Raw genomic sequence first — 72,089 nt, forward strand, 5'->3', positions numbered from 1 at the left:
GTGAACATTGCCAATAGTCCTTCGATTGGTATTAAAAGCCACAGGATAACGCTGTGGATCTGGCTTGCCAGGTCATAGAGAATGACATTGACGATAGGCAAACAGCCGCGCTCACAACTTTTTGGTTTTGATGATGTATAGCAAGATTTTGGTGGCCGCATATTCAAATCGATGTAGTCTTGAAGTCCGTAGGAGCCGCAACATCTAAATTTCATCTGGACACTGTCCCAAGCTTTCTCCATAGATTCGTCGACCATGTAGGACTGCAGTGTTTCAAACGGGGGATGCTTGAACGCCAGATGTCGCCAAACGAAAGAGTTTTTATCATCTGGTCCATGCTTTAGGGACATCAAGGATAAAACCTTATTCTGGTATACCTGCGTACAGCTCAGGCCGAGCCAGAGGATCAGAATACAGGGAACATACATGAAGTTGTTCACAGCAGTCAAACGATTCTGCTCTTTTCGTTTTTCCATACCTGCATAGAAGCTGACAAAACACTGGCAAATCTTTATGAGAAATACAGATATTAGTCCGGTGGACGCGTAGAGTACCTCAAAGGATGCGGACACTTTCATCTCATTCCAATTGAGCAGTGTCAGATAGCAAGCCATCAGAGTCATGGCACCGAGTATGTTCAAGCTTATTATTGAGAATATCGTGACAAGCGCGTAGTAGAGAGTAAATTCCTTAGAATCACTCGCAGGCATCCTAGGAATGTCATGAGGACGGAGCCGCACGATAACCTTCCGCAGAATTTCCGAACGGAAGGGACCATTCTCGCCATAGTTGCAATCGCCGCCAGGATGATTCATTTTCATAACCGCGTTTTGATGGTTCCACTCCGGCGAAATTCGATTGCTTCTGAGACGATAGGTGGGGGTGTTGACGCTGGTTGATCCGGGACTGAATTTGAAATGAACTTGTGCTTACTATTATTATTATCAGGATTGGTGATGAATGCACTTTATACTTCGGTTTCTTTCCACAGGTCAGCTTAAATTGACCATAAGCTGCGTATTTTGTTGGACACTTATCTTACTTTAGAGACAAGTCTTTTATTAATGGGAATTATCAACAATGCGGCTAACGGAGCTCCTATTTCACTTAACGATAAATAATAAATAAATATTAATTTAATTAAATTAAATTTATTTTAATGAACGGATCATCATATGACTTTTAATTTTGGGCGTTTGTTAAACACAACTTGTCATATCCACATACCAAGCTCGAAGTAGAAACTATCGGCAACTTTTGTTTTTCATTTGATTCGGGGCGGAGAGTCCTACTGCGTTTTTGCTTTTTCACTTTACTATGAGTAAGAGAAAAGTGGAAAATATCCCAAATGCATTACATAAAGTAAGTGACAAGCTATTTGATAACTAATATTTTATATAAGTAAGAAAGGTTTCGTTGTAACCGGAATGGAAAATGGTATTTAGTGTGAAGTGGGAGGCGACTGCAAGATAGATTAATGTAGCCCCCTGCAAAAAGGAAACAGACTAATCTCCACAATACCGAAAACTAGGTGATAATACCGAAGAAAGAAAAAGTTGGGAAGTGAAGCAGTAGAACAAAGCCAACTATTAGCCTTTTGCGAAGACCAAATAGAAGAGAGCCGGAGAAGTGCATCTGAGGTTAACACATCAGATATCAGAAAGGGAAAGAGCTTTAGTTGCACAGACACCAAACGGTATTCACGTTACCTGAAGAAAGGTTTAGAACAAGGAGAAATCCCCAAGATGGCTCAGGATTGACTTAACCATCTAACCGCAGAAATCAGCCTTTGTGGGTGAAAATGTGAGAGTGCTCCCAAAACCTAAAAACGAACCCAGGAAGAACATAGTCTCGGATAGGTCAAGAGTAAAGATAGGGGCTGCGAGACTTGACACTGGCTATGCTAGCGCAGCGATGGGCATCGAACCTAAATCAAATACTCCCTCGTAATAAGCAGGAAACCCTCGAGGGCATTATCATTAATCAGGTTTGTGATGGAAGGAGCATGAATTTGCGGCATGTGCTATAGATTAGACTTGATATATATGGTGTGTGCCATATATGATGACAGCGCCCAGCCCTAGTAAAAGCCGGTGAGAGAATTCTAGAGAAGAACTTCTGGATCGGGGGGCTTCCCACCAGGCTACTTCCCAGGTAACGAAACCCGAATCCTGCTAGATAAGCCCAATCACAGAATAATTAGATTCAACTTTTAGAGCAAACTTGAAAATAGCAACGAATCTCACGAAAACCAACGGGAATTCCCAGGTGCGGCACCTGAGCAATGACACAGCTCATCTAGAGGTTGGTAGTGATATCAGGAGCAAACCGGAACAAAGAAGAGTGATAGAAGATTTCAACAGAGGGGTCACTGATGAGGTCAACTGTCCAGTTAAGACAGTCACTTCATAAAGGGACATACCCTGGTGAAACATAAACCTAGGTTGAATAAAATCAGGGATCCGACAATTTCCTGCCAGACGAAGCAGACCTGGGACTGATCAAGGAACAAAATCGCAAAGATGACGTATAGCAAAGGAAATTAATTTCAGGAAATTTTCAGAAGCGATTGAAGTATTGAAGTATCCAGACTGTATAGGTCGTAGATAAGGACGGAAGCAAAATCTTTGAATTATCTAAAAAGATCGACCAGTTGACACAATTACTTCTCTCCCTACGGCGGAAGACAGTAACTTTACGTCTAATGCTCAAATAACAGACAGATAGAGGTAAAGAGAAAATTAGCGAATAATAAAAGAGGTGTCCTCAAGAAGTAACACAAGGTGGATAACTAAAACTTTGAATCAACGGAAATTACAGGAATGGATGAATATTTCTCAGTACTACTCCTGGAGGTCAAAAGGTAGTATAGGTCCTAGGGCGAACCGTGGATTGGCACCAACGATGGAGCATAAAATCCGGGAAACGCCTGCTGAACCAACACCAACAGTTCTACTACCAAACCCTATCTCAACCTTCACGTGGTGATCGATGCAAGTTCTTTTTTCATGAAAACCAACAGACGAAGAAGGATGAAGGCGAGTCTCCCGCGCTAAAAACGGGACAAAATGTACCAACTGGTCCTCCTAGTTGGGGGTTGGGTAGTGCTGACAACTATACATGGAAAACCGATGTTACGAAGCCACGAAAAGAGCCTCGGACAGGATGGATCTTACAATCCCTGTACAGACCGAATGCTGCTGAGCAGCTAACCGATACCCTGTCCCAATATAAGGCTGATGTAACAGCGTTGCAAGAAATGCGATGGGCAGGTTTCCTGGAGAAGAGCCACTACACCATATATTATAGCGGCCATGCATGCAAGTTTAGAAAAACAAGCCTCATAAACGTTCACGCCTCTACAGAGGAGACTGCAGAGTCGGAGAAAGATACCTTCTACAAGGCAGTTGAGCGGACCCTCGAAGCCTGTCCCAGATATGATATCAAAATCATACTTGGACATTTCAATAGTCAAGTAGGGACAAAGCCCGTATTCAGGCGATACGTCGGTTCCCATAGATTATATAGGGATACCAATGATAACGGATTACGCATTATCCAGTTAGCAGTATCGTACGAAACGGTTGTTGAAAGTACGTGGTTTGCACGAAGAGCACAAACACAAACGTGGGGGGGGGGGGGCAAACATACGTGGGCCTCTCCAGACGGGACCACTTTCAACCAAATTGACCACGTGCTGATTGAACGCCGCCACCCCTCAGCCATGATGAATGTCAGAACATATAGGGGGGTCAATATAGACTCGGACCACTACCCCGTTGGCATGATGCTCTGAGCTCGAATTACGGCACCATTTACAATCCCCTCTGACAATCAGGTGAGAGCGAATACTGAAGCCATCCACAACACAGCCCTCCGCGATACCTATAAGAGGGACATGGTTGCCGCAATAACCGCAGCCAACAGAGTCCCTGGACATGAAGCATTAACAAATGATCTTCACGACCACCTGAAGAACGATATCATAGATACGGCTACAAAAATACTTGGCCACAGCCGCAAAAAAAGTCTGAATGGCTGGTTTGACGATGAATGTAAGCTACCAACGGAACGGAAGAATTCCGCATAGCGAGTAATGTTGCATTCTCAAAGAACGCGGGCACGCGCAGTCGAGCGGAGAAATGACTTCACAGACCGAAAAAGGAAGCCTGGGAAAACCAACCAGTCTACGAACGGGAAAAGTACAGGGAGCAACCACACCAGGCACGGAAGTTTTACCAATAAGTCAGCAGGACGAAGCCTTATACACCTCGATGTTCATCCTGCCGAGACAAAGAGGAAAATGTGATTTCCGACAGAATGGGCATATTGGAGCGATGGGTTGAGTACTTTGATGAGCTACTGAACAACCAGAACATCGGCGAGTTGAAGGTCCCGCCAACTGAAAACGACGGCCACCACCAAGTATAGGAGAAACAGTCTGTGTTATTCATCGCTTCAAAATCATAAGTCGCCTGGAGCCGATGGAATTACAGCCTAATTGGTTAAATATGGAGGCGACCAGTTACACCAAGTGGTTCAGCAACTTGTGCTCAAGGTATGGGACAGTGCTGGTATGACAATGCCTGACGATTGGCAACGAGGCATTATCTGTCTCATAAATAAAAAGGGAAATATCACACAGTTCAGCAATTACAGAGGTATCACGTTGCTGAGTACCATATATAAGATAATAATAACAGTCGTTGGCGCAACAATCCATGTTGGATCAGGGCCTTGAAGTGTGTTAGAGCTCTTCATTCAAGACCGTAACGGTCCACTAGGGGGCAATGTGGACAGCATTGCGCTCAGCCGAGATTATTACCCTGATTTGACTCAGGTACTCATTCACAGCTGAGTCGACTGGTATCCGACGTCAAATCACGATACAAATTCCATCGCCACCAAGAAGATTTGAACCTTTCGTACGACAGCCTTGCGCTCTAACCACTCAGCTATCCGGACACACATCTATAAGATATTCTCCGTTATCTTGCTAGGCGGGATAACCCCATACGCCTAGAACATCGTTGGCCTATACCAAAGAAGCTTCATTCCAGGCAGATCAGCAACAGATGACATTCTCTCTGTGCGACAAGCGATGGAAAAACTGTGGGAATGTGGACAACAGTTGCACCATTTATTCATCGACTTTAAAGCCGCCTCTGGGTAAAACTGTACGCGGCTATGAGAGAATTCGGTATCCCGACGAAATTGATAAGACTGAATAGGCTAACCCTGACCAATGTGCGAGGCCAGATAAAAGCAGCAGGATCACTCTCAAGACCATTCGACATCAACAACGGTCTACGACAAGGAGATGCGCTATCATGCGTCCTCTTTAACCTGGCCCTCGAGAAAGTGATCCGTGATGCTGAGGTGAATGCAAGAGGTACGATCCTCTTCAAGTCCACACAACTACTGGCCTATGCTGACGATATCGACATCATGGGAAGAACCACCCGAGACGTACAAACTGCCTTCATCCAGATCGAGCAGGCGGTGCGAGATCTTGGGCTGCACATCAATGAAGGCAAGACAAAATATATGGTGGCAACGTCAGCACCGAAGACGAATCAACCAACAACATTAAACCGCACTGGTCAAACACAAACACGAACAAGAATAAGGATAGGAGAATACAACTTTGAGACCGTTGACAATTTCTCCTATCTAGGGTCGAAAATCACAACCGATAACAACTACGATGATGAAATCCGCGCACGGTTGTTGTCAGCCAACAGAGCCCATTTCAGCTTACAAAGACTGTTCCGCTCGAAACGTCTCACCATAGGGTCAAAGTTCTTACTGTACAAGACTATGATCTTGCCAGTCCTCATGTATTCCTCGGAAACTTGGGTTCTTAGCAAGAAAAATTGCGAACTCTTGGCCGCGCTCTAGCGACGAATCCTACAAAGAATTTATGGCCCCCTACATGAGAATGGACGATTCCGTAGCCTACATAACGACGAAATCAATGAGTGATACCATGACCGTCCGGTTGTGGATAAAATCAGGCTGAATAGGTTACGGTGGGCGGGTCACTTAATCCGATGATCCCTACATTTTTCAGACTAATTTGCCTGGCATACTTTTTACCGAAAACAGTGGGAAAGTCAACTACAAAAAAGCCGATGTTTTAAAACGTAATTCCTTATATTTATGCCAACATGCTTACCGAGCGGAACTATTAACCGGATTGATTTTTTTGTGAACCGACGGATTTATTACGGTATGTAATAAATATGAATACAGGATTTGAATGTGCTTAAAGGTAGTGTAGAAATAGAGCATGCCCTTTTCCGCGTGGCAGTCAGGGGCCTTCTGCATGGGTAAAATAATGAAAGTCCCGAAGAGAAAAGAAATGCGGATGCTCTCCGAAAATACTACGTCGGATATATATTGCAGTAATATAGCCACTGCCAGTAATCTGGTGGAAACAGAATTAATCTCGACATAACTGTCAGGGAATTACGCAAATTTTAAATACTTTTTTATCTTTGGTTTTTTCCTTGTTCGTACACGGGTATGTAAAAATTTTGGAAGGACATGTCCGCGCATGGAATTCTCATCCATTAAGAACCACGCTCGGCCTCTCCAGCACAAGGTATTACTTCACGAGGCGGGTTTACTTTTAGGCACTCGTATTTCTCATCCTTTTAGATCCGTGTTTTTACGACTGCGAAAGAAACCGGAAGTCAGGAGTCCCTCCTATATCGCTTGGTTCAGGCTCCTTCTCTCCATCTTTAACTTTCAGTATTCAGAGAAACATAACATACTCTCGATTCTCCGGTTTGACAACACATACAGACCAATTCGAGAACTATGCAGCGGTGCCGATACTGTCTGTAGCAAACATTGTGTTGAAAGTTCATCTTTCTCCTTGCTTCCACGTAAGCCACACCTTAAATTCGGGAATGACCCTGTGCATCCAATGACATTTCGGAAGGTCATCCGTCCATATTTTCACTGAGTTCCCTCCTCACAGTGCTTGTTTCTATAATATAATTTTTTTTGTTAAAATCGCTTTAGTTTCTCTGCTTTCAACCAGGGCTTTGCCGCTTGCACTGTCTTTGTCACGTAGTCCTTCACATTCTCTGAGCCTCAACAACTACAGCTAGTTCGCAGGCAAAGCCGATAATTGTAGCCTCTTTTGAGACGGGAAGCACAAATACTTCATTATACATAATAGCCCTGTGGTACCCCTGCTGTGACGATGTTCTCATAAGTCGCGAATCACAGAGTTTTCTCCTAGGGGTAATTGTCAACCAGACTCACCAAATATCGTGGAACATCTGTATCAGTAAATGTGCCTGCGGCTCCAGTTGGCAGAGTTGACTGCGTTTTTGACATCTAGTGCAAGTATGGCACAGCAACCGCCAAATTCCAGTGCTTCTTTTGCTACCGGAGAACTTATTGCATTTACCGTAGAATGGGTGCGTCGAAACCCATATTGCAGAAATTCACGCCTGGGTCTTATTCTCAACCATCCTGCTACATATTCACCGCAGTTCATGCTTGGTAATTGGGACACCATTTGTTTTCGGCAGCTTTAGTAATGAAGAAACATAGCAGCAACAATTTCTTTCAGAAGGTGCGGCAGATCACCAGAAGTGATTTTCGAAGAAGTGTTTGAAGCAGTGCCTTCTGCTCATTTGAATGGCCCCTTTGAGATGGTCCCGTAATTGATTTTGTTCTACCTATGGACCATAGCTTCCGCGTTTTCCTCAAAGTCTCTGGTAAGTACTCGTTGTGCAAAAACATGCAGCTGGCAAAGTTTTAATTTCATTGTTCTACCAGTAGCTGAGTTGCTTCCTAACGAGTACTGACCTTCTGGGCATAGTAGCATTGGATGCTGCCGCCACTCATTGAGTGATCTGGATGCCCTTTTCTATGGCTGTTCTATTCGCGTATATGCCAGGGAGGAGATCTCCAACCTTCTATTTCTTATATCTGCTTCTCGTTTTGAAGACTTTTCAATTTGGATCACGATTTGTTCGCGATGACATCTTTGGATTTCTTAAACTCCAACAAAAGGTCTCGGTTGTGAGACAGTATAATTCGGCTAACATGATATACCAAACTGGTGAGTTCCTGGTCTCCATTAACTCCCCTGAGAGTATCAGTATACAGCCCCTTACTTATTTTAGAGATTATGCTAGCCTTCAGTGATAGCCTCCTCCGATCTCTCCGTTTTAGACTTCCGCTTCCCCACCTGCTCTACTTTCTTGGGGCTTGAGCTGTTTTTCCTTTTGGGACTTTGCTATCTTGTTGATTTGTTTAACCGTTCACGCAGCCTCTTCCGCGGTTTCTTCTCTCCTATGTTTTGAATGGAGTGGAAGCAATGAGGGCATGCACGACGACATCCAAGCAGGTCCCTCTACAATTGGCTTTTGTTTTTCTTTACATACTTATAAGGAAGAAAACCTTTAGAATGTCCGGGAGAATTAGCGAAGCGAGGAGCTACCTAAACCGGACGAAAGTTGACATTCCTCCTGGCTGGTATCACCAATTAGTGATACTAAGAGATACCATGATAATGAAATGTCATTTCCAGATAAAATTTGAAACGCAATGGAGTAGCTTAAACCTGGAACTTATTACCTGTTACACTGAAGAGCTTTGACAACAAAGTGAGCGATTGTTAGTAAACGGAAAATACACTTGGCGCAATGAATGAGCACACGCCAGTATATTTCAGGCAGAAATGTATGCCACGGAAAAGTAGCTACCTCAAATTCCAAAGGAGCTTTACGGGTCCGTGTATTGCGATTCTGACAAAGAGGATAGGTGCCTATCAAAACTCTTAGGTCCGACCAGATGAATTTTAAACTATTATGTAAATGTATGGCGGTCAAAAGGTAGTATAGGTCCCAGTTCAGAAACGTAGATTGGTACCCACGATGGAGCATAAAACCTGGGAAACGCATGCCGAACTAAAACCAACAGCTCTACTTCCAAACAATATCTCCACTTCCACGTGGTGATAGCTGGGATTTCTTTCTTAATGGAAAACTGCAGACGCAATAGAATGAAGACGAGTCTCACGCGCCTAGAACCGGGACAAATTGTACCAACTGGTCCTCCAGGTTGGGCGTTGGGTAGGACTGATAACCCTACACGCAGGGATGCTCCCTATGCAAACCGAAACGTACAGGAAGCGACCGCACCAGGCACGCAAGGTTTACCAACAAGTCAGCAGTATGAAGCCTTATACATGCTCATCCTGGCGAGACAAAGGAGGAAATTTAATTTCCGACATATTGGAGCGATGAGTTGAGTATTTTGATTAAATGCGCAACAACCAATCGGAAAAAGAAGACGAGGCAGACCCTGCCGAAGGGTTGGACTTAGGTGCAAAACGCGAGTGTCTGGGGTTCCTTACTAAGGCAGTCCTAGGTCGGACACCCGTTATTGCACCTTTGATGAAAATCATATAAATGTCCTGATAAATTGAACACTCTGGTATCGCTATATTGGGTTAGAAAGCAATGGTATAACAAATTGACTAGTCAGGAAAGGAGCAGAAACGCCTTTGCATGAACCAGATCCGGCTCCCTCTGTGAATGGAAAAGAGGATCGTGTCCATAACATTGTGGGAAAAGGAGGAACGATTGAGGGAACTGTACTAGGCGAACTTACCAGGAATAGATCAATCCAGATTGCTTATGGAGGATATGACCAAAGTGCTCAGGCGATTGTGTAAACCTCATCATCACGATTATAGTCGAAATACACACTGGACAAGAGTTCTTTCTGAATGGTGAACAACTTCTCTTGATATTGAATTGTGATTATTAGAGTGAAGCGAGTTGGAACCACGCAGTTACCTCGTAATTGATTATGCCTTCTTATGTTGTTATCATGTCACTCGATGAGCAGGAGTTCTTGAATTTTTGCTCCATTTGGCGTGAAGCTGTACCAACCACTAAGTTTAATTAATTCATGATGTTGTTCTACTACTATCCAAGCAAAAGCGTAAACCGATAACTCCCATATTATCTTACCTACATGCATAATCGCACGTTGATCCTGATAATGCACAGCAATGGAAATATGATCGAAAACGAGACCTTACGCAATTTACATTTCAAAAAGTGAGTCTCGTGCTAGAGCTATACCCAATGCCTGCTTGCTGGATCAGCTTCCTATAGGTACCACATTGGTGGGTTCAGTATGCAACCTCATGGCGTCCGTGCAAGGTGATATCAGGTGGATTGAATCTATTACGTACGCCATGGTTGAACAGTTTAACACGATTGCGCGGTTGAATTTCAGAATTTGAATAATTACCTCAGATTGTACATTTTTGTCGATGGGATGCACATATGATTACCAGCCAGTGCTCCACACTCTGCTTCTACTTGTTCTCGAGAATTTAAATTTTAACATGGTCAGTTTCAGGCAAAACATTTATTGACGTACCATTTCATTCGAAGGTAATTTATTGGGACGGGATTCTTGCTTTTCGTAAATTTCCCGAACACCACAAAAAGTGCAAATGGGGCTGTGGACATTAGCCATGCCCAGCGTATATGACTGGATGTATATTTGCGGCCAAAGTATCTTTAAAAGCGATGTTCGTGCCTGCGACCACCTGTATCTTACCACGCGAAAAGAGAGAAGTGGGGAACTTGCAAGATTTATATCGAAACTTAATTTGAATATAATGAAAATTAAGATATTGCCGATTAAATGCCAACCGAGTCAACTAAATGGTTTTGCATGAAAATGCTCACACAGGGACTGTATCAATGGGTCTCAAACGGTCATTGTTGTGCTGCACATTAAGCGTTCTTGCATATGTTTATATGTGCACGTATGCAAAATAGATAGATAGGATTTTCACGGTTTATAATAAATTTGAATATGCAATTCAGAGCATTCAAAATTAGAAATGAAAGGTTGTGAGATAACATTACTTTATGGGTCGTGATTACAAAGGTAACTTTCAGTTTTAATTCTTTTAATAAAGGCGAAACCGCCAACTGATTAACACAAAACAGCACACCTTATCTGAACCGCTAGCTCTTTCTTTCAGTCATCACTCCTGATATTAGTCATTTAATAATGAATAAAGTGTCACATAATGCATAATTTCTGATCTCATTCCTCAGATAATCGGGCAAGGATTCGGGATGTGATTGACCAGGCCAGGCCATGAAGACATTAATACGGAGTGTATTAGAGGTTATTTTTTTTTTTTGTGCGTACACGGAGGTGGAAAATCTTAGAAAGACACGTCCGCCACAACTCCGCCGCCCGAACGGCGGAACAACAGCGGGCGCGTGTGGGATTCACACCCACTAAAAACCACCCCCGGTCTCTCCAGCCCCAGCCCCGCGGGACCACAATTGAGGTATTACTTCGCGGGGTAGGTTTGCTCCTAGGCACTCATCCTTATCCTATTTGCAGCTTTCCTCCATCTTTGATCCTTCAGCAACTCCTCCTGCATTTGGATGATTGCGGAGCCAACCGCAAGCCACTTCTCCTCGGACTCCAGCATCTCAGTAACCAAGCTCTCCGGGGTCCCGCTCCTGCCCAGCACCTGGTTGAAGCTCCTTCTCTCCATCGCAAATCGTGGTCAGTGAAACATCACATGCTCTGGATCCTCCGGTATGTCATGGCATCTGGGACAGCTCGGAGAATCATTCAACCCAAAGCGGTGCAGATACTGCCTGTAGCAACCACCGTGTCCCGTGAGGAACTGGGTAATGTGGTAGTTGGTCTCCCCATGTTTTCGCTCAAGCCACACCCTAATGTTGAGAATGAACCTGTGCACCCACCGACCTTTCGTGGACTCGTCCCATCTGCGTTACCAGAGATCAAGCGACTCTGACCTTGCCGCATTTCTCCGCTGTGCATGCCCCTCCATATGTCTTGCATTATACAGGACACTAATTTCTTTGGCCAGAATGTCAACCGGGATCATGCCTGCCACCACCAATACTGCCTCATCTGATGTGGTTCTAAAAGCACTGCAAACCCTCAAAGCCATCCGCCGGTAAACCGAGTTCACCTGCTTCCGTCTCTGAGAGTTTGCAAGCGCCTCTGCCCACACAGGCGACGAGTAGAGCAGGATGGAGCGCACCACTCCGGCTAGCACCAACCTCCGGCAATGCTTCGGCCCACCAATATTTGGCAACATTTTTGCAAGTGCCGTGATGGCACTGGCTGCCTTTTGGCATGCATACTCTAGGTATTCCCTAAAACTCAATTTGGTGTCAATTATTACCCCCAGGTATTTGATAGCCGGCTTTGATACGACCATATGTCCACCGACCTCCACTTTCACAGTGTTATTTTTCCTGCGTTTCGTTATTAAGACCGCTTCCATTTTCGCGTCCGCCAAGGTCAGCCCGACCTTTTCTAGCCAGGACTTTACCGCTCTCACTGTTTCCGTTGCGTAAACCTCCACATCTTCTGGGTGTTTTGCTGCAACAACCACGGCTAGGTCATCAGCAAGCCGACAATCGTAGTCCCCTCTGGGACGGGGAGAGCAAGCACCCCATTATACATGATATTCCACAACAGGGGACCAAGTACCGATCCCTGTGGTACCCCGGCTGTGACAATGTACTCTTTGGGGCCCTCATCCGCCCCGCACCAGAGAGTCCACCCTGAGAGGTAGTTTTCCACCAAATTCGCTAAGTATCTGGGGACACCTATGTCAGCCAACGCCCGTTTAATTCTTTTCCAGTTGGCCGAGTTGAATGCGTTTTTGACATCCAACGCCACCACGACACAGCAGCCGCCAGAAATCAGTGCACCTTTTGCCAGGTTTACCACCATGCCAATTGCGTCCACCGTAGAGTGGGCGCGTCGGAAACCAAACTGGCGTTCCGACAAACCATTTCTGGCTTCGACGATGGGCAGGAGTCTGTTGTAGATGACTCTCTCCATCATCTTCCCCATTGTATCCAACAGGCAGATAGGACGATAAGACGCTGGGTTTCCTGGCGGCTTGCCAGGCTTCGGAAGCAACACCAACTTTTGCTTTTTCCACTGGGCAGGAAATATTCGTTCTTTTAGGCACGCCTCGAAGGTGTTGGCGAAAAGGTCGGGCCTAGTCTTCACTGCCAGTTTCAAAGCTCGGTTGGGGATGCCATCCAAACCTGGGGCCTTGTTGTCACCGACCCTACCACATATTTCCCGCAGCTCCTCCACAGTTACAGGCGGTATTATGCCGTCATTTGGCTGGACACAAACTTGCCTTCCCCTATTTTCGTGGTGAGGGAACAGAGTGGTAACAATCTGTTTCAGGAGGCGCGGACAGGTCACCTGGGGTGATTTCCGCAGCCTTTTCATCACCACTCTGTAAGCCTCGCCCCAAGGGTTTATGTCGGCATGGTCGCACAGCTGTTTGAAGCAGTTCTTTTTGCTCCTCCGAATGGCTTCCTTTAGGCGGCCACGCAATTGCTTGTGGGCCTCCTCTCGACCGTCGCCACCGGGTTTTCCCCTGAGTCTCTGGCAAAGCCTCCTTGCCCGAAAACATGCGGCTCGCAAACTTGCGATTTCATTGTTCCACCAGTAGTTGGGTTGCCTACTGGGGAGCAATCGCCTTCTGGGCATAGTAGCATCGCATGCTTCCGTCACCCATCGAGTGATCTGGGTGGCTTTCTCTCCAGCCGTACCATTCAGGGATATGTCGGATTTGAGCACCGCGGAAAACGTGTCCCCCTCGAAAGCTTTCACTGTCCAGCCAAGCATACCACCCGGCATTTTGCGAAAACTATTTTTCGAGCTCGATCCGCCCTTGATCTCTATGCAGATTGCCTGGTGGTCGCTGTGAGTATAGTCCTCACTGACATGCCAAGCGATTCTACTGGCTAAAGTGGCACTCACGTATGTCACGTCCACTATAGACCCCAGGCCCCTTCCTCGGAAAGTGTACGAAGACCCAACATTCGCCAGTACCACGTCCAGCTCCGCGAATGCTTCGAGGAGAACACGTCCCCTCACATTAGTTATCCGGCTGCCCCATTCAAGAGCCCACGCATTGAAATCGCCTCCTATTATGATCGGCCAACGTCCTCTTGCATCCAAAACAAGAGCGGCAAGCATCCGCTCATACTCGACGAGTGTAGCGCTGGGTGGAGCATAGCAGCTGTAGATGTGGATGCCCTTCACCTTCGCTCTGATGAAGCCCTCCGGGTGCTCCATTATTTCCTGGAAGGCTTGTTCTCCACAAGTCCACAGCGCTGCTTGCTGTCTTTGACCCAAACGCTACCACCGCGGTTTCGGTATGGTTCACTTAGTATGGCCACATCGATGTTTTTCTCGCGGATGGTTTGCGCGAGTAGATCCTGCGCCGCCTCGCAGTGGTTGAGGTTGATTTGTATCAGCCCCATCTGCGATTTGTGCTAAGGGCTCTCGTGGCACCTGCTGCTGCCCGCAATGTGCCGATGGTCCACACCCTCCTTTCTTTTGCACAGTAGACAATTTGGGTCAGCTCCGCAGTCCTTGCTGATATGGCCTTCCACTCCGCATCTCCTGCATTGCTTTGACCTGTCATTTGGGCTAGTGCATGCTTTCGCAATATGACCAGAGCAAAGGCATCTAAAGCACCGTTTTAACGCCACCTGTTCCCTAAGGCGACACATAACCCAGCCTATTCTCACTCTCCCCCAAGATCGAACTGTTTCTCCAACGCTTCGCGAACCTCCTCCTTCGTCGTGATTTCATCTATATCTTTGCAGATTATAGTGATCTCCGGCCTGCTAGCTCTTATGTCGGCTTCCTGCCCTAAAGTCTTCCCGATTTGGCTTAAGAATTTGTCCGCGGTTGCATCCTTGGATTTTTTAAGTTCTCCCTTCTGGGACCGTCTAATGCGGCTGACGTTGTCTCCCAAATTGGTGAGTTCGGGGTCTGCCTTCACTTTCCTGAGAATGTCGGCGTATGACCCTTCGCCCCGTTTGGAAATGAAAATCACCTTCGGTCTACTCTTCCTCCGATAATTTCTTTTCCGCGGTTCTACCTTCCTCCAAGCTTCCGCATCCGCCTTTGAAGGTTCGATCCCTTTTCTCGAGGTAGCCACTGCAGTATTTTCACTGGCAGCTTCAGACGTACTTCTCATGAACTCCGCCATTTTGGGAGTTGAGTCCTTTTTTCTTTTCGGGGTTTGCTGGCCTGTTGAGTCATTCAGCTTCTCGCGTAGCCTCTTCCCCGGTTTCTCCCCTTTTGTGTTTTGAACCGGCATTACTTGAGTTGCCTGGTTCACTTTTCCAAGCGGCAACTTCCCTACTCGTTCATCCTGGGCCTTGCCGTACGTCAAACGGATGCCTCTTATCATGGCCCTTATATTCTGGTGAATGTTCCTGCGCTCCTTTATAAACTCACACAGCTCCATGATCTTTTTACCGAGGGCAGTAAAGGCAGCTGCAGACTGATCATTGCCCAAAATATCGCTCGAGTGAATCGGCGTCAGTGATTCTTCCTCATCGAAGACTCCCGCTATACGCTTCCCACTGGGGGTAGCGATCGTGGGGGCTTGTGCCCGTGTGGGAGGGGATCTGCGAAAAATCGAGCTCCTTCTGAACGGGTCCATCACTGGAGCCAGTTCAAGTTCCTCCCGTACCCTTGTAACATTAGATGCCACAGTAACCAAGGTTCCCACTACTGAGGCACTGCGGTCGTTGGATATCGACGGCCGGGAGCCCGCTTGCTCACTCCCAAAAACCGCCGGTACTGGGTTTCCGAAGCCCTGCACCGTAACTTCATTCTTCTTCTGCCCCTCCACGTTTGGTTTTATTTCTAGGTATCCTTCCCATAGCCAATTTTTATCCACGGGGGGGCGTTTACTTCCCACCCACCCGGCCTGCGCCTGCAGGCCTGCCCATATACGCACATCTCCATATGCGTGCATGTGCATGGCCATGATGGTAGATTTGGCAACTCCACACAGGGTAATAGAGGTTATTTAGGGGAGTTTGTTTAATATGTATAGGGTATCATTGCCATTTTTGAATATGTCAATAAAATAGCGAAGGATCTGTTTGCCCTGGATGCACATTCTCTCATCGAAAGAGGAGATTTCGGTCTAGAAGACATGAAAATGAAGTAACTATTGGTCGAACTAATTGCTCATAGCAGAAAAAATTGAACTCTTTCATCAGAAAACTAGCCTGGAACTATTTGACACATTACTTCGGGCTAGCCTTCCCGCTCTCCCGGCTTGTCTCCCTGACTTGCACCACCAGGAGGGGAGAGGGGGAAGAGGGTTGTTAGTCCAGGGAACCCCTTGCCTTCGCAACAAGAAGAGCCCTAACATAATGAGTAAGACTCCGTCTACTAGCGCTCGTCGGCATCTCTCTAACAATGTTGTCTGGAAAGAACTCCCCTGTGTCTGCTTAAAGCTGCTGATGAAAGCCATCCCACCCTTCTCAAGAGAAAAAGGTATGTTCGACATCGTCAGCCACTCCATTGCAGAACATACAGTCAAAAGATCGCGCCTTTCCAATCTTGTGCAGGTAAGACCTATATGACCACTTAGAAGTTGGGAAAAAAATAATCAATCTCGCCATGCGTTCGGTTCAGCCACGCGTCTAAATTGTCAATGAGCCGCGCAGTCCATCTCCCTCTTGACTTATTTAGCCAAAAGAGTTGAACGGTGACGTTCTTCAGAAGCAACTAGCTGTCTTAATTCTTCGCCTTTGTGGCTGTAGATAGCTTTCCGCTCTTTAGCATGGTGGGCAACGGCGATCACTCCCGGCCATCACGGCCGGTTCTGAAACAGTGCGATAAGCCAACGCCAATCGTACTCCGGACTTGATCTTCAGTCTCCTCAGGTCCTCTACCGTCTCATAGAGCAGGAAGCAGTATTTCAAATAATCCCTCGATATTCGCAAGAGATAGCTCGGCACGTGAAATGAGTTTTTTAATGTGCCCAGCATATCTATCCATCTTACGGAACTGAAGGCATTCCAAGCGTTATAAGGAGCACTATTCGTCGAGATCGGCGGCTGTGTGCCACGGCACGATGGATCGGATCCACGACTTCCATAACAGTATCTCCCTGCTCTGAACCCAAATTGCCTTCGGGATAAGTCCCCGAACATTTTCCCGGCCGTGTCAAGCATTTAAAACGATCGGTATGTAGAGGGATCTCTAGGGATCTCCTTTTCTTTTGTTGATACCCGTGAGTTTCGTCTCGTTCAGAAAAGCGTTGAATGGCCCGAGCAGCAAGTCTGGACGTTGGGGACACCAGTTTGTATTCTTTCGCCGGGTACCATTCAGAATTGGCGCCTTTTTGTTTTTCATGGTGAAAACTGCTTCTGCGAGCTATTGTGACGACGCCTTCAGCGCTGTTTGCATCAAATCGTGTAGAATGTCTGGAGAATAATGTCCGTACAGTGCAGTCCATTTAATCAGTACTTAGTGTGGAGGTTTTCCGCTGAGCCCCAATTTTCGGAACGATTAGTTGATAGCCAAGTCTCCACTGGTCTTCATTTACCTCGTTGATTAGGTTCTACCAGTTGCGAGTCTTACACTCACTGCGGTGTCTCCCTCTTGCTGGTCTATAATCTGTCTTTACGGGGCATGCCTCCCAGCGAGCGTGTAACGTTGTGCCAAACAGCGGGGATTGTGACGCTTCTTCCGTGGGTAGGCAATTTCTGCCGGCATGGAAGCCTCTCACACTGTCTTCATTTGGTTAATCAATGAATTTATAATAGTGTCAGCTGTAACTCCATCACCCCCGGTAGCACCCGCCAGCGCGACTCTGCCTGCTCCAAGAGTTGGGAAGAATTTCGCGATATTTACCCTCGCGATGTTGCACACGCAAAGGGAGCGCTACGCCAGCAAGTAGCGTCCACCACTTCGAATGCGATGTACTGGTGGTCACTTGCTGAGAAGTCTGCTAGGACTCCGAAGACTTCGAAGCTAAGTGAGCGACACCCAGATTATGACCGCCCGTGTCTAATATTTTGTGTTGAATTGTTCCGACTCTACCGATGACTTTTGCTTTTGCGAACTTCCGATCAAGCTTGGCTTTTTTTTGCTTTGCTGCATTGCTTAAGTTGAAAAGTTATTTCTACACGATATCTCCGACCTGAAATTCATGAGCTCGAGATCGCAAGCTGTAAGCTTGTTCCTGTGTTTCTCTTATTTGGAGGATGCACCTCTGAACCTCTGCTCTTAAAATAGTAAATTTATCCTGAGAGCAGATCTCCAGGGTCGCATCCTGTGCGAGAATCGAGAACAACTATTGCTCCAATGTTTCCAGCGCGAAATCTGGGGTACGGGCGGAAGACGACCATTTTCCCCATTAGAGGCTAGAGCGTTTGGTTGGGAGCTTTTGACGTCTTGCATGTTTCACAATTACGGATGTACTCCTTGATTCGTCAATCCATTTTAGTCATTACAACACACTCTCGCAATACTCCTTCTTCGAGATCTAGACACCCCAACTCGTCAAATGATCTTGAACGCCACACCCAACCGAGCTTCACACTGCCTGAATTTGAAGACCTGTTAGACGATTTTGTTCTGGACACATGAGGACGAAGTCCAAAGCCCGTGACTTTAATGCGTGGGCCATTAAGTAAGCAAAGAGACAGCAAGGGAATGGTGCTTATTAAAAACATTCGCTCGGTTGAATACAGTTTTGGCCAACGAAGGTGATGTAAACACCTATCGGAAAGGGAGGTCCGGTTCAATTGTAGATCTGAGTGTTGTCAGAACTGCGTTGGCACGCAATATGTTCTGGCAAGTTAGCGAGGACTTCACTTACATGGAACCACCTGCGAATTATGGAAGGGGCCTTAGGAAAGGAAACCAGCACGGTGAAATTCCAAATCGTCAGGATGATTTGCAAAAGCAATGGATGAAAAAAATATTCTTGGAAGTGTGACTAGACCAGTTTAGCAAAGTAGATAGCTCTACGCCTTTCAATTCATTGCTGAAGCATGTGGTGTATCGGCACCTAGGATATGTTCATTCCGCACTAGAATTCGCCAGTCTTCGATCAATTTGCCACCGAGCTAGAAGAACGGCTTAGAGGCCAATAGGAAAGATCAATCAATGGTAAATGGGGCACGCCCATAGGGAAGCCCGGAAGAACGTCAAGTTCGCCATTCAGCGGAGTGAGAAGGAATGTTTTAAGGAGCTTTATTGGAAGGCGTGCGGTAGTGCTTCTAGAATCGTGGCTGGACGATTCAGAGACCATTTATCTTCGCATGTTACGTACCCTACCCTCTTGCTAAAAACTATCCTGAATATGACACCGATTCCGGCACTAAGGTCGAGATGCTGGAGGTCTGTGATCGAATAGGCCACAGCAAAGCCCTGGTCGTCGAGAGCCAAGGAGACCTTTCAGATCAGCAGTATGGGTTCAGTAAATCCAGATCAACTGTTGACGCCATTAAAATGACGACTGGCTTGGCAAAAAATGCATTTCGCGGAAGGGGTGGCACCAGTAAATATTGCGTGTTGGTAACTACGGACGTGAGGGATGCATTCAGTTCGGCCCATTGAAACCTTATATGAAAGTCTCTGCCGGCGATGGATGTTTACACCTACCTCGCTACTATTGTCGATAGCTACTCGTGAGGGCTGGTATGATCCCGATGAAGGACCCAATGAGTACGTTGTCTTCGCGGCTGTCCCACAGGACTCCGTATTGGAACGACCAGTGTGGAACATCATATACAATAATGTACTTGATCTTCCGGTTTCGGAGGAGGTCCGAACATAACAACGACAACACACACACTAATTGTGGTCGCAAAACATTTCGAAGATGCTGAGTTGTACTCAAGCGAAGCAATCTGTGCTGGACTGACATTTGCGGAGAAAAAGACGAAAGCGGTTCTCATCTCTAAGCGCCGGCAGATAAATTACCCTTGCATTAGAACTGGTAATCATATCATCACTTCCGAGCCGGCTATCAAATACTTGTGAGTGATTATAGACAGAAAACTCAATTTTAAGCAGCACATAGAGCATACTGGCGTAAAAGCATCAAACACGATTATGGCTCTGGCAAGGATAATACCAAGCTTTGAAGGGCCGCAGAATACTTGCAGGTCATAGCCATGGTGGTGAGTTCTATCTAGCTGTATGCAATTCCAGTTTGGGGAAAAGGGCAGCATGTTTTTGGCAAAATGCACATAAACAGAGTGCGGTCTACGGATGAATAGCCTTAACAGTGTGTTCTGTCTCCAGGACCGCCTCAGATGATGCAACGTTCATTATCTCCTGCCATCCTAGCAGACGAAATGATGAAACTATATATAACATCAGGTCTATTTTTTATGGCAGGTGGAAAAACCCGAAAGGGGGAGTTTTATGCCGACAGCGATGGGGTCAGTCAGAAAATTGTCGTGGGACTGACCCTTTCATCAGGGAGTGGCTGGAGAAAAAGCATTAGGAGATCAATTATAATATCACTCAGTTTTTCACCGGCCAGTTTAAATTGAACAGAGAGGACCCGGCGCGTATATTCTCGCAATGTCAGATATTCGTCGAAGAAAGAAGAAATCCAAAGAAAACTCTAGGTGAATTGCTATCACCGAAAAATTGTGTGCAGAAAATGGTAACTTTTCAGGAGGATTGGAATACGGTCAACGGAATAAACTTCGAAAAGCTGAAGAAGTGACGATGCGCGGTTGCGTGGCCTTCCGATAGACGGAAAGAGACTTAGCTAAAGTAAGCTAACTCCACCCCGTGATGTAATACCTAAAGATGGTTTCACGGGGTAGGATGGGTGGGAGGGAGTTCGGCTGGTTTAATGGGTAAAAATCCCACATTCTGACGTGTCCATGCCAGAGTTTTTGTAGATTTTCATCTCCTCAAAAAAAAAAACGGAGACAGACCGACGGAAGAATAAACAACACAAAACCTTAACAACTTGTGACAGCCAGGTCTCACCCGAGCGACCACTGATACCTACCCCTAACCTACCCAGGTCTCACCACATCTCTGATCCTCTTTCCGTTGGTATTGGCGATTATTTTGAAAAAAAAGACGTTATAAAAGGATCAAGATCTGCGGTAAGCCTATCCACAGACAATGTTTTCCTAGTCCCCTTTAAACTATAGAACCTATCTACGATGTTTCTATTGATCCTTAGAAAGGAAAGAAAACCCTACTCCGTTCGAAACATGGGAATTTATTATGAATCGAAACGTATGCCACCTTTAACCCAGTAGGGGTTCATAGTGAATCCAGATCTGCCGCATGCGTTGAAATAGTGGCTTCCCTATGGCTATGTAGTAACGAACTAAATTCAACAATTTCAGAGATTCTATTCCGTCCTTCTGTTCAAATGCAATCGAAAAACCAGACCACAAAGACACAAAAATTATTGCATTATTGTATCAATTTCGAGAATTGAATAATGAATCAGAATGAAGCTGTGCCTTGCGTTTGAGTCCTTTCAGTTCAGTGCTGTGTCTATGTATATGTATGTTTGTGGATCGCTTAATCCAATGAATATTTACACATCGCCGAACAAGCAATAAAGACTGCAAACGGTTCGCACCGATTTATGAACTGAATTTTAATTAAAACCGCATACACCCCTCCGTCATATAGTGCTTCTCCCAAAAGTACACGTACCGAGTGCCATCAACTTTTGGCAAAAGTCTCAATATGACAATACATTTTTCTCGCTGACGGTCAAGTAGCTTCGGCCTTTTCAAGTCCTGATTGACACTCTTCAGCGGGTGCAATTTCAATCCAATTTCCAATTATATCACACTTTAGAGGTTTGAGCAACACAATGGGATTATGGCGGGGCGGAAATTGAATTTTTCGTTGCATTACATGACACTGGGTTTGATGGGTACCAAAGGAATACGCAAGTTATGAATATGAATATTGATGAGCTGTTTGCATCCTGTGGAGTTATTATTGTGACAATTGATGCGATAGTGCCACCAGTAATGGACAACCAGTAACATGGGGTTAAGTGATTGCTATTTGGGTGGAATATTATTCGGGAGATTTGTTCGAAATGCACCACCAAAGGTCGCTTCGTACATTTCCTTTGCCGACCAGGATACTGTAAATGATTCAGGCTTTTAAACAAAAGTGTATTGTAATCCGGCTCTTCCTAAATTGCCAATTAACTGCACTTATCGGTCCTGCAACATTCGCCTCAATCAAGAGAAATCAATACTCCAATTGATTGCTTGTTTTCGATGATAGGATAATTGCAGTTTCCCTACTTAATTGAACAGCGCATCACTTAACTACGCCACCATATTGCAGGCCACCTGACCCAAATTCAGGTGAGTCCAGTTCGCAAACTACTTGTTAACTCTATCACAGTCGACAATTAATCAAACGATCGCTTCCAATTTCCTACCGAATGTACTCCAGGGCCTTCTCCAACGAATGAGCTCCATTCCGTTAAGCAAACCAGAATATGCTGGAAACTTGAGAAAGCATCCGTGTGGGGATAGACTACAAATTAAATGAAGAAAATTAAATTTGCCAGTAATCCTGATTGAATTTCTTCCAGGTAAACCTAATAATTACTTCTAAGTATTATGAATGGAAGACGCTGATAGGATCGCAGAATAGGCTTCCTCCTCGCATTGCATTGGGTCACGACTTTCTGGTTTTGACGTTTATCTGATTATGTTTGAAACTGCTCGCCTTTTATAATTAAAATCTAATTATTATTATAGTTATTAATTCCATTGATTTCAGATGCATGACGTTGATGTTTGAGCGGAAAATAGTGATTGTATCTTAAGTTTGACGTATTTCATGCACCCGTGAAATAGAAGTGGCAATATCTTGTGGTTGGATGTGATTAGCAATGAACCTAGGCAAAGTATTAGCTAGGATTGCAAGTACACTATCAGGTTACCTATAAGCAGGGGCAATGTATCAACCTCCTCTTCATTTAGATCGTCGTTCACTCCACTCGAAAATTGGATTTGACTTGGAGCTTATACCGGAGATAAATGTTACTGATAAGACGATTCTTTTTGCAGGTGGTATAAATGCCTCGAGAGGTTTCTTTGTAATATTCCTTATATAGTTTCGTATTCCCCAGAGTTACTTTGCATTTTCCTTTTCGGGTTTGCCAGCCTTTCACAGTTCTCAGTCGTTGCAGTTTTTACCTACAACATTTCTATGAGATCTTTAGAATTTAGCTTGATTTTTGAAAATAGCAGAACCTTTTATCCTATTCACATAATTAATTTCGACTTTGCACTTCAATCATTATTTGTATATTTGATTTAAGCGAAATAAGTAACAAAATATATTCAATTTCTTAGTGATTCTATCCATTGATTGTTGGACCTAATAAATTTTGAAATTGGCTTTAAATTTCCAAAGGATATACGGATTGGTTCATCGGGGCGCGGGATTTTACCACCTAAATGTCGCAAATCATATGATTACACCTTCCACCAATTATTACTTTAAAACTATAAATTGCGAAAGGATAAATTTGGGAGAACATGATCCAAGTGAATGTCATCGTCTATTGCCACAGCATTTGTTGTAATTTTTATTGGCTAACCCTCTAAACTATACATATATAAATGACAAAGGCAATGACCCGTCCGTACCTACCTATAGGGAACATTGCCATTCTAACCGAGAGCCAAGCGGCTAGCCTCCTCCTCGGACACCACCTTGTTGTGCTGGGGGAGCTTGTGGTAATTTACTACTACACTAAGAATGTCGAAAAATACATGAAGATGGAAACAAAGGATTGTAACTCTCCAAATGGTAAGAAGTCACAGACTTCGAATCCACCCGCGAGTCTGAGAAATCAGGTCGTAGTCGAGGCATGGACTTTGGAGGCCTCACCTAATTCATGTTCCTCCACGGAGAAATCTGTGGAAGACAGGCTCTCTACTTCAGTGCAAAACCTACACCCGGTGTCTACTGCACGGTCAGCTAAAAATGATAGTACGGCAACACCCTTAATGAGAGGAGCTAGAAATCTGACTACGGCCGGTCGGTCGGTGACACTGTTAACTAACTCTTCTAAAATACGGGGGAGGAAAGCTCGGCAGAAGAAAACTTCAGCCGGAAAGGAGAAAGGACTAGGATCTTGCCTGTCAGAACCTTCTCCTCCGCTTGTACCCGGAAAAACGGAAGAAACGGAATCTGGTAATGTGGACGCAACTAGTTTAACGCCGGTATGAGAAAATAGATCCATGCAGCCCGGACTCCGTAAACTTGGGAGGGCTTCTAGCCGACGACAATGGAGGGCACTGCGAAAGAAGGCGAAATTTCTTGGGAATGAGGACATGTACGTTGCTACACCACTAAGTGTGACGATATCCAGAAAGATCGGACGCAAGAAAGCGGCACTTTCGGTGGAAGGTGAGGGCAAGCTGATAACCCCGGTGAGATCCACACTGAACGCAGCAGACTTTTCAGTTAGCGGCGGTTTTCATATTAAACTGCACTTCTGACTAGAAACATGAGAGTTAGTCAAATCAACCTGCAGCATGCTGAAGCTTCTTCCTATCTACTGGCGGCAAAGCAGGCAAAATTGCAGGACTGTCCTTATATATTTCTGGTTCAAGAGCCATGGGTTCTCTTTAATCTGTGGTATTGGATCAGTCAAGGGGACCAGGATCTTCTTCGATGAAAGATCCTCGAGACCAAGGGCTTGCGTTCTGATGTCAAAATTGTTAGAAGCAACCATGCAGAGACAACTCTCTTCCCAGAACCTTGTTGCGGTCAATTTACAATACCAGGTTAATGGTAAGAGGAGAAACGTTATAGTTTCTTCCGCCTACTTATCCTATGATTCTTTGAGCCCTCCGCCGACGCAAGAACTAAGGGATCTGGTAGTGTATGCAGAATCAAATGGCCTTGAACTTGTAATAGGTTCTTACGCAAATGCTCAGCATATTTGTTGGGGCAGTAACCAATGCAATCGTAGAGGAGAGAAGCTGTTTGCTTTTATCACTTCAGCTGGTCTAATGACCGTGAACGTAGGGTGCGCCCCTACTTTCGTGGGGCCGGGAAGAAGTGAAGTAATTGACCTAACAATATTCACTTCAAAGTTATTAGAGTTGATTATACACTGGGGAGTGCTAGACGAGATCTCACTGTCAGTTCACCGATACCTAGAATTCAATTTGACTATTGCGGGCGAACAGTCTGCAGTACAAAGACGGAACCCTAGGAAAACGGATTGGACAAAGTTCAGTGAACTTCCTGGGAATAAAATACAGTTCCCTAGGCGACTAAAAACTCTTTTGGCGCTGGAAGATGAATCGAAAACTCTGAACTGCACACTCTCAGAGTGCTATGAAGAGGCTTAGCCTATTTCTCGAGGTCAAAGCGGTAAAACGGTTCCTTGGTGGAACCGGGAACTGCAAAAACTCAGGAAATAAACCAGGCGACTTCTGAACCGGGCTTGCAAAAGTAATAAAAACGAAGGCTGGTAAAATTCCAGGAGCTCACAGCGTGAATACAGGGTGCGGCTAAGTCGGTTTTCAAAAACTGGGAACAAGCTTCTAACAATGACAGGTGGCAGAGCCTAAATGCTGCTCGACACACCAAACTTTTCCTGCCAGAACCGAACATGCGCACTGCAAAATTTAGTCTGTCGAAAAGCAGGAGGACTTGCAGGTGTATTGTGGGCATTCTGACGGGCCATAATTCACTAGCTGGGCATATGTTCAGAATAGGTATTACCCAAGATGATACGTGTCCCTCCTGTAATGAGGAAGCGGAATCCATGGAGCATTTCCTAGGTGAATACCCCACCTATGAATGCATCAGGCATCAGATCTTTGGTTCCATTCTACAGATATTTTGGTTACTACGCTAAAAAAAAAGAAGAGGAATGGCTTAGGGAACCGCACTGCTTGAACTTACCAGGGTTCTCAGGGAGATACAAACCAAAGTGCTCGGAAGATTGATTAAACCTCACTCAAAAGAGTCTCCGAATCATAGTCGGAAAGCAAGGAATATTTTCTAATAATGCCTGAAGTCTTTGTGAGGAGAGTGATGAAGCCTCTGTACGGTGTCTGGTAGCTAAATTATAAGGGAAGAAGCAACAAATATCTTCCGACAATGCCTGAGGTTTCTGTGAGGAGAGTGATCGAACGTGTTCTGGAATATTGTCTGGAAATTGTTCAAAGTAAGTTCAGGCACTTGAAAGAAATCTTAATAGCAGACGCTTGTTGGAAACACCTGCAAGTACTGAACATATTAAAGCTCCTTTTGATTATAGGCTTAAAGGACATATACCCGGAATGAAAGTTACTTTTGCATGTCTCTATGGGCTCGGTATGTGTTCTAAGGCCATACCACCCTTAACCACTCTTAGCAGGTACCCCCTTGAGCTATACTGGTAAAATACCAGCCAGACTGGGTGATTTGAGCAGTTTAAGGATTCCCATTGTCCTTAGCTTCTGAGCATACCTATTTTCCTATGGAGTCTGTGCATAATTATTTTTTTTTTGTTTTCTCCAGTGTTTTTAACGACGAATTGTTAGTGACTTTGAAGGGGAGAATAAATTAACTGTTAGCGAATTATGAGAGTGGTTAAACGAACACCCCACTACCACATAAAACAGAACTCAATCCCTGGGTTAGGTTGCTAAATTTGATTGCTGGGTTTCCCACCAATTATTCTTCAAGAACAGCTAAGACCACTTGAAAAGCTAAGTTGCACATATGACTAGAAAATAACCCGAAGGTTTTATTTAATATTTAATCAGTGGGATGAGTAGTGGGTTCTTTGCAAAGATGGGAAATTCCGCAAAACCGTTTGCAAGAGGAACAAAATACCGTAGGAGCTATTTGCATACCATATAGGTAATTATGTAATGATAACTATTACCATGCAACCAAACTCTACCAAACCAACTAGTGGAAATATACCATGCTCAACAGTGTTGAAAAACATAACGTCATACTTCGCCGTGTCAACGCAAGGATCTATGTTGCTACACTCGCTGAAAGAAAAATTGTGGAGTTAGGCTGTCCGCAGTTAGCTCAACACACTCACCCTGCTTCTTCAGATTTTTACTTGTTCTCCTCCGTGAATATTCATTTCCGAAGAAAGGATTTTTTTTAATGAAGACTGCAAACCAGACTAACGAAATTCTTTAACTGGATTTTATGCAAAGGTGATTCCGTTGCTACCAGCCCACTAGTAATATATAGTGGATCACGAAAGAAACTGTATATTGGATCAAACAAGTCGGGGAACCGGAAGTTGAACGCTTCAGGTACGAAAGGTTTTGTGTATTTCTTTTATAAAGATATTTGAGTGTGCATTTGTCCCATTAGTACCTAGCACGTAATATGTGTGAGCATATCCACATTCAGTATTAAACTTGTAAAGGAGCAACAACTTTGACCTATTATTACTTTGTTAGTAATACGGTCATTTCCACCAAACTTAACAGGATCATGCTGTATGTTATCTATTATCTATATTGTTACAAAATTTCGTGGTGCTAGAGTTAACTTGAGGGGGTTTTGCAGCCAACTATTAAAAATTATAGTAATACACTATTATTAACTTTATTTAAACAGATATCAGTATGGAGGATATTTCGGAGCTTAGGCACTGTATAGTGGGATGGGTCCGGTAAAGAAATGATCACTCTCGACCCCTCGCAATCCCCACCTTTCCAGCAAATGTTAAAACTAAGACATTTCATTTGGTACCCCACATGACTATATTTGATCAAAAAGAAGATGTACACCCCCTTTTGCATGTAGGGAGACCGCCCTTAAATTCGTCATAGAATTATGTAACTCACTGTATGCGTCAGCGTTCACAGTTCCCACCTTTACATCAAATTTGGTGTGAGTCCCTAAAATCGTCTCCGAGAAAAATGCGTCTGACGGACAGACAGACAGTAAACCGATTTTAATAAGGTTTTGTTTTACATCAAATATTAAAAAAAGATTTTTTTTTGCAAAAGTATTTAAAAGACAAAATATGGAAAACAACTTATGATACGCCCGATATTTTCCAATTTTTCTTCTTTCATCTTTGTGGTAGAAAGAACATAACAGAATGTTACTGTCCTGCGGCACGGTATAGGATGACAGGAAACTAATTTTAGGAAACAGTGCTCCTCGCCTCATTTTTTTAAGTGTCCTATTTTCCTTTTCTAGACAGGCAGAGGATGTTCCTCTATCAAATTGTATAGCATGGAGGCTTCAGTGGAATGTTTAAAATTTCCTGAGTTTACTACTATTTGCTCTTCCATCCCCTCACTGTTTACGGTCAGTGTTTTTTTTTCTTATTCGACCAGACGGATTTGTTCCGCCCGCCCCATGATATTTCATCCTTATAACTACAAGTTGAATCCTAATATGTTTCTATAGCAGAGCATTTCAGGGATGCACTTCCCAAAGATCCGAGAGGAGTTAATGTCGTCGATAGAAGCTGGTCCCAAGTCCAGTTTAAGGACGAGGGTTTGAGTAAAACAAAAATCAAGTGCTGAGATCAGAGAAACTATGCTAAATTCCACCTAATCTCTCTCGGTGACAGGTCCCGCGACCGCCCAACCAAGAAAATTTATTCGATGTCGTTAAGGACAACATGATCGAATGGATAAGCCTCGGGAAAATGCTAGGGCGTCCACCCCAGTCATGGCGGCAGGAAGGGTCCAATCCTGTCGAGAAATGGGCAAGGGTTCATAATGCATGCACGGCATCAGGACGTAAGTAAGATAGCCCGAGCAAAACGAATATGTGGCTGCACGCTAAATATTGGCACCCTAAATGGAAAGACCGAGGAACTCGCAGGAGCACTTCGGAAAAGGCCCGTTGATATCTCCACTTCACAAGAACCCAAATGATCTAATACTAAAAGCTGCGGCTTAGAACGCGAACGCGTAGAAGTGGCTGTAAACTTCCCTATTTTGGTACACCACATACTCAATATGGTGTTGGCATCGTCATCCATTGTGCCATTAAAGACTTGATGATCGATTGATGAAGCTCACCAATATATCAGCTGCCCACACTACTCATTTCTTCACCAGATACGCATCACAGATAGACCTGATGTCAAAAAAGATGCCTTCTGGCAACTTCTCGATGAAAAGACTTGTAACCTGCCTGCTGATGACTATAATATCATTGCCAGTGACCTCACTGGTGATGTGGATGAAAAGGCAGATGGTAACAGGTACCATGGGGGAAAAAGGTTTGGAACGCGCAATGAGGGTTGTGAGCGTATAATCGATTTGGCAACACCCACGACCTTTTACTTATCAATACATGGTTTATTCAATGATTATCCCATCTTCCTACATTTTATAGTGGGAACAGTAAAAATAGGAAGTGGACTATATTCTCATAAGACGCCGATATTTTACCACCGGCGCTGATTGAAAAGCCGTTCCCTGTGAAACCATCGTACCTCAACATCGGCCGTTGATTGCCGTCCTGCCAATGAAGCCACCGAGAAACAGCATGAGGAACGCACTGGCCCGCCGCGCATTAAATGGTGGTGATTTCATGAGAAGAAAGAAGAAATTACCAACCATTGCGAATGTGGAAACATCGTAGAATCAAATAAAAGACACGATCCAAAAAGCGGCCTCTGCAAGACTCGCGGTCACCAAGCCAGGTAAGCGGTACATTAAACGAGATACTTGGCTTAGGAATGACGATGTTGAATTGAAGGTCCGTGAAAAGCAACGCCTCTATCACAAATTTCTCGACGATAAAACGATCGCCATTTGGCAAATTTATAAGAATGCCAACCGGGAAGCAATAAGAGTGATCGCTGCCACCAGATCAGTCCATTACAAAAATCCTTACGATAAACTGGACACCCGGGATGGCGAGGGAGATCGGCCTGCTAAAAGCCGTAACGAACGCACACAGGATATCGAACACTTCTGTTGCGTTAATGACAAGAACGGTACTTTGCTTACCAACCGTCGAACCGCAACGGAAATATGGCGAGAATATTTTGAGCAGATTTCAACTGAAGAATTTTCAAGAATTTTAAGAATTTAAGAGCAGTTCCACCTATCAATGCAACTGAAATCGAGGAGGCAATAAGACGAATGAAATCGAAGAAAACCACAGGACCTGATGACATCGCATCTGAACCCTGGAAACCGAAGAGCTAGGACCCAACACCGGGGCTCGATGACTTCTTTAATCGGGTTATTCAGGAACGTAGAATACCATCTGACATGTGACATCTGACGAAAAAAAAGGTAGTCCAGCAGAATGTTTAAACTACCATAACGATTTTTGAACCCATTCTTGGCAACTGTATTCACGAAATCGTTGAAATAAGTGTGAACCAAGCCGGATTTTTCAAGAATGGTGGAACTACTGACGGAATACACGTTGCGCGGTTACTCATGAAGAAACACTGGAAAGCATAGCCCTCTTTACATTGCATTCTGGATCTAGAGAACTCATCTGGGATGCTTTACGAAAACACTTAGTGCCAGAAGAACTCGTGCGCTGGCTTCAATTGCTCTACCACGATCCGAAAAGTAAAGTTCGAAGTGTGGCGGATGTATCAAAACCGCTTCGTGTCTCTATTGATGTTCATCAAGGAAGCGCGCTTTCACCACTTCTCTCTGCTCTTCTTAGACACTGTCACATGGGATATCCAACGTCCAGGGACCTATGTACTGTTTGATGCAGTTGATGTTTTCCAAGCGTCTCATAGCCAAAATGATCCGGAGCAACTTGTCCAAAAATGGAATGATCGTCTCATGCTGAATCTGAAATAAAACTGAATTCTTGACGACCGACCTCTCTCGGGTCAACGCTATCAGCCAATGAAATTGCTTCACGCACTGACGCAACCTGGATAAGGTAGCGTTCCACAACTGGTGTGCTTTGTGATCGACGTATCAACAAATGTCCCAAATTTAAAATTTACCAGAATGTCGTCCTTTCTGTCGTTCTCTATGGTCCTGAGAGTTGGCCGACTATAAACAACAATACACCAATTGTGGAAAAACTGCGAGAGAGGTGTCTTCGATGGTATGGTCACGTAATTCGCGCCAACGAGAATTCACTTGGCAAGATTGGTCTGAACATCGAAGTCGATACTAAACAACCAAAAGGCCGTCCGACACAACGGTAGCTTGATACGCTGGACGGAGATTTAAAATCCTCGCGATTGCATCCAGATCAGGCATTTGAAAGAACCAAATGGCGAAATCGATCACGATGAGCCGATCCTGCTTGTGAACGGGGCAAAGGCTCAAGAAAAAGAAGAAGAGGAAAGCACTTATCCCAGAGCTAGACATCCTCAAAAAATATTTCTTAGGAGTTTTTCTACGTGCTCTACACCCTCATTTAGCATCTCTGGATAGATACCATCCATGCCACGTGCTTTCAAGTGTTCAAATGATGGTATAGCAGCTGTTGCCTTTTCATTGATAACAACCGCTCTCACAGTGTCCCAATTTCCCTTGCAATACCTTTGTGTTGAAAGGTTTGCAGAAATCGTCAATTCTCTTCCTTTCACTTCCGAGACATGTTCTCCCGGATGATATTCTGTCGAAAGAAGTTCTTGAAAGTATTATCCGGTTTTCTAATTGGATTCCGAAGGACTCTGCACAGCCTGAAAATCTCCCTTTCACCTTCCGGTTGCTCATCGTATGCTCTAAAAGAGTCTCGTTTTGAACGCTTTACGAGCCTCGTATATTCACGCGGTGAGTTCCGCCAGTTTAACCAGTCTTCATCTTTATTGCCTTTGCAAGCACAATTAAGAAGTCGTTTGGTTGATTTCCTGAATCTTTGCAATTCACGGTTCCACCATGGAACCGTTTTACTGCGTTAGCCTCGAAAAATAGGACAAGTCTCTCCAAAGCACTCTAGAAGTGTGCAGTTCAAAGTTTTCAATTGATCATCTATCGCCAAAGGAGTCCTTAATCTCCAAGGGAGTCGCCGCAGGGGGCATATCCGAAAATCAATTGCAATTATCGGAAGCCACAATCACATGCAAATACTTTCATTTATCGCAGACACTTTCGGTTGCTTGATAAACGTGATAAATTTCCTTTGCAATAGCTCATGCCAGCTTTTAGGTTTTAAGGTTCTTACTCTATGCATTCATGGGCAAGGCCTGATTCATGTTATTTTCGCGCTTTTTGGAGAGATGAGATAAAAGTACCCGGTGCTTGCCGATACTTTCCTTCGGTTTGCCTCCTCAATAGCAGAGTAGACTTCAATTGTTGAACAAGAGATGAATCATAAACAACTGGACTTGGACTTGTGGATCTAAACCCTACTTTACGAGTACGTACGAAGGTGATATATAAACGAAACTGTGCAATCATTACCCTGTGGCCTCTTTTAAGGAAGATATTTCCTGTGGGTTGAACCTAACTGACTGGACGAAAGAACTTGCAGAAATGTATTTATTTAATTCACTAACATTCAAGTTTCTGCAAACCTAGAATACAAAATCTCTAATAGAACCTTAGTTTAATACACTTTTGAAAAAATAACAGAACCACTTCAAATCACTCATAATATAAAATTTTTTTCACAAAATATAAAAAAACAACATTTCTACCTTAGACACCTGAACAACCCCAATTTGTGACTAGTCCCAAATTTCTTCTCTGCTTTCTTCGGTTTAATCTCGCTATGCTTGGGAGAGTCCTTCAAAGCGAAGAAGTTCCATATATACAGGGCGTCATCGTCGCAAGCAGTGGCAAGCTGCATCCCATTAGGGTTCCAAATCATAAAACAAACAGTGTCATCGTGTGATTTGAGGACGTCCACAATTCGATCTAAGGACGCCAAAACGAGGATCTCATTAACTGAGTTTCCATCAATTTCTGGAAAAAGAGGATACAAGTGATTTAATAAAATGGATTTAGTCAGGATCATTACTGAAAATAGAACTTACCGATTATTGTACAGCTGACGAGCAGCTCCGCTGAGATTTTATTAAAAATTATGTACTCAATGTAGACCGTTTCATCTGTCCTTTGATATCGGGCCACGATGGTTTTCGAGGGTACATTAAACACAAAAATTGCCGCTGGACAGCTATCGGCTGGAAATTTATCATACAGAATATTAGTAGGAGAGTTATATCCACGACATCTAATTAATCCAGTGACATCTTATTGGAAAGGGAAAAGCGAAAGACACATAAGTGAACGACCGCTGGAATGTTATTAAATCCGTAAAAGAAGAAAGATCAGCCAAAGAAATCTGCGAAAGTTAGTATCAATAGAGTCCCGAATACTGGGTTGAACACGTTTTAAACAAGTCAGGTACTGAAGCCTAGTCTTTCAAATATAAAAGTTCTGGAGGTTCTTATGTAATATTATGCTAACTCTCGGTATATACGCAGCTGAAAAAAATTGGTGTATTATCTACTCTTTAAGATTCTTTTATAGGCTGAGAACTTTGAGAAAGAACTGTATTGCATCAACTGTAATGATCTAATATTTCCTCGTGAAAATAGGACATTTTTACAAGAAAGAGCATGACAGGTTGTCAAGTGATTTCCATGGCGAGGGCGTTTTCTTTAAACTGTGCTCTGTGGAAAGCACCGACTACAGGCATAGTAACAATATTTAGAATGAACATTTGAGTAAAGCAATGACAGTTAAATAAAAATTTGAAATTGTTTCCTTTTGCTTAACAATTTTTGAGTTGACTAGTCGCCAGTCAGCCAACCACGAGCTTTAACGAGATTTTCGTGAACATCAACTGAATCTGGAAAACTACACCAGCCTTCGAAACCTACAAAAAGGTTATGCGCTATGTGCACCTTTGACCATCTTCTGCGATGAATCTAACTTCGCTAATAGAGCAATTTTCCATGAATAGATGAGCTGAGTACTATTGGTTGCAGCCCCAAAGAATCTGGGTCTCTTGAAACCTAAATAAAAGTCGTCCGACTAGTAATTACTGGTCGTGTACTTGGCGATAAAATGCTTGCGTCACATAACCTGAGCGGAGCAACTGCAACTGTCAAAAACCAGTGCTCACATTACCTACATTATATTGGGAAGTTAACCATCAATATTTACCACGTACCATTAGTATCCAACATATATCCATAATACTTGGGGCAGTTCGCTAGAGAAGAGCTTGGAATGTAGCAAAACGACGATTCTTTGACTCAAGTAACTCCAGGTGCAGTCTTGCCTAATCACTCGCCCATTCTGGAAAATAATTTTTAACAACGTACGTAACCTACTTCACCTCGAAACAATTCATAACACGATATGGGTATGAATTACATTCAAGGTGAAAATCAACACTTAGTAACCACTTCAAATATATTCAAAATTGGTAGGCACAGTTCAACTCGCCACGAGCAGGCTCGGTCTCTCTTTTCGTCGTTTTCGATTTTTGTCGTGTGGCCTCCCACAGTAGGAGTTCTGAAACGGAGCCAGACTTTTCAGACGAATACGACGAAGTCGCTGTGTTGAGGCGGCAATCCACGACTTTGCCAGAGCTCCTAAGAAGATGACGAGCTATTATAAACGACTCGCATCTCTTTGGAACACCCCACTGAAGTTTCTAATGACGATCGCGTTCATAAGAATCAATAAAAAAGCCTTGATTGATGATGATACAAATTGCAAGCAATTAAAATTAGATTGAAAGATATTCATTCTGATCAGAAGCAAGAAACAAGCTTCATCACCCGTGTTTATTCTCCTACTTCGAACAGTAATAAATCCACTACAACCAGTAATAGTTCTGCAAACACCACTCTCAACCAACATAATAAAATCCCATTCAAGCAACCATCAACAATCTGCCCTCTCTCAACTACAAAGTAAAGTTGCGTATAATCAAACATCAACAATTCACCCTCCTAACCGAACCGTCTCAACGATCCCAATAATCCAATCACCATCTATCAACACCCAATTAAACAGGGTAAGTAAGTTATTCGTGCAGACCCGAAAACCACTAAATCCATTACAAGCAAGCTTCTCTCCAACTTACCCAATACCCTTACCTCAAAAAAAACATCTATACACCCCGCTCATGTACTCGTCTTGTGTCGAACTGAATAGGACTCGACAGGTTTTGTGTTAAAAAAAGCTCCGTCATACGCCTTTTTCTCGGAGACGACTGTAGCGATTGACACCAAATTTGGTAGAAAGGTGGGAACTGTTAACGCTCACGTTTATAGTGGGTTACATAATTCTACGTCGAATTTATGGAGAGGGGATCCCCATACATGCAAAAGGGGGGTGTAAATTTTTTTTCATCAAATACGTGGTCACGTGGTGTATCAAATGAAAAATCTCGATTCGTACTTTGCCAAGCCGGTCTTTGTCCGGACATTTGTTGGAAAGGTGGGGAGTGCGGTGGTCGAAATCGATCATTTCTTTAACGGACCCATTCTCAGAAACTACCAAACCAAAAATCAAGAGGCTTCCACTTTTATGGTGTCTAGGCTCCGAGGTACCCTCTATCCGATATTTATACAAATAAAGTTAATAATAGTGTATTACAATAATTTTGGGTAATTGGCTGCCAAACCCCCTTAAGTTTATCCTAGCACCAATTATGTATGAAAGTAGTGTTTACATATAGCATGATCCTTCCAAGTTTGATGGAAATCGCACTATTACTAACAAAGTTATAATTATCGTAACTGTCCGGTGTTTGTGCAAGCCTACGCCCGCCAAAAACAATCCGCTGTTCCTACCAAACCAAGCCCCATCCTTCTCACCAAACCATCTCTACCCATTTCTCAACTTGCCGCCCATCTCAGTTCCTTCGTCCGCACAAACAGAACCCTTTCTTCCCCAATGGAGAAATGCTTAGCGTTATTATCCTTCCTCTGTCAGATCTCCCCGCACAATGTCTTTTAGGATGGTACAGCTGAATGTCAATGCAGTAGCCAGCAGACAGAAGCGTCATGAGTTATCCCAATTCCTCTCCTCACATAAACCAGATTTCATTTACCCCAATGAAACGAAACTTAAACTTAGAGATAAACTTCACATCCCCGATTACACAACATTCCGGTCCAACCGAATAGCTGGCGAAGGTGGAGGAACTGTCATCTTCACGCCCAGAAAATATTCATTCCCATCATAGTCACCCCTTACCTTAAGTAAACTGCCGTCTCCTTCCATTATTTCGTTATATTCCTGGTGAACCTGTCGACATTACGCACCTTGCCCACCATCTCAGGACCCAAATTCTCCATTGTACTAGGAAGCGACCTAAATGAAAAACATAGTTCATTTTAGATCGCCGTCATGAAACAAACGGTAGTAGGTTGGCCAATTGGTACACCCAAAACATCCTCTACCTCTTTCATTTCACCGCCCGAGCATGTACACCTACATTGACCTCTTCCTAGGTAGCAACAATCTCCTGACCCAGTCCTATAGCACCGCGACTCCCCTTACAACCATACCAAGTCTGAGTTATCACGATGGATATTGTACTATTCATCAACACTTCAGATCCACTTCCCAAAACCCACGCCAAACTACTTCTTAACTAAGTTGCCACGAACTGGAATCTTCTCACTCAGTGACTCGCCGACAAATTTTTTCGCCGTCATCCTGCCTGCCTGCCTGTCCCCAGTCCAAATAGATTCTTTTGTACGAAAGTACACAGAGATCATTCACTAAGTACGCCGCCAAACCATCTCTGCAAGGACCCTAACCTATCAGGGAATAATCACGCTCCCTCCCGAAACCCTTACCCTCGTTAAGGAGAAAGCCATCTTATGTCACCAACTTCACCGCCTCAGATATTCCCCCAGCCATTTCAAATCCCGCATATATTCCATTACACAGTATATCCGATCCGAAATTCAATCCTTGTACACTGAACATTTGGCCCTCCAACACGCAGCTATATCCCTGAACCGCCATACGTGCAGCCAACTTGGGCAGACATGACCCCGATTAGCCAAACCATGATCAATTCTCACCGCTGAAACTTTTCTTATAGTTCACCGCGCTGCTCTCCCCATTTCTAACCCTGACACTGATACACTCATATGGCAACACATGCAAAACTTTACATCCTCCTTTCTTCCATTTGTGCATTTCTCGATTACTCCAGCAGACAACACAGTTAAATTCTATTCCCCCTTACAAGCCGTCACTTCTCACACAGTAAAATCCATAACGCACCCCCATAATTATAAAAGGCCAACCGGTCCGGACCAAATCCCGGTTATTGTCCTCAAGAAGTGTGCTAAGTCCCTCAGCCCCCTCTTATCCTATTCGTTTAACACATGTATACTCACTGTCCATTTCCTTACTCCCTAGAAAAATACCCATTTTATACTCATTCAAAAGAAACAACAGCGTTCTGCTTCCCCGAGCTGCTACAGTCCTATTTCACCCCTTAACACATTTCCGACAAAAATATTATTCCACCCATCAAATTTGCAAACAAACAAGCTAATAATACATCCCACGATCTCCTTACCCTTAAAACCGATATATACTCCAATCTAAGTAGCAACATCTCTACCACTACATGACTTTGTCCAACACAAAAACCTTATCTACAAGCTATCCAGTTCTTTTAAATACCACCCCGACTTTTGCTGATTACGCTACATCTCCAACCGACAGTCACAAGTTCTTATTTCGGACTCCCTGTCGGACCCATGCATTCCTCCAGCAGGAATCCTACAAGGATCAGTCTTATCAGCCCCTCTTTTCCTTCTATATATGCTGCAGATATCTCTCGTAAACACCCTACCAAGACTCCTTACTCTTTAAAAACCATCCGATACGCTGACTTCTTGATTGTTTACACCGCATCCCGTAATATTCCAGCCGCTCTAATCCATCTCAACTTCTTTATCCAATCCCTCCATTAATTCCACTGCTGGAAACTGGTTCCCAATCTGAACAAGTGCGAAGCTATCATCATCATCAGAGGAAGAGAGTTTCTTTCCAATTGTCCCGATCCGTCATCAAGTGGATGATCAACTCAGGATTCCCTTAAATTCCTAAACAGAAAGGTTAAGTAATTTATGTAAAGAAGCAAAAGCTTTATAGATTACTCTGGTGTTATAGTTTTGTGATAAAGGCAACGTCGGTCTGTCGGCAAACGGAAAGCAGGAAACAACGCACAAATGCTTGACGGACGTAATCACCAAAACAGAAGAATAGTCAACAGCTAGCCAGTGGGTTAGGCATTGAAAGGGCATCGGGTTCAAAGGCGTATTTCCCGACTTGTGATCGGTGTAAAAAAGTGACCAGTATCCAGCCTTCGAGCTTTCAGTTCAGAATCATCAGAAATAACGTGCAACACTGTTCTATTATTTTTGACGTCCAATCACTTTCAGAAGCAACGAGTTTTTCATTAAAACATTTGGTGATAATACCTTCCTCAACCCCCATCATATACTAATAATAATAATGCTACTTCCCTTGATGTCCAGGGACTCTCACGCAATTTGATTCAAACCACGCAGAAGTACACCATTCTGCATACGTGTTAGATGTTGCGGTGGGTACCTGACGGATTCTCCCACTAGCCTGCCACCAGCACCCCTTTACTTTTTAAATAGGTAGGGTCGTCCGAGTGTTAATATTAGGTAAAATCCGGATTGTAACGACTCAGGAAAGAAAATAATACTATTGAAGGAAGTTGTACTCCGTTGGGTCCCTTTTACTGATTACACAACTTTAGCATTTTCCCTAGCATTTAACCTAGCACCTATCCTAGTAAGCATTCTCCCAGGTGCTTCAACCTACTTTGGAAAAGTGCCCGACATAATCCCAGAACATGCGCGGACATTTCAACACTCCCTCCACAGAATCTACAGATAGCGTCCATTGATATCCCTAGCTCCGCTGGACGATAGTTTAGGCTGTAATGATCGCGAAAGTATTTCCACTTTGATTTGAAGGCTTTCTTGGCGAAATTTGAACAATCTTGAGTTCGTATCTTCCGTGAACACCCTGAATTCCTCCATTCCTGATAGGTTTGCTTGGTGTAGTTTTATCAGCCATTCCTTTTCATTTTTCAATGTCGTAGCCATTTCCGATACCACAGAATGGCGCTGATTCATGTTGAGGCGTTCCTGCTCCTTTCCTGACCAACACGTCCGCCCGTCCTCATTGCCTCTTAATATAATGTGGCGTGAAGTCATTAAGATCTTGTGCGAGCCAGACATGTTCAGTTTCTCAAGGCATTCCCATACCAGCTTGCAGTTCGCCTGTTTGGAACCGAGGACCAAGATGGCCACTTAGCTGTTGGTCAGAATAGTAATGTCCTACCTCCTATATATGGCGTACATGCGTATACTTTAGTCTGGGATATACTAGTCTGCTTACCTCTTGATTTAAAGTACTCTTTCTTCGGACCAATGATCCCGGCGTCCCCTCATTCTGATGTGAGGGATCGGTTAGTGTCCCGTTACTCCAACGTGTTTCATCCTTTGGTATCAGTAATTCGGATACCACCTAGAAAGAATATCAATCTTCCTTCTATTTAAGTAACTTCCCGTCTCTAGACCATTCGGAAGATACCCTCCAATGCCTACATCTATTTATGAAAATGGCGCCAAGTTAATCCCAGAAGGATCTCCAGAAATAGTGGTGCCCATGTCTTTCTCTCATCGCCCCAATGATACACACGCGACAAGTTTTAGCAATTTGTGTAAGTCCCTCGCTGTTTGCTGAGTTCAGTTCTTTCTGCTCAGATTACCATCCCTTAGGTAATCAATGGCCCTGCTATTTCAGTGTATATCCAAAGTACACAATATTCCCTCCAGACCTGCATGTACTAACTAACAAATAATTGGAGATGAATCAGAAATTGTTGTTAACTAACTTCCTATTTTTTGTCATAACGTTGAGCTTTATTTTCCTGTTTTTCATCATCAACGGCGCAACAATCGGTATCCGGTCTAGGCCTGCCTTAATAAGGAACTCAAGACATCCCAGTTTTGTGCCGAGGTCCACCAATTTGATATCCCTAAAAGCTGTCTGGCGTCCTGACCTACGCCATCACTCCATCTTAGGCAGGGTCTGCCTCGTCATCTTTTTCTACCACAGATATTGCCGTTATAGACTTTCCGGGTGGGATCATCCTCATCCATACGGATTAAGTGACCCGCCCACCGTAACCTATTGAGCCGGATTTTATCCACAACCGGACGGTCATGGTATCGCTCATAGATTTCGTTCTTGTGTAGGCTACGGAATCATCCATCCTCATGTAGGGGGCCAAAAATTCTTCGGAGGATTCTTCTCTCGATCGCGGCCAAGAGTTCGCAATATTTCTTGTTAAGAACCCAAGTTTCCGAGGAATACATGGGGACTGACAAGATCATAGTCTTGTACAGTAAGAGCTTGGAACCTATGGTGAGACGTTTCGAGCGGAACAGTTTTTGGAAGCTGAAATAAGGTTAGTTGGCTGACAACAACCGTGCGCAGATTTCATCATTTTCTGTTTTTACTCAATTAAATAGATTTTTTTTTTAAAACTTAGGTCAGAACAAGTAATATAATGCGTATATATATACCGATTGCGTTAGATACAGTACTTGTACTTGAAGAATCCATCTCTCCATCCATCCATCTCATTTTTGTTCAAATATTTTTAGTGTTGAGGATGCTGGGAGTCCTGATTCCCCCTCCCACTTGATGACGAACCGGACCACCTGGGGAGCAACTTGCTTCCTCTCTTGTGGTCCACGGACTCCTCTTTTTTTGCGTTAAATACCCAAGTTTCCCAAAGGGTCCCTCTGCCCTGAACGAAACCGGCAGTCACCTATTTTTAATGGTTTTTGATCCTTTTGCTATCTAAACGCACCATATACAAATCACATATAGTTTTGCACATGACATGAGGAGGCTCAAGTGTCCAAACAGCCTCTCTCACATTCCCGCGCCTGACTAGAACACAAGCAAGCCCGAGTCGACAGGATGCTTCAGTAAAGCTGTACTTAAGCTTTGGTGGAACTCCTGGGTCAACTTTCGCTACTTTTTGTGGTTTGGTAATAACTTTAAAATCGTGATTTACTGGAGTCAATATGGAAAATCACTAGCCTTCCTCAACATCTACCTTCATTTTAGTTTGCACTGTATGGCTTATGGATTCTTCGGCAGTCAGAAAGGTGTCTACTTTATTAAAGTACTTAATTAGGCTATACTTTACCTTTTCTAATTCTTAAGAGCTCAAAAAGGTTAAGAGTCTTCTTTCCACTTTGTTAAGTTGTGAGGAGGAAAATAGCAAAACGGTTGAATAATTCCGAGGATGATTCAAGTGTATTGAAGGAAGAATGGAAGACGGAAAGAAAGATGATGCGATTGCAATTACGGTCCCATGAGAAATCCGAGAGCAAATAATATTCGATATGATGTTCACGAAGAAGATTGAAGAAGGTACTATGTTGAAACCAAAAATGTGTTATCCCCATGCCTAGATCAAGGAAGGACATCTTCTTTTCATTCAGCCTCTAACCCGTTCACAAGCAGGGTTGGCTCGTCCTGATCGTTACGTTTAATATTCGTTGGCGCAACAATCTATATTAGATCAGATTCATTCAAGACCGTAACGGTACACTACCGTAACACTGTAGAAGGCAATGTGGTCAGCATTGCGCTCGCCCCAGATTATTACCCTGATTTGACTCAGGTACTCATTCACAGCTGAGTCGACTGGTATCCGACGTCAAATCACTACACAAATCCCACTGCCACTAGTGAGATTTGAACGGCGACCTTCCATACAACACAACACAACCTTCCGTGCTCCAACCACTCAGCTATCCGGACATCGCGATTTGGTTTTGTTAAAAACCTGATCTAGATGCAATCGCGAGTCTTTCAAAACTCCATCCAGCGCATCAAGCTGCAGTTGTTTCGGCCGGCCTTTTGGCCATTGACTTCGATGTTCAGACCAATCTTGGCAAATGAATTCATGTTAGCGCGACTTACATCACCATACCATCAAAGATACCTCTCTCGCAGTTATTCCACGATTGGTGCAACCCCATATCGATCGAGGATATTTTCAATTCGGATGTTATAAAAACATGTTACGCCACTAGTCCAACGCAACATCTTCGTCTCCATTACCACAGGATGCCATTCATTTTGTTTTATAGTCGGCCAACACTCAGAACCACAGAGAGAGATACAGGACGGGCGCCATTGCAATAAACTTTAGATTTGAGACGTTGATCACGAAGAACGCAAGTTCGCAAGAACGCCACTTCAGTCAGGTTGCGCTAATTCGTGAAGCAGCTTCCTAACGCAATTCTCCATTCCTGATAGCATTGACCCGAGATATTTAAATCGCTTAGTTCTGGGCAGGTCACTGCCGCTGACAGTGATTGTGCCTGTTTCATGACGATCGGTTGTCAAAACTTTTCATTTTATTTTACTTTTATTTATATTCAATCTGAAACCGTGTTGCATGAAGCGATCATTCCATTTTTGGACAAGTTGCTCGAGATCCTTTTTGATATCAGACGTTAGGGAAACGTCATATGCATAAAGCAGTGTATAGGACACTGGACGTTGGATGTCTTGTGTAACAGTGTCCATAACAGTGGAGTGATGAGGGGGCGCTTCCTTGATTAACACCTACAGAGACTCGAAGCGGTTTTAATACACCCGGCACACTTCAAACTTTACTTTTCGGATCGTGGCAGAGCAATTAAATCCAGTCCACGAGTTCTTCTAGCACTAGGTGTTGTCGTAGAGTATACCAGATGAGTTCGTGTAGCACACGGTCAAACGCTGTCTTTTTATTCAGAAATACAATGGAAAGAGGGCGATGCTTCTCACGGTGTTTCTCCATGAGTAATCACGCCGCGTGTATTGCGTCTGTAGCTCCGCAGTTCTTGATAAATCTGGCTTGATTCACGGTTATTTCAACGATTTCACGAATATGGTTGTCAAGAATGCTTTCAAAAATCTTCATGGTATGCAAAAGTAAACGGAACGGACGGTAATTTGAACATTCTGCTGGACTACCTTTCTTTTTCCATATTGGAACTTTGGTACTTTCCTGCCAGTCAGATGGTATTGTTCCTTCCTGAATAACCTGATTAAAGAATTCACTGAGCCACAGTGTTGCGTCTGAGCTATTCATTGTCTAGACCTTAGGTGTCGATACAGATCTCCCACGCCATCTTGAGTGTTCAGTTTATCGTAAAGAACTTCTTAATGGACTACTGGGGTGACAACGACCGCTTGCTTTGATTCTATTAGGTTGTTGCATATGAAATGGCCGATTTGGCAATCAAGTGAAGTTAGTTGCGATTTCGTTGTATCAAACTGCCACGAGTTGGCGATGTTGGTGTCAGATAATGAAGTATAAATATTCCTGCATTTAATCAAGGAGTCATTTCAGTTTTGACCATCGTTGTGATAACAGTGAATAGATAGGTAAAAAGGATGGAAAAGAGCCAAGAACGTATACTTTTTCAGTAAACTCGGTCATAAAGCAGCGGAGGCGACCAAGAACATTAACAGCACATTTGAAGCTGATACGGTAAGCGAACGAACCGCACGGGGATGGTTCGAAAAATTCCGGTCAGGCGACGTAAACCTGCAAAGTTAGCCACGTGGACAACAGGACCATCGATTGACAGCGACGAGCTGCCTTTGCTAGTCGAATCCGACACAAGTCACTCAGTGAGAAACGTTGCGGAGAAGCTGGGCGTACACTATTCGACAGTTTTCCGGCACTTCCAAGAACTTGGAAAGTTGAAAAAGCTCGACAAATGGGTTTCGCATGCCCTTACGGAGCAAAACATGGCGCTTCGAATGGAAATTTGCAGTTGTTTACTCACCCGCAACAGAAGCGATCCCTTTTTGCACAGAATAGTGACATGTGATGACAAGTGGATATTATACGACAATCGTCGCCAATCAGCACAATGACTAGATGCTGATGAGTCATCGAAGCATATGCCGAAACCGAGCCTCTATCCGAAGAAGGTAATGGTGACTGTTTGATGGTCTACAGTTGGAGTTATCCACTATTCTTTTTTGGCAACTGAAGAAACGATAAATGGACAGAAATACTGTGCCCAACTCGAGGAAATGCACCAAAAATTGAGTGTGATACTCGTTCACGACAATGCACGACCTCATGTATGCAGAACAACGGTTCAAAAGTTGAACGAATTGCAGTATGAGACTCTGCCCCATTCACCATATTCACCGGACCTTTCGTCAACCGACTACGACTTTTTTAAGCGTTTGGATCATTTTTTGGCGGGAAGACAATTTAGCAACGAAGAGGCTGTCAAAATTGCCTTCGACGAATTTATGAACACCCGAAAGTTGGACTTCTACGAAACTGGCATATATGCTCTTGAATCTCGCTGGGGGAAGTGTTTTGAATCGACTGGCACCTATTTTGATTGAGTCGTTTCAAATTTTAGTACTAAAACGGCTATTTCATTTGCAACAACCTAATAGATTGGCATTCTTATAGATTGGCGAATTGGAGAGCGTTTTATCGTCGAAGAACTTATCATAGAGGCGTTTCTAAAGCCAAGTATCTGGGTTGATGTACCGCTTACCTGGGTTGGTGACCCCGAGGGTTGCAGAGGCCGCTTTTTGGGTCGTGCCTTTAATTTGCTTCCAAGTTTCTTCGACAGTCATAATGGTTGGTAATCGTGTTCTTCTCATGAAACCGACACCATTTTATGCGGGCGAACCGGTCCGTTCCTCACACTGTTTTATTGGTGGATTCGCGGGACGGCAATCATAGGCCGATGTTGAGGTGCGATGGTCTCATAGGGAACGCATTTGCAATCAGTGACTTCCGTTTTATTTTTTCCACTATAAAATGTAGGAAGACGAAGCAATCGTTTGATAAATCATGTATTCATAAGAACTAGGACATGAGTGTCCGCAAAATCTGCGTGCCCCAAACCCCTTTCCCTCATGGCACTTGTTACCGTCTGTATTTTCATCCACATGATCATTCAGGTCGTCGGTAATGATGGTATAGTCATTAGCAGGCACGGTGCAGGTCTTTGCATAGAGAAGTTGCCAGAAGGCATCTTTCTCGGCGTCTGATCGTCCTGTCAGTGGTGCATACGCAGCGACGAAGAGAATAGTTCGATCAGCTGATATATTGGTGAGCTTCATCAGGGGGTTATCAAATCATTCGGCTTCTTCAAAGGCATCACAGAAACTCTCTGAGGTGGCAATGCCTAGTTTTGGCACTAGACCGATGTATAAATGCGCCTTTTCTGAAGGGCTCTTGCGAGTTCTTATCTTCACTTGGACTATCAATAAAGATAAGACAATTAAGCTTAAATAAAAATACTTTATCATTTGAGTCCTGGTTTTACTTTGAGAAGGACATATACATAAGTGGAGGTCCAACGAAGCGCTTGTTGACATCTTTTGCTTAATGGAAAGATATATTGGATTCTTGGTACTTCCGTCTACTACAAATCATTAACAAAATTCACGTGCCCATATCGGATAAATAATTCTTTGTAGACTGGACCGTTGGAAATCAAAATGATAGGGGACTCTCGCGACAGATACAGTGATTGAACTAGGGAAAACCCTGACGGGTTGCATCCTAGGTTATTACTTCTACTTTATTTTATCTGTTATTTTCGAGCGACCTATGAGGTCCTCACCCTGTCCTGCCCTTAACTTGACCAGTTCTATCAAAGAAGAAAGAGCCTTTCATGACACTCCATAATTTTGCCTTCATTCCAGAAAATTTAACATTAATAGCGTTCGTACCCTTTGCTATCCGGTGCCTTTAAGCAACTTAGTCATCGACAATATCTTTCCAATGAAACGTTAACAATCCACCCCATATTATCGCTTCAAGTAGCAACCCCGGAAAGCTATATCAATAATCTTGAACTTGCTAGGAAGACTAACACTTATGAATAAAACAACAGCAAGATCTAAATACTTTACCCATTACTAAATCAGTTCCATTCCACGGATGCCAGTCCATATAAGAGTTGCGTATTTTCGTTTTGCTTATTTCGCAGCAGAGATCACAGGATTTCCAGCTCCAAATCTTGGTATTTCCAACAACGTTATTCGCCACCAGATAATTTCTTTTTGGTGAAAACTTCACAGTAGATATTTTTCCCCATGAATTCTCCAAGGTACGAATCTTTTTCAAGTCTGGTGCCCTGAAAATGATGACATTCCCGCCTATTGTTCCGCATGCAATATATCCTCCACTTGGCTCCCAATCAATGCAAATAATTTGATCCAATTTCTCGTTCAATACATTCTCAGTCATGGAGTAAATGAAGTTTTGTTCGGTGCAATCCCAAAGCTGAAGCACTAGATACAGAAAAATTAATTAATTCCCGTTTCTATTGATATAAGAATGTAACGTCTAAGAACTCACCAGCTAAATCAGCTTTTTTGCAACTCACTGCCAAAATGGTACCGCTTGGATTATAAGAAATAGCAAAGTTCTCATTGAGCCTGTAAACCAAAGTACTCAACGTTTGAGGTATCCAGAGGACAAGATCTTTTCTGAAAGAGGCAGCGACTGGTCCACGCGGCGACCAAGATATAATATTTGGACCTGAGTGAAATTTCGTTAAACAGTTAGTAAGGATATGTGGAGTATAGCAAGTTACCAAAATTTGCTCGAAATCCAGGGAGATCATGCGTTGAATCCGTAAATGCCATGGGTTTCACTCTAGGTTTACAAGGCCAATCGAATTCACTAGTATTGGAGTCTATCCTTTCAACCGTTACTGTTCTGAGGTCTAGATGATAAAATCTCGCAATATGGGAAGCTACTACAGGGTCTGTCAGCTTGCAAATTCGTTCTTTCTTTATTGGCAGCACAGTTTTGAGAACTTCAGTGTAGTTTTTGGTACGCCAGTAACCATCGCTTTTCCTCTATTAAGTAAGAATGAAAGAATCTGAAAGTATGCATATATATATCTTTGGACTAAAACATACCAGACGTATGATATCGGGAGTCCTGCTTCCGTTTAATATATTGTGCCGGCTGCACATTGAACTCAAATTATTGTTTATTGGATATCGACGTGGAATAAAGCGATCACCAAAATATCGGGGAAGATTTTCATTATTTTCGATAAGATTCTATCGACGAAAAATAAATATGTGTTATAAATTTTTAATGCATTAAAAGATTACACTGATCATCTAATGATAAAAAAATTCACAATTAAGATTCAATTTTACAGAATTCTGAATCTTATCTGGCTGGCTCATTTTGGATGTAAAAAGACACAATAAGAGATTCGCTTGTTTGACGGTAAATTGAAACAAAAAGCATCAGGACACAGTTTTCGCAATCTTCTGAACAGTTAGATACTGGGTACGTGGAGGAGGATAAATTAACTGTTCCTGAACTGTAGAAAAATAATCCCTGATCTCCCCTTTCTGAAATATGATTCCTCGGTTCCCCATTAATTATCCTTTCTCACTTGGTCACCGCAGATGAAGTGAGGTGGGATAATATGCTGGACTCAGCAGAACTGTTTGCAAGAAAACAAAACACTGCCATCGACATCAAGAGCAGAATTTGACTTGAGATTGAGGGATCCCTAAGTCCGCCCGGACAAGTTGAGAAGCAACTTATCTGATTCGTTGTGATCCACAGTCCCCTCAAAAGACCAAGAATGAGGGGTCCTGGACCGCAACAGTGGAAATAAACTGGTTCCTCACTGGCCCGGTCCGCCATCAAGTGGTTGGCAGACTTAGGACTCCCTCAATGCCACAACGAAATATAGTCTACCATCGCCGAGCTTTGGCCTCAATTATTATTCAGCGATTTTATCCTGAATATAATTTATACACATGACCTGTTTTTAAATTTATATAAGCGAGCAAATACCACCTTATAGCAACTTCACGCTGCTCCCAGGGCAGAGATGAAGTAACATCTGATGAGTTGCCTCTTTTTTTTAGCTCCATGTCCACTTAAAAACTGTTTTAGCTCGTAGCTCAGCTCCCCGTAGCCTTTTTCAATCCATCTTCGAATGCGTGGAATGATACGGTAGGCCCAGCGACCAGTTTGTGCCTCGTTCCATCTCTTTCGTCATTCTGCGATGGATTCCCGCCGTGCTAGTTGCCATCGAAGTACAATAGACTCCCCGATTGCATACATTTTGTCGTAGAGCCGCCGAGTTTCATTCGCCAAGATGTCTATCGGAATTGCCCCTGCCAGTATATATGCTGCTTCTCCTAATGTTGTTCAATAAGCACTGCATACCCGGAGTGCTCTTAGTCAATACGCCATTCTTAGTTTTCCGCAGCTTTATTTTGTTTTCAAGAACGGTTGCCCAAACTGGAGTTATGTAGAGTAGTACGGAACTAACTACTCTTGAAACAAGACGACGTCGACTTTGTCTTGGTATACCAATGTTTGGTAGTATCCTCAAGATTGTCACAGCGAAGAAAGACGCTTTGGTTGCGGTGCACTCAATGTGTTTTTTAAAGTTGAGCCTTTTGTCATCATTACTCCCAAGTATTTAAGTGAATGTTAGGAGTAAATTGTTAGTTCATCAACTTTAATTTTCACGGTTGTGTTCTTTCTTCTTTTCCTGAATAGCACTAGTTCCGATTTATGTTTAACAAGTGATAGACCGGACTTTTTCAACCAGAAATTGATCTCCCATATCGTAGATTTCCATCTCGTCGTTTTGCAACTACTGTTAGCCAGATATCGTCCGCAAAACCAATGGTTGGCACGCCATTAGGAAAGCGTAACGTCAACCCTCCATCATACATAATTAACCACAGTAAGGGACCTAAGGCAGACCCCTCTGGTACGCCGCACGTCATCGGGAATAATTTCAGTCCATCGTCCAAGTCGTAATATAATCTTCTTCCTAGAAGAAATGCAACAACGTACTTCAACGTACAATACACTTCGGAGCGCGTAGTTTGGTTAGAGCTTCTACGCATCGACGGTTGACCTCCCCTTACGAAACCCGAATTGCTTGTCAGATAGGCCTCCTTCCTTTTCCGCAACAGCGAGCACCCTGTTGTATAGTACTCGTTTAAATAGTTTACCAATGGTATTAACCAAAAATATCGGTCGATGTGAGGAGGGGTCACCCAATGGTTTACCTGGCTTCGGAATAAGTATCAGCTTTTGCAGTTTTCATTCCTCGGGGCATTTTCCTTCTCTAAGGCATGCCGTAAAAACTGGGGCAAACATACCTGGTGGTATCCTGGCTGCTTCTGTCCTGGACGAAACAGAAAGTCTAATCAGGAGTAGGATTTTTCTCTAGTAAGATCAATGTTGGTTGCGACATTCGAGGAACTACACACTGGGAACCGTTACTACCCTATACCCTAACACCGGAAATATATTGTATCTATCCAGTGTATTTCGAGTTTGCGTTGAAGGAGACCATCTATTCCATGTGAACGCAGCTAATGGCATATTGTATTCTGTTGGTCCAACCTCTGTACTTCCCTGACCTTGTCCTTTGAGGTTTTCACTTGTTTCCCTCCTTGGAAAATAATTTTAAAGAAAGAGAAATCCCGCTCTTACGGATATCTTCTCTTATCAGTCATTTGAATGTTACAATAAGCCGGGTAAGCGGAAGCTGGATGCTTCAGTTATGAAAGCTTTTGCCTCACTGTAATTATTGTAACGAAAACACCTAAGCCATTCAGCCATTAATACCGCAAACTATTGACATTCTAGTATCCGGATAGCTGAGTGGTTAGAGCACCAGGCTGTCGTGCGGAAGGTCACGGGTCAAATCTCGCTGGCGGCAGTGGAATTTGTATCGTGATTTGGCGTCGGATACCAGTCGACTCAGCTGTGAATGAGTACCTGAGTCAAATCAGGGTAATAATCTCGGGTGAGCGTAATGCTGACCACATTGCCTCCTACAGTGTTCTGTAGTGTACCGTTACGGTCTTGAATGAAGTGCCCTAACACACTTCAAGGCCCTGATCCAATATAGGTTGCTGTGCCAACGATTATTATTATTATTGACATTCATTGTTAGTAATTGTGCCATCTCCATCAAACTTCCTTTCCTTTCATGATTCTAGGATGAACTGGAATCAATAACTAAAAATTATAGTAATATTATTAACGGTATTTGCACAGTTATCGATGTGGAAGGTATTTCACAGCCTAGACACCGTATAGTATGTGTATACTAAATGTCAGAATTGAAACCAGATTTGAAAATTACTGATCGAAACCTTTCATTTGATACCCCACACGACCATATTTGGCGAAAAAACTATTTCACACCCCCTTTTAGCATGTATGGAGGATCACACGCTTAAATACAAGACAGAACGATGTAACGCACCGTATGCGTGGGCGTTTACAGTCACCACCTTCCCACCAAATTTGGCGCTAATCGATATATTCTGAGAAAAATGCGTCTGACAGACAGAGAGAAGGACAGACAGAACACAGTAAAGTAATTTTAATAAGGTTTTGGTTTTATAAAAAAGAGACTTTGTTGCTATAAGACCGATTCGATAAATTCAGTGCGCATTTAGAGAGAGTCCTTTAGATAACCACCAGAATCGTGATGATATACTTCCCAATAAAGGCCTAACTGATGATAGGACAATGAATTACATGACATTCGATAAGCTTGTTATTATACAAGACAAGCTACTTACAAAACAGTAGATACGACTGAATTGAAGTGAAAAACTAAACCTACACGCATTTTTAAGGTAACTATATAGGATAGCGACCAAAAAGTAGTGTAAGTCCAGAGCGAAAACCTAACTTGGTACCCGAAATAGAGAATAAAATCTGGCAACCGCTTGCTGAACCAACACTGATAGCTCTACTTTCAGACCCCTCTACGTCGTAATCGCATAGAGTTCTTTGTTAATGGAAACTGCAGAAGGATGAATTTGAGTCTTTCGCACTTCCAAGCGGAACAAATTGTATCAACTGGTCCTCCCGGTTGGAGGCTGGGTGGGACTGACGACCCTACATGGAAAACCACAAACTACAGTACCACGATTTGCGCATTTTCTCATGGAACGTCCACCCCTGTACCGATCGAATGCTGCCCAGCAGATAGTCGCTTCGATGTCCCAATAAAAGGCTGATGTGACAATGTTACAAGAGATGCGCTAGACAAGGACCTATTTTCAGGAGAAGACCCACTACACCATTAAATTATAGCGGCCGGAGTAGGTTTCTTCGCTTTGAAAACGTAAAAGAAAGGCTTTGAAATCTGCGCTTGCGAGACAAATTTAGAAATATAAGTCTCATTAAAGTCCACGCCCCTACAGAAGAGACTGCAGAGTCGGAGAGGGATACCTTCTACGAGGCAGCAGAACGAACTCTTTCGAAGCCTTTCCCAGGTATGATATCAAAATCATACGTGGAGATTTTAACAGTCAAGTAAGAAGGGAGCCCTTATCTAGGTAATACATCGGCTCTCATAGCTTACGTGAGGATCTAATGAGAAAGGACTGCGGATTATTCAATTGGAAATGTCGCATGAAATAATTGTTGAAACTATCTGGTTTGCGCGGAAAGCGGTCCACAAATAAACTTTTGCCTCTCTAGATGGCACCACTTTCAACCAAGTTGACCACATGTTGGTTGAACGTCGCTACATCTCAGTCTTGATGCATGTTAGAACACATGGGATCACTACCTCATTGGCATGGTGCTCCGGCCACGAATAACAGCATGGGCAAGAATCCCTTCTGCCAATCAGGTGGGAGTTAACATCGAAGCCATCCACAACACAGCCCTCCGCAACACCTATAAGGGGAAAATGTAAGCTGCAATAACCGCAGCCAACAGACAGATTAAGTATCCGCAAATGATATTGGCGGCCACCTGAGGAACATTATCATTAATACAGCTTGAAATATGTTTGGTTCCAGTCGAAAAAACTAAGCCGGAACGGCTGGTTTGAAGGTGAATATAAGTTAGCGACGGAAGAGAAGAATCCTGCATACCGTGTAATGTTGCGGGCAAATGCAGAGACTTATCATGAACTTCTTCGAGTGGGGGAGCGACTTCGCAGAAAGAAAAAAGGAGTCTAGGATAACCAGCAACTCTGTAAACATGAAAAGTGTAGGAAAAAAGGCGCGCAAGTTTGACAGCAGGGCAGCAGGATGAAGCCTTATACATTACGATGCTCATCCTGCTGAGATAAAGAGGGAAATCTGATTTCCGACAGATGGTGCATATTGGAGCGATAGATCGAGTACTTCGATGAACTGCTCAACAACCAAAATATCGACAAGTTGGAGTTCTCACAAACCGAAGAGGGACAAATGCTACCATCAACAAGCGTAGAAGAAATAGTCCGTGCATAGTCCGTCGGCTTAAAAATCATAAATCGCCAGGAGTCGACGGAATTACAAACGAACTGGTTAGATATGGAGGCGACACAAAGGGGTTGATTAAATTGTGCGCAAGATATGGGATAGCAGATCAATGCCTCATAACTGACAAACATGATCCAGATCAAGCAGGTGTCGCGAGAAACAGGCAAAAACATCAAATGGCATTGGTCAAATAAAAACAAAAAGAGAGTGCAACTTTAAGACCATTGAGAATTTTGCCTATTTAGGATCGAAAATCACAACCGATAATAGCTATGACGATGAAGTAAGCACACAATTGGTAACTGCCAACATAGTCTATTTCAGCTTACAATAACTATTTCGATTGGAACGTACAATGACAATGGAGAGCTGGGTGCTTAGTAAGAAAAATTGCGAACTATTCGCCGCGTTAGAAAGAAAAATCATTTGTAGAATTATTGGCCTCCTACATGAGGATGGACGATTCTGACCGTCATGACCGTCTGTTTGTGGATAAAATCCGGCTCAACATTTTGCAGTGCACGGGTCGCGTAATCCATATGGATGAGGATGATCCTGCCTGGAAAGTCAATAAGGGCAATATCTAGGGTAGAAATAGAAGACGTGGCAAACCCTGCCTCAGATGGAACGATGGCGTAGGTCAGGACGCCTCGGCCCAAAACCGGGATATCTGCAGTTTCTTACTAAGACCGGATACGGGTTGACGAAGATGAGTAGTAACAAGAGAGGCGTTGACATCGGCTTCGAAAAAGGTCATCACCTAGTAGTATTGCGTTTGCTGCTTTCCGGAAGATTCAAGGACTGCGATTCCACCAAGTTCGATATCGATCGCTTATATGATCCAAAGACAGTAGGAGAGCTTTCTTGTTAATCGGGCGGAAGTAACCCTGAGTAATCCGCGGGAGAATATCGAAGAGTATTGAAGCGCATCTTAACGACAACCCGATTGGGGGTTATAAAATCGTACTGATTGCGAAATCTTTGGAGCGGGTGGCTGCCTGGAAGGGATTGGAGACTCCTTTAATCGCCGTGCGATGAGCTCGTACTACGATACCGAACGAAATTGAAAGCATTCTGCTCTGAGACAAAAGGGAATTTGCTATTGCCCTGATCAAGGAAGCGGAAGATATCGCAGAATGCAATGATTTCACAAGTATATGCCGTGTCACGAAAATACTTGCATGTGATCCCAAACTTTTCGGTGAAGGGATGGTGGCTAAAATTCGAATGCAGGGCACCCGTTCTGAAAGTCAGTAGGATATCTGCGCGTACCCTGCCGTTGCAAAGAACACTTCCAAAATCTGATCAATAGAAAGTAGGCTGGTGTCCATTCCAGATCCTCTTGCATTGGCTACATCAACAGCCTACGAATCACTTCAACTGATTCGAAGAAATTCTCGACACCGCGAACAGAGAGTGTATCTGGAGTGTTCTATGCAGGAAGGGGATTCCGGACAAATTAACAGCTATTATCAGAGCGACACATGATCTTACAAAATGTCACATACTGGATCGAGGTAAAACCACGGAGGAACTTGATGTTTATAGCGGAGTCTTTTAAAGTTACATCTCACCACTGGTATTATTTCTTCTTTTTATCGGTGGCGTTCTTCATACCGCTTTGTCCGAAAGATGTGGAAAAGTGCAGTGCCATCTACTCTCACAAGATGACCAACGGATGGGTCACCCAAAAACTCATGACACAGTACAGTAGAGAAGGAGGAAGGGGAGGTCCTGGGAGAGCTGAAACGCATTTCTGGTAACTACAAGTGGGGGGGGGCTATACCTCATCAAAGGGTAAATGACAACCATGGACACATTTGAAATCTGTAACCAAGCACCAACAGAGATATTGCCTGTCCATGATGGAGATCAGGGGAAGGAGCTATTCTAACAATAACGATTCAAAAAGTTTAGTTTTGAATAGGGGAGGGTACAGAGTAGTTCCAGCACCATTCCCTTTATGGCATTCTACTTGTCCCCAAAGGCAATCGCAAAACCCGCCCCCAGAAATTTTCGGGGCACATCAACTACGTCCGTTACCTTAGTTATCCCACAAGCAATTTAAGACTATCGTAGTTCAGAATCATAGGATTGATTATATAAGGCTAAGCGAAAACGTCCTCCCGTTTGCCAGCACAATCATCCAACATAATCCCTTATAAATACATTTGTACAAAACTTCCTACACCTTTCAGCAATTTGAAAAATTATCAAAGTCCAAGAAGGTAAGTAGAACAATCATTAACCATGCATCCTCTTCCCATCAAAGTGAAAGGCGAGGGTGTTCATGATCACCTACGCCGCATTATAAGGAAATGTAAAAAGCAGGCATGGTATGTGCACAATATCAATCAGATATGCAAAACTGAAATTCCTTCCATACACGAAACTGACCATAACGACGACTACCATTCCTGGCGGTAATAAATCACCTTTCGGATTCGAATAAATTCTGTGGCCTCCTCTTCTGCAAAGTGTTATTGAGGATATCTTCCTACGACGGACAGAAGTGCGATGGAATTGAATGGAAAGGTGATTCCGATAATGTACATCAACTAGTCTGCCATGTTATATGGGCAAAGTGGTCATGGCAATGTTACATATCTCTATTGAACAAATTCTAGCACAGCCGAGGAAATAATGGGATGCATATAATGTATTTTATCCGCGCTGTTAGTCAATTTGCCGTGCAAGGTTTTTATACCAGTCGGTTCTGCAATTTTTCAGGCTAAGCGTATTCGCAGGCATAATTTTTGATGGAATATAAATTACCGTTTATGGTCCTATGCCAAGCTCTGTGTTATGCAGATATATTGCGGCTACTAATATAATTTGAAACTAAGTAATATATTCTGATGGAAATATAAAATATAACCGACGAAAAAATGGCGCTACCAGTTTTACCACTTTGTGATAACTACCTCCGAGAGCAATGAAGCTATCAGCACGACATCATTGAATGTAATTTACGTTCTCAAGCTCCAAATTAAAATGTTTCCCATTTACTTTAAATGCTTTGATAAAAGTAGTACAATTTGCTAATTATTTAAATCAAATACGCCCTCAATCATAAATTTATTCATTACTTTAATCCGCAACATGAAATCTCAAATGCAAATTTCAGGTATTCCAATCAAAAGAAAGAAGTAAGCGCTACACCTCCTCACCTGATTTAAATATTTTGACGAAATCAATTAATCTCTGGAAATTGCTGATTCTGAGTGCACGCAAGTCCTTTGGAATTCTTTGCACCATTTTAGTAGCTAAGATGGAATTTCAGTGTGTTCCGATAATGGACGCATAGGATAACTCCCACGTGAACATTTAAAACGTTTCAGAAAATTTACTTAGCGTGGTCGAAATTTTAAAATTAGACGAAATCAGTTAAGAACTGTATCTTCAGAAATGTTCATTACTACATATTTCGTACTTAATCATCTTAAAATTAATCCCAGTATGGGATGAAATGTTACGCATTTTCTACTCCATCTCATCATGTCATGTCCCAAGTGGCTAGGATAATCCCCCGCTGAATCAACAGGGCATACAAAGCCTATTAGAAGATTTCCAGTTAAGGAGTTCATCCCGTCAATTCGGGCTGATAAATCGATATTTTTTGCCATCAACTGTAGCCAGATATAGGGAAGAATATTTGAGCAAATGGATTTTGCAGTTTTCCGAGTAATTTAGAAATTACAGTGTTAAACAAGTAAGGTGTCATATGTCAGCTTTCCTATTTTGAGCTACTACGATTGGAAACTCATCATCATCATTAACGGCGCAACAACCGATATCCGGTCTAGGCCTGCCTTAATAAAAAACTCCAGACAGCCCGGTTTTGCGCCGAGGTCCACCAATTCGATATCTCTAAAAGCTGTCTGCGTCCTGACCCACGCCATCGCTTCATCTTAGGCAGGGTCTGCCTCGTCTTCTTTTTCTACCATAGATATTGTCCTTATAGACTTTCAGAGTGGGATCATCCTCATCCATGCGGATTAAGTGACCCGCCCACCGTAACCTATTGAGCCGGATTTTATCCACAACCGGACGGTCATGGTATCGCTCATAGATTTCGTCATTGTGTAGGTTACGGAATCGTCCATCCTCATGAAGGGGGCCAAAAATTCTTCTGAGGATTCTTCTCTCGAACGCGGCCAAGAGTTCGCAATTTTTCTTGCTAAGAAACCAAGTTTCCGAGAAATACATGAGGACTGGCAAGATCCTAGTCTTGTACAGTAAGAGCTTTGACCCTATGGTGAGACGTTTCGAGCGGAACAGTCTTTGTAAACTGAAATAGGCTCTATTGGCTGACAACAACCGTGCGCGGATTTCATCATCGTAGCAGTTATCGGTTGTGATTTTCGACCCTAGATAGGAGAAATTGTCAAAGGTCTCAAAGTTGTATTCTCCTATCCTTATTCTTCATCGTGTTTGACCAGTGCGGTTTGATGTTGTTGGTTGATTCGTCTTCGGTGCTGACGTTGTCACCATATATTCTGTCTTGCCTTCATTGATGTGCAGCCCAAGCTCTCGCACCAATCGCCGCCTGCTCGATCTAGATGAAGGCAGTTTGTACGTCTCGGGTGGTTCTTCCCATAATGTCGATATCGTGAGCATAGGCCAGTAGTTGTGTGGACTTGAAGAGGATCGTACCTCTTGCATTTACCTCAGCATCAAGGATCACTTTCTCGAGGGCCAGGTTAAAGAGGACGCATGATAGGGCATCCCCTTGTCGTAGACCGTTGTTGATGTCGAATGGTCTTGAGACTGATCTTGCTGTTTTTTTCTGGCCTCGCACATTGGTCAGGGTCAGCCTAGTCAGTTTTATTTATTTCGTCGGAATACCGAATTCCCTCATGGCCGTGTACAGTTTTACCCTGGCTATGCTATCATAGGCGGCTTTAAAGTCGATGAGCAGATGGTGCATCTGTTGTCCATATTCCAACAGTTTTTCCATCGCTTGCCGCACAGAGAAAATCTGATCTGTTGCTGATTTGCCTAGAGTGAAGCCTCTTTGGTATGGGCCAATGATGTTCTGGGCGTATCCGGCGTATCCGGCCTAGCAAGATAGTGGAGAATATCTTATAGATGGTACTCAGCAATGTGATACTGCTCTTCACTCCGGGGCCGATTATATACTCCTTTTCTTTCATAAATCTTTCATCACTGAGGAGACTGTGGCCAATCAGTGGATCATGGCATGGAAAGGAGTCATTCTATGTAAATGGGAGTAGTACGAATTATCTGCTATCATTCCCTGCGTGTTTGTAGGCTTCAGATGTACCTTATTCAGAACATCCAGCATCTCCTCCACTTTATCTTCGTGGACAACCTTGATCAGATCTTTGGAATGTAGATCACTCCCAATCTTGTCCATGAATACATCACTCATAAAGGTTGAAAGAGGGTTCCTCATTGCCACCTGTCTGGTTCCTTTGTAGAGCTTCCCTCTGAATGTCAGGTAGGTCTCCGATATGCAAACCCTCGTAAGTTTCATGACCAACCCAGTTTCTCTTTTCCAAGACAAGGATGTGGGATTTTTACTCAGTAGCTACTCCTCCAGATATGATGGCGCTGCCTTCACTAGGATGTTGGGAAACATGGCCTCTTCATGTCGAATGACAGCAGTTGTTTACCTGGTGTCGTAAATTTCACATCTTTTAGTTTCCTGATGAGGTCCTCTCTATTCCTGATGACTTTTCCACCCGGTAGTCCCTCTAGCTCCTTAAACTTACCCATCAGCCGTTTGGTGATATTTTGTGTGGGCGAGTTTGTGACTGTTGTCATTTCCCGGAACTTTTCTTCTTAGTCCCTTCAAGACTTTTCTTTGTTTTAGTGTTATTCTTAGTTCATTGAGGGCAGGTTTATTATGCGAGGAAAAGATGCTACATTATTACTAGTTGCTTCTTTCAATTCGGTACTTTCAAATTGAATGCCTGCCTCAATATCGATAACGATCACCGAAATGCACCCTGCTAGTTTAACATTAGACGCACGGTATTATGAAGAAGTCCGATACTTAGGTCACATTATTTGTACGGAATTGGAAAGGGCTATTGCTAAATTCGTTCGATCGAAGATATTCAGGTTTTCGGTATGGTTTTTCATACCGTGTGGTTCGTACCAGCATTTTGTAAACCATTACCCAATAATGACTGCATCACTATTAGACACGATACAAAACAATCTTTTATTTTATTGAACTGATGAAGCCATCTCGGCATTTGGCTCCTTCCGGACTTTAATAAACCATTCGCTATTCATTACGAAGAGAGTTAATATGGCAGAAAGGTCGAGGAAGTTGTCTCAGGCTTTGCGAAACTACACGGGAGCTGAGGACAGTTGTCGGGCACCGATGGAGACGCTTAAGAAATTTTGAGCGCTTTCTGGGCACGTGATTCACAACATATTAATACCTATCAACTTTTATAATAATTCTATAATCCATTCCTAGCTAGGCTTACGCAACTAATAACTAACGGAACCGAAAACTAAAAAACCCAGAAAACGCCTACCTCAACACGCATTCCTTCTTAGCAAATCAATACCCCTGGCAGCACATGATATGGAAATATAGCCATGATAGCCTAAAGAGAGAAATGCTCAGTATTCAGTGAATTACAGAGACAATATCCAATAAAAAACTATTACTAATAGTCATCGTATAAGCTTAATAAAAACGTAAATACCAAACTGTCGAAGAAAAAACCCGCCCAGGTCTCGATTACTCAGTAGCCTAGCCCTAATCCAAGTCATTCTCACATCAAAACGGACAAACCTGCAAACTAATAATCTGATTAATTCTGACTGGTCTGTAATTAAAGTCATAAAAAACTAAAATAGAAGTTAATGGGGCGAACTACATCCATGCCATTTAAATAATATTGTCCCACATGGCAAGCATAAAACCCCATGATTATGGTGCAATTTTAAATTTTGCGGAATTTCTTAGCTGAAAAGGAAATTAGCTATTAACTTATGCAAACAAGAACCTGGTATTTTGCTTACAACTTTGTACGACATTTATCCTAGTCTTAATCGTTGATCGAAACGACATTTGTGCAGTCTTGCCCTGCGCCTTGATGAAATATAATTAAGACACTTTAACAGCCCTCTTAATCCCTATAATTGTCACTTATGCATTCATGTTGAAACTTTTTTCTGACATAGTGACTGGGAGCGATTTAAATCAACAATGCTTCAATAAATTAGATTGAAGTTAATGTGATAATACTTGAAAAGACAGTTACTAACTGATTTGGGTTTTGGATTGTTTCCGCAGAAAGACGAGTCTTCAGATCTTCCTATCGAGGAGTTTGACAATTTCAATCAGCAGAATATAATCACTGGATGTATTGCAATTGACAACCTAACGATGTTGCTCGTTGTGAACTACCACCATCGTTATTAAACCCTTGATATAGTGAATTGAGTTTATTTCAGTTTGCACCTTTTCTTATGGGAATCATACATAGTAGTACATGGCTAACAACCTAACTAATACTAGGCTAGCACATAAGATAATATACAATACGTCAGATAATTGCCCATCCATCCAATTAACTTGACAGATTGCGTACCACTGAACAACTTTTATGAGAACATAAAGGGTCATACAATCGGAAAACTGTTTTTTTACTGTTTTCATTAGGAGGATATAATTTCAGCAACAGAGACCGGCGGATTAACCACCTTGCAGTTAGTTACTTTAGTTTAGTTTACTGGGGGGAGCCGCAACTCCAAGTACTCATGCTATTGTTAAGCCCATTTTGCTATCCCCGTAAATCGCCTATTCAATGGCTTCCCGACTATCGGGTTCGCAGGATTCAGCGAATCTGAAAACATTGTTCAGAGGCAGAGAATACGCAGATTCTTCATTGAAGGAAACCTCACCAAGGGATCTTCGTCTGAGATCTGAGGAGGCCGGGTAGCTGTATAGAAAGTGCAGGGACGTCCCTTCCTCCTCCTCACATTGGCTGCATATAGCTAATACCACCACTCCAATATTTTCCATATGGTAGTCTAAGGATCAGTGTCCCGTTTTCATGTCCCACTTCTTAAGGGACAACAAAAATGCCGCTCTGGCGGCCGCAGGTTCTTTCATAGTTGCCGGCAAGAGTTCAAATTTCTCAACTCGGCCGCGTGAATCCTTACAGAGTAGACTTGATAGTGGATGGCCGGATTCCAAAAGCTGGATCTGGGCCCACCATTGTGGATCCAGACCCTTGACGAGTCACTCTGTCAGACTCCTCGCTTCGGCACCCACATCAGGAATGTTTCGTTCAGTCGGCCAAGTTTCAGCGGCATCTGATGACAACTCTACACTAACTGGCTTGATATGTCGTTGCTGTTTAATATTGATAATGCCGCCTGACTATCGGAACAGAATCGAATAGTGCACAGTTATGCTCAAAAAATGTTTCCTGTGAGCAATCGCACGTGGTTCAGGACAGGCTTCCTAAAGGTGACATTACATATGATGATCGTATGTGATCTCAATGCCAATGCCAATGCCGTTCTGACAACACTTTCCTCCTTGGTCATTCGAGCATTTGATGCGGAGGCATGGCCTTGGTGACTGTAAAAATAACAGTGAAAGGTTCGTAGATTTTTTTCATTTTCACAACCTTGTCATCACCGGCGCAGTGTACGAGCATAGGTGCTCGAGTATACTTCATGTAGATGACAATTAAGAGAGAAAAATTTGAATGAGCTAATAAAAATTTATACCAATAGGTAGTGAAATTTCTTTTCACTTTGAATTCAAAAAGACAATTCATATAAAACAGTAAATTAGCACAGAAAGTTGCTCCGGAAAAGCCATTCCTCAGTCAGATAGGAAAATTATTAAGCCAATCGGCTGATATGCAATAAAAGATTGTTACTATTATAAGATACGCAAATCGCAGTAACACCCTATTAAGAGTTGAACCATGCATAACCCTAGTCTAAGAAACACATAAGGAACCGAAATCATCAAATATACTCCCATCGCTTCCACCTGCATCGCAAAACAACATTCGATGAAACCCGCAAATAAAAGAATCTACTATTTACCCCCTCGGGGGTATAGTCCGTCAACCGTACCCATGCGCCATCGTTTACGATTCACTTAAATGTACTTGAACGCGATGGCCCCTGGTTTTTTTGGTATTCATCTTCAGTCCAACTGTACTTGCATCTTTTTCCAAATCAGGTCAAAGTCCATGAACCGCAGGAAGAGCAAACAGATGCCATCAGTATAGTCCAGGTAGAATACCATTGTCCGTTGAACTCCTCCCTGCCCTTCGGACAAGGCGTCGTTGGGAACGTCAAAAAATAATATCGGCGGCAGAATGCAACCGTGGTGGATTCCATTTTAGAACTGCAAATCCTCTGACATTTTATCTCGATTCTGCACTTGACATTTCTCCGGAGTGTCCCCCCTACGTGGAGCACGTAAGATGCAATACTTGGTTATGCTACTAAAAGCTTTCTCGAAATCGAAGGAGAGGAGGTGAAGCAAAGATCTAAACTACATTCACTGTCCCAAAATGATCCGAAGGGATAACTTCCTTACAGTCAATCAATTTCATCACTAATACCAAAAACGTTTTCCGGCAGCCACTTTAGCAGAATGAACTAGAAAATTCTCTTAACTATAATATATGTATGCTGAACTTTCAATCTAACCGTTTTGATTACTAAACTGTAACTAAAACTTAATTTAATTGTAATAACTACAGATATGAGTGCGTATTACACATATTTGTATCCAGACGGTGCTCCTGACATTCTTTTCCAATAAAGAAACTTTCGTAGGGGTCCAATTAGTTATCTTTGACCTATCCGACCTCCGTTACCTTCTGCATTTTGTAACCTTGCTTCATGATTCGGCGTTCGATTCCATTCCTCCTGCCTTCTAAGGTCTTTCTTGGTGCCTGATAACCCTTTGAGCGTGTGATTCCTGCCTGATCCTACCACATCAATATTCACACTTCTACTTTGTTTATTATTTTTTCTTACAAGGAGGTGAAATCTTCAAAAGCAAAGGGCCTGGACAAGTCAGTGTGTAGGATTTTTACCCGTGGAAACCACCCCCGGCTCGGTGGATCCATATTTAGGTATAATATCACGAGGCGCGGTTAACTTACTTTAGCTAGGTTGCCTTCATTCTATCCGCGATGATCATAATCGCACCTTCCTGATCTACTCCGCTTTTCGCAGTTTGATTTGTAACGATGCAATGATAGAGATGATCGCATCCCAATTCTCCTGGCAAGCTACCATTCTCCGGACTAAATTTTTTGTGATAGCATTTCCCCTAGAATTTCTCTTAAGTTACTCCTTTCCACGAACCTCCTAGGTCTTCAGCGAAGCTTCTATGAGTGGTCTCATCTCTGTTGCCATCTAATTACAGAATTCTCCCTTTCAGTTTTTTTCGTTTCCGATAGACGGAAGATGGACTTAATATTATATATGTTCATCACCTCATCTACCAAGGTGTCAATCGGCACCATTCCTGAGAAGACGAACGCCGCATAATCTGAAATCCTCCGGAAGACAGAACACGGCTTTAAGGATGTTTTTCTGTAGACCGCACCCAGTTTATGTGCCCTCGGTAAGGTATACAGCGCTAACTCCCGAACTGGTACTGCATACAGCAAGATGGAACTCGGCATCCTGGCTACAAGTAGCCTACAAGTATCCCGCAGACCTCCATCGTTCTTGTCAGAATCATGCTGGTGATGGATGTTTTTTGGAAATGTACTTCACGTGCTCCCTAAAACTGAGCTTTGTATCTATCAGCACTCCCATGTATTTTATGGCTGCACTGGAAGTGATGATATTACTCGATCGAAATTTCTCTTCCGGCGCTTGGTAATAAGGACAGTTTAAGCCTTTTCTTTTGCCTTAACTGCAGCGAGTAGATTGCTTCAGTACAACCCAACTTCTTCGAGCTGTTTTGCACTCACAACCAGTGCTACGTAGGTCCGCTGTGGCCTCCTCCGGAACCGGAAGATTAAGAACATAGTTGTATGTTCACAGTAGTGGAACCTGTACGGAGCCAAGAAGCCAGCATTTGCTGGTCCTACACTTTCCATGAATTGCATCTTCGGTTAAGCCAGTAATAAATTTGATGAAATCAATGGTTGATCTGGCTTTAAGGAACCCATACTATCGCTCTGAATCCCTCCTTGGCTCTCAATAACCAGGAACAATATATTGTAAATTACCTGCTCCAGCAGAAAACATATGGGCCTATAGGAGTATGGCGCACTCAAAGGTTTCCAAGTCTTAGGTAACAATATGAAGTTCTGCCGCTTCCATGTTGTAGGGAATACCCCCTCGAACACGCACAACAGATTTCACGAGCTTAACAGCCTTGTCCGATATTCTGCTGCAAATTTCCAACACCCCGTCCGTGGTTATTGCCGAAATTGCCGTCATATGCAGAGTATGCTCAATGCAAGGCGCTTTGGGTATATTATTCGCCTACCATATGGCTGTCTCCTGAGTTCGCTAATGTGCCTGGATATACAATGCGTCAGTGCAGGGCTAACAAACGTTAGGCCTACGATTGATGCAAGCCCTCCTTCCGGAAGGTGCTTACACCACCTTTTTTGATCAGAACTTTGTGTATATCTAACTGTGCAAAAGCTTCTAAAAACCTTTGACCCTTTGCATCACTTTCTCTATTTCCCCATTCCCCTAAGTCACCAGTACCCTTCAGAATTCGTCCGCTTGCATCGTGAACAGGGTTGTTCAACTTGTCTTGAAACTCAGTCAATGTGGGATTGGATGGGGCATTGCAGCTGTACATGTACACGCCGCTTATGGATGCTCAAACAAAGCCCTTGATGGAAAACTTTCATCTCAGACCCGTGGCTGCTCAAGTAAATCTTAGCGACCCTGCAAATAATAATAATAATAATCGTTAATAACCGTTAATCGCTGATCCACATTGGATCAGATCCTTAAAAGGTGTTAGGACACTTCATTCAAGGCCGTAACGGTACACTATAGTACACTATAGTCCGCGAAGTGTCCAAGCATGAGGCACTTGAAGCACTTCTTTAATGAAAGTTGCTCTCTGAGACAGTACACAACTCATCTGCCGTTTGTTACGATGTGGAAAGTGTCCGATAAATCACTTTTGGTACGTAGCTATAGAAAAGTACCATCGCGAGGCGAGCCAACGTAGAAAGCAAATGTGTCCTTCGGTTTTCCTAACATTGTTGGGAATCTATTATTTGGTGGAAAGAAGGGAACTTTGAACGTCCACACATGCGTTAAGTTTAAGGTCTCCATATTTGCAAAAAGGCGACGTACATTATACTACCGAATATAGTCATGTGGAACGTCAAATGAAAATCAGTATTTTACGAAATAGTTCGTAGTTTTGACATTTATTGAAAAGGCGGGGAGTGCGGGTGCTGGAAAGCGATGATCTCTTTAGCAAACGCATTCTCAGAATCTATTCAATCGAAAAATTTGAGAAAAAATCACGATGGTGCCCCTATACGGTGTCTCTCATATACTTTTTCATTGATACCATAGCGGGATAGTTAAATTAAGGTATAATTACGGTTTAGTAATCAAGACGATAATATTAAAATTTTTATATATATTTAGGTTAGCAGTATTTCCGAGTTCACTCCGCCGAAGAAATAAGCAAATAATTGCCGAAATAGGTGTAATGAAAACAGTTGATTATGAGGAAGCTGTTTTTTTTTTACTTTTAGAGTAAGACTTCAGTCAATGCGAAGGAGGGGGGTCATTACACGGTGATATATGCGGGACCTCTCTCTATCGATCAAGCATTGTAGATGTTCTTTCATGCATCCCAGCACTCTTTTAGACATTATTTTGTTACGACAGGAAAAACCCAGATACCCCTTAAACTGTCCCAATGTGTGGCCTTCTTCGAAATCTTAACAATCATCACCTTTCTCCAGTAGTAGAAGTAACAAATCTGCAGTAACTGGAAGTGCAGCGATAAATAACTCTGCGGAGAGACCGCACAACGGCTTTATTCCGCTTGAGTAAATGGTGGGCCGAAATTATTTCTCTTCTGCTTGCACGAACAGTCCGTATCCGCATGTTACGATGACTAGCCATTTCATCTACGAAAGGAGGAACCTCACCGGATGTGATACGATTTAAAAAGCATGGTGTGGTGTTCTTTCCACGTTAACTTAACGCCTTTCACAAAACCATCGAGAGATTTGCGACCACATACAAGCTCTTTCTTGATGCGGTATACGCATCTGAAATCATTCAGTTCATGCGATATCCTCCGCTTCCCTGATCAGCGCAATTACAAATTCTCTTTTGTCACAGCATATACTACGCTGAACTTTCCAGGATTCCGCTCGGTATCCCGCCACGCCCACCATCAATCACAGCGGTTGATGCAGCGTTCAACCGCTTCCGTTCCCAATAGGCTTCCACGGTTCCGTAGTCAGCCCCCTTCGGGATGGTCGACGAGTTAAATACTCGAGAAAAGAGCATTTCTAATGGCGACCTAATGCTCATCAATATACTCAGGCGGTTACTAGGGGTATCTGCAGTCCGATCAGCAAGATGGCTCTCCCACTGTCAGATTAATAATACAAACGGTCGATTTTGAACTTGGGGTCGCAGACCCCGAACCCTGTGAAAATACCCACGCGAACATAAGCGACCATCAGATGGTGGTCCTTTTCTGATCTGATTGTTCGTACGGCGGCGGTCAGTTAAAACTCAACTCACCTTATGGTAGGCTGTGTGCTCGAACAATTTGCCATCAATGAAGAAGCAGTGGAAATTTCAGTCGCCAAAACCGTGTTTGTGTATCATATTTTTGAACAAGATATTGTCAGAACCCACCTTGGAATTCAGATTACCCATCCCGATCACAATGTTACCTTAATGGAAGCCTCTCCTCAACTGCGTTTAATCGCGTTTTGAAAACATCCTTCTTCACTACATTTTGCAGTGAGAATACTCTCAAAAACAGCACCCAGGCGAAGAGACCGCGCTTTTCGGTATCAGTGGCAATAGGACTCACGATTTGCGTCTTCTACCACTTGGCTCTCCAAAATAAAAAAGCACACTGCTGTAAGTGTGGCAAAAAAAAAGGAGTACTCTCTGGAGCCCGACCATCTTATCTCGCTTAGGTCCAGAATGTTCAGCTATAATTTCTATTCTCGCTTGACTAGAAAACAAGTTGGAAACCAGAAGCTAGATGCTTCAGGTATGAAAGGTTTTGTGTATTTCTTTTATAAAGAGATTTGAGTGTACATTTGTCCCATTAGCATGTAGCACGTATTATGTGGAAATAGCCCCTTTGAAGTGATATTGACATTCATAGTCTTGAATTCGCAGAGGAGCGACAACTTTGAACTAGTATAACTTTGTTAGTAATAGTGCGGTTTTCGCCGGATTTGGCAGGATCATGCTCTATACTGTAGCCTACATTGCTGCATTTTGGGATTCTAGGGTGAACTTAAGGGGGGTTTTCCTGTCAATTGCTAAAAATTATAGTAATGTACTATTATTAACTTTATTTGAACAGGTATCGGTATGGAAGGTTTTTCGGAGCCTAGGCACCATATAGTGGCAGCCTCATGATTTTTTTAAGATTTTTCGGTTTAGTAGTTTCTGAGAATGGGTTCGTTAAAAAAGTGACCACTTTCAACCCCCCGCATTCCCCACCTTTTCAACAAAAGTCAAAACTAAGACCGGCTTCGAAAAGTACTAACCGGGACCTTTAATTTGATACCCCACATGACTATATTTGATGCAAAAAAAAAATTTACATCCCCCTTTTGCATGTATGGGGACCCCCCTTAAATTCATCGTAAAAGGATGTAACTCACTATATGCGTGAGCGTTCACAGTTCCCACCTTTCTACCAAATTTGGTGTCAATCGCTATAACCGTCTCCGAGAGAAATGCGTGTGACGGACAGACAGACAGACAGTAAAGCGACTTTAATAAGGTTTTGTGTTTACACAAAACCTTAAAAAGGAAACATTCCGGGCCCTAAATACCATTGTGTAAGAACGTGTGCACATTCTAGAAACCAATTACGCTACGACGTTTCCGAGAACCAAACCTATCGAGGGAGGGGTTGTTGACGTTTCGAAAGCAGTAAAGTTTCGATATTTGCTGCTCACTATTGCATAAATTTTAACCTCGTTTTAAGACAAGCAGGGAAGACTTTTGAGTGTATTTTTGAACCCGAACTCACATGGCATAAATCATCATCATCATCATGAAGAAGCGCGAATACGGGGGTCGTCTACTTCTTCAAAAAAGAGACTAATTCTGCATAACCACAGTAATCGATAGCGGCCTAAAAAGTCTGCGCCTTATATGGGACTACTGATATCCGCTACAATAAAACGCCGTGAGAACGTTCGTCAAAGTTCTAGACTTACGCCTACTCACCTGTAGTGGTAAATATATGTGGTTGAAGAGTTTGCCGCCGTTAGTTTGAGTTGATGCGGAATCAGTTTGTGGTTCCGCGATACCGGGAGAACTTAAACGTCTGCGCCTGTATCGATCAGGTAATGGCACTTACTCAAGGGATCAGATAATGTTAAGCGTCGTGGAGCTGCGTTTTGGGTAGCCACCGCCAGAGCTCCTAACGAATTCAGTTTTTTGAAGCCGTGAACGTGCACGGGTTGATACATTTCCTTGCTTTGTCGGCAAAGATGCGGTAGTACCAGCAAATTGTAAGACTCGTTGAGGACCCCGACGCACGACAAACCGATCAGCTATTTCAGCTGGTGGACCACCACCTGAATGAACGAAAGTTCCTACTGATAATCACAGAGTAATTCACCCACAGTTGCTCTGCTGGCCTCGTGGCTGTCAACCCCCTACCAACAGGTAGGCGAGCCACTCAGGCAGGTGAGTTTCGCTTCGTGGTGAATTTCGCTTCTCTGGTAGGGAGCTCACACGAATCCTCGTTAATCACCTCCACACTGCAGGGCCGCCGCCGATCTTCAAGCAATATATTTTTCTCCAGAACATTCTTAAGTTGGAAATGATTTCTTTCCCTTTGCTTTTTAAACGAAATCACTTAGTGGACTGTTTTCTCTGGACCCTTATCCTGCGCTGAACATTTTGTCCTAGTTACATTGATATTAAGCTGAGCCTCTTCTATGCTGTAGGAGTTGTCCATGAACTTTGCCCTCAAAGCCGGTCGATTGTAGATAAAAGTTATTCATCTTATCTATAATCTTATTTCTGCTGACAACCTCAAAAAAAAGATACATTCTCAAGACTGACAAACGGATACTTAATTGTGTTTTCTTTTCTACTATCAAATTTCATCTATTTCAACTACATAATATTTATATCCATTTCAATGTGGGATGTAGACTGTATTGAGATCAATCAACTTATTTTCAAATTACTTCATATTCACTTCTTACGAATGTGCCAAATTGGATTGAGTAGATTAGTCAATCCCAATATAGGTATGAATACAGCATTCTCATTAAGAACGCCTGCTACCTTATACTCCCCCCATTAGCAACTCAGTAAATTTAGCCAGGAATAATGTGTGTATATGTACATAAAAAAAACCTTATCTAGCAGGCTGCGACAGTAGGAAATTAATTAATTATGGACACACTTTATGAAGAAAAAGCAGTGGAAGTAGCTACATGTTTTTAAAAGTTAGACAGGTATCCACAACTAAACAAAAACCATTAAGCAGGACCCTCTACATAGACTTGCGTTCCTCACAATTTATGGGCCCGTATAAAACATTTTCAAATCAAAACGAAAAAACAGCAAATTAATAATCTGATCAATGCAAATCTAGCTTCAATTAGAGTCACAGGAAAAACTGGAATAAAAACTGAGAGTGCGAGTCGCATTCATTCAATTTAAGTAATAAAGTCAAAAATGATTAGGTTGGAATACCATGAAGGAATGTGAAACTAATACGGGGTCTTTCAACTCCGCGAAATTTCTGAGCCGAAAAAGAAATTAGCTAATAATTTATGCAAACTAGAAGCTAATATTTCGCAGACCACTTTGAGCCGCTCTTATCCCAGTTTTGACTGCAGGCCCGAACTACACTTGTACGGTTTCCACTTTATTTTGATAAAACGCAATCTGGACATTTTAATAGCCCCCATAATTTCTATAATTGTTACTAATGCCTTTGAGTTGAAAGATTTATTTGTTGCGGCGACTAAGAGCAATGTGACAGAACAATATTTTAATCAATAAACGGCGGAGTTACTTTCATAACTGTTGAGAAATTGGTTAAAATACACGGGACAGGTGCGGCTTTCGGTGTTTTCCGTGAATAATATGTGAAACAGCAGGTGCGCTTCAATTGGTTTCACCAGGCATTTAATGAATTCAAATTACTGGCAGTTAAAGTGTATCAGCATTAGAGGCAATTTTTCTGACATTCATTGCATACAAGGGTCTTGAAAAATTAGCATAAATTTAAACGGCTCCCAATATTTTGTCGCTGGACGTTATATCTAATTTGTTATTTATCTACTTAGTTATGTGTTAATTTTCAGTCAATGCGTTTAACCTTAAAGGATAAAATTTATTGCACTTTAGTCAGGCATTGCACTTACATCTGTCTTTATTGCGGCCAGCACCAACCAGCCAGAGCAGGAAGAGATGAAAGCAGTATTTAGTACAATCCTCAGTAAAAGAACCAGTGGTCGGGGAAGGTGATAATGTAGTAGAGGCGGACGGCCAGCTTAGTTAGGATAACTTCACCATACTGCCTCCTACCAGATCACACCCCTTCATAAAGACCTGGTCCTCCTGGTTGGCGGTTCGGAGCGATGGCCCTACAATCCGTCATCCACCAAAAAACCACATGTCATGTGCAGAAACAGGATGAACAGTTGCTGGTAGCATTGATACCACGAAACAACCGCACAAACGAATAAATAACTACGATCTTGGATCGTGGAATATTGGAATACCAAACAAATCAAGTGCGGTCAAAGACCTACCCCAATAGGCCAGCAAGTTCAAGCTCGCTAGCATCCCAAAAACGAATTGAAATGGTTACAATCTTTCAAAGCGGAAAGTTATTGGGGAAACGTGAGTTTGAAGTTGCTTTCATCGTGGATAGTGACTTTAAAGCAAATGTTATCGTCTTCAAACCTATACACGAAAGATTCGAATCAAAACAAAGCTTTTTAAGATGTGGCTTCACAACATGCACGCTGAAACTAAAGAGAAAGCTGACGACGTCAGGATCAGTTTGCGATAGCTTTGAAAGACAATTCATTGCCTCCGAATGACGTCAAGTTATAGCTCTTGGACGCTAAGGATGGAAACGTCGAGGAATACCGGAAAACTCTCCATAATATATCAAATGAAATTTAGCAATAAAATCGACGTTCTGCTTACATATGCGCATTCACAAAGGGGCATGGGCATCCCCCAGATGACAACCATAAAGACAACGTTCTCAACATCAAAAGATGGTCATCCAGACCCTGTCGAGGAACAAACTGTGACTCCGACCACTGTATAGAAAAGCATTTACAGCTGCGAATTTCAAGGGCACATGGAATAAAAATCAAACCACCTCAAAAGTTTGAGGTTCCCACCTTAGCTAAAAAATGATTTAATAGCGGGAGAATACAAGAAAAAAGGAAAAAAAGGAAGATTAGGTCCTATTCTCTCCATCTCACGGGGAAGCCTATAGATGACATCTGGAACTTGAAACGCGCTAACAAACAATGGCGGACCTAACTCCGCCATGTCATTTACATTGCTTGCTGGTTCCAAGCACAAGTAAAGGAGGAAGGTTGGAGACAAAGTACTTTGTACTATCCTCTGCAAAACAAAAATAAAATATTGAGATCAAGAGAGGAGATAAATAATTCCTGGCTGATCTCTCTTGGTGACAGGACCTGCGACAAGAAGACCAAGAAACTGTATCCAATGTCGTTAAAAACAAAATCACCATGTTGAGTCATAAGCCCCGGATAAATGCGATGTCATTTATTTCAGCTAATGCCACAGGACAGACCCTGGTCCTGCCGCGAAATTGGTAAGGGTTCTTGACGCATGGACGGCACCAGGACGTAAGTAAATTAATCCGAACAAGACAAGAAAGAACCACAGTCCCAATATGGAAAAGAAAGGTAGTCCAGCACAAGTTTCAAATTACCGTCCGATCTGGTTGCTGTCCAATACCATGAAAATTTTTGAACACATTCTTAACAAGTGCATTCGTAAAACTAACTAACATTCATCTCACGCACAAGCAGAGCTTGTAAAGAGCTGCGGAACTACTGTGACTGTGTGACACACGAACCAATCTGGTATGCTCCATGACGACACCTAGTGTCAGAAGAACTCGTCCGCTGGGTTCGTTTGCTTTACCACGATCCGAAAAGTAAGGTTCAAAGTGTGGCCAGTGTATCAAAACTGCCTCGTTTCTTTGTTGTATCTCCCACCACTCCTCTTTGTTCTTGTCATGGCACTACCACACGGAACATCCTCCGACCAGCCCTTTTTACACTGCTTTATGCAAATGATGTTTTTCTAGCATCTAATAGCAAAAGTGATCTCGAGCAACTTGTCCAAAAATGGAATGATAGCCTCATGTAAAATGGTCTCAATCTCCTTCGACAATTACCTACCTTGTCGTGGTGAGGTGGCTCAGGAAGGATGATCCTCTGGGAAACCAGAGATGGCACCTGAAGCGAAGCGGTAATCAAAACCCCAAGTCAAGGTGTGACTACCATGCCGAGGGCTGAATGGTCACAGGCGTTAAGATGTGGCCATGAACAGCAAATTCTGGGTGCCCATAGACCCCCAGTTTCAATTGGCCTTGTCTTGGCAAAAAAGGGTTCTGCCTAGATCGACTTATTTACCCCGGTAAAACAAAGTCCATGGCAGCCAACTATCGCCGCCACCTGCTGATGCTCAAGTCTTACCTAA

General features: G+C 43.2%; 2 protein-coding genes across 2 annotated transcripts in view; both read right to left on the bottom strand.

Moving 5' to 3' along the window:
- LOC119648808 overlaps positions 1–1,247 on the bottom strand; it is a 1,621-nt gene extending 374 nt beyond the window's left edge. Inside the window, exons 1-2 of the mRNA XM_038050658.1 lie at positions 974–1,247; positions 1–906 (exon numbers count right to left, since the gene is read on the bottom strand). The exon at positions 1–906 is cut by the window's left edge and continues 374 nt beyond it. Coding sequence (XP_037906586.1) covers positions 1–821 — 821 coding nt within the window. The 5' untranslated portion in view covers positions 822–906; positions 974–1,247. The remainder of the gene's footprint in view (positions 907–973) is intronic.
- A 31,216-nt stretch (positions 1,248–32,463) lies between these two features.
- Positions 32,464–57,585, bottom strand: LOC119648415 (protein cortex). Its single transcript, XM_038050167.1, has 7 exons — positions 57,454–57,585; positions 46,806–46,952; positions 46,475–46,742; positions 46,237–46,419; positions 45,789–46,169; positions 32,807–32,956; positions 32,464–32,735 (listed from the first exon to the last, which is right to left on the bottom strand). Exons 1-7 carry the CDS (start codon positions 57,583–57,585, stop codon positions 32,464–32,466), a joined length of 1,533 nt encoding a protein of 510 aa, XP_037906095.1.
- Between the last annotated feature and the right edge of the window lie 14,504 nt (positions 57,586–72,089).

Source organism: Hermetia illucens, chromosome 2 (assembly GCF_905115235.1).
Source record: "Hermetia illucens chromosome 2, iHerIll2.2.curated.20191125, whole genome shotgun sequence".
NCBI classification, from domain to species: Eukaryota; Metazoa; Arthropoda; class Insecta; order Diptera; family Stratiomyidae; genus Hermetia; species Hermetia illucens.

Bases quoted from the DNA above. Each gene is read 5' to 3' on its own strand.
- LOC119648415 (XM_038050167.1), bottom strand. From the start codon at position 57,585: ATGAGGAACCCTCTTTCAACCTTTATGAGTGATGTATTCATGGACAAG. The intron at 32,957-45,788 runs GTAAAGTATTTA...ATAAATTTCCAG, and splicing joins TGGAACTGATTTAGTAATGG to CCGATAGCTGTCCAGCGGCA. The intron at 32,736-32,806 runs GTAAGTTCTATT...CTCTTTTTCCAG, and splicing joins CGTCAGCTGTACAATAATCG to AAATTGATGGAAACTCAGTT.